This window comes from Ananas comosus, linkage group 19 (genome assembly GCF_001540865.1).
Source record: "Ananas comosus cultivar F153 linkage group 19, ASM154086v1, whole genome shotgun sequence".
Classification (NCBI taxonomy): Eukaryota; Viridiplantae; Streptophyta; class Magnoliopsida; order Poales; family Bromeliaceae; genus Ananas; species Ananas comosus.
Genome location: NC_033639.1, coordinates 2,040,810 through 2,112,898, shown reverse-complemented (window position 1 = coordinate 2,112,898; position 72,089 = coordinate 2,040,810). Strand labels below are relative to the sequence as shown.

The 72,089-nt window shown below is 42.3% G+C and overlaps 4 protein-coding genes across 7 annotated transcripts; 3 read left to right on the top strand and 1 right to left on the bottom strand.

Annotated features, from left to right (window-relative positions):
- On the top strand, positions 28,808-29,293 carry LOC109725234 (probable CCR4-associated factor 1 homolog 11). The gene has a single exon (XM_020254336.1). The coding sequence runs from the start codon at positions 28,808-28,810 to the stop codon at positions 29,291-29,293; it is 486 nt and encodes a 161-aa protein (XP_020109925.1).
- On the top strand, positions 29,290-29,655 carry LOC109725233 (probable CCR4-associated factor 1 homolog 11). Its single transcript, XM_020254335.1, has one exon. It carries the CDS (start codon positions 29,290-29,292, stop codon positions 29,653-29,655), a length of 366 nt encoding a protein of 121 aa, XP_020109924.1.
- LOC109724839 (110 kDa U5 small nuclear ribonucleoprotein component CLO-like) lies at positions 31,699-42,642 on the bottom strand. Of its 4 annotated transcripts, none has more exons than XM_020253777.1 (11): positions 42,336-42,642; positions 41,610-42,239; positions 35,913-35,981; positions 34,624-35,817; positions 34,422-34,520; positions 34,138-34,296; positions 33,750-33,835; positions 33,467-33,665; positions 33,263-33,373; positions 32,861-33,067; positions 31,699-32,485 (listed from the first exon to the last, which is right to left on the bottom strand). In XM_020253777.1, exons 1-11 carry the CDS (start codon positions 42,507-42,509, stop codon positions 32,387-32,389), a joined length of 3,027 nt encoding a protein of 1,008 aa, XP_020109366.1. In that variant the 5' UTR covers positions 42,510-42,642; the 3' UTR covers positions 31,699-32,386. The 4 variants fall into 4 exon arrangements, with proteins under 4 accessions (XP_020109366.1, XP_020109365.1, XP_020109363.1 ...); XM_020253776.1 differs by having other exon boundaries at positions 41,610-42,252; positions 42,385-42,641; XM_020253774.1 differs by having other exon boundaries at positions 41,610-42,279; positions 42,526-42,632.
- LOC109725286 (protein transport protein SFT2-like) lies at positions 53,906-60,464 on the top strand. The gene is made up of 4 exons (XM_020254427.1): positions 53,906-54,240; positions 56,007-56,274; positions 58,770-58,874; positions 59,955-60,464. The coding sequence occupies exons 1-4, from the start codon at positions 54,041-54,043 to the stop codon at positions 60,063-60,065; spliced, it is 684 nt and encodes a 227-aa protein (XP_020110016.1). The 5' UTR covers positions 53,906-54,040; the 3' UTR covers positions 60,066-60,464.

The window sequence follows — 72,089 nt, the reverse complement described above, 5'->3', positions numbered from 1 at the left end:
CAAGTTTACATTTTGTAACTTGCAAAAACGGATATATACAATAATCCTCCAAAATACATAAGCAACTCCTACAGTATAAATAGATCATAACTTTAGGTACTCGAGGGTACTCTAATGCATAGGAAGCTGCTATATGTCTAGGGCGCTATGCCCTTATCACGGTCCTCTGCCGGTGCTCTCTCGCTAGGCCCTGCAACAAAGTGGGGTGAGAACTATATAAATATAGTTTCCAGTGGGTTCGGCCGCCGACTGCGCCGATCTCCCCACTAGGTCTAAGTAGGCATAAGCAGATAGATAGATAGATAGATATCCCAAAACTGTAAATGATGCATATTGAAAGAATTGCATTACTCTACTATGCCTTAAGATTCAAGAATGAACAACATAGCCATGCATTCGCTAACATGCTATAATACCAACATCGAGTATGGATACAACTCTACAATGCTCAATATGCATAATATACCCAATATGCCCAGTTTGCATAATTCTCTTGAGTTTATTACCCAATCATCTGGCTGGCCCATAGGCGCGTCTTCAACACACATCTCAAGTCCGTCTATGAAGGGGGACTCGAACCACCCGAGGGACTGTCTGCTGGACCCCACATAGGCTATTCCTTGGGAACCCACCTAGGCTATCTGTCACGCCCCGGGATCCAGCGGAAGCCCGCCCGGCGCGTGTCCAGACCCGCCATATGTCTAAAACATATAAGGTGTCTAAAACAAAACGATAAAGGAAGCAGTAAAAAAAAAACATCTAGGAGTATCAGAGCAAGTATATCTAGATGCTACAATAGAGGATAAAAATCCTAAACTAAAAATCCAGTAGATGAAAACATAAAGTAGCACAAGAGGAAACCCGAAACAAGAGCTATAAGTAAATACATAGGTAGTCTCTATACATGGATACAAAACCTCACTCTCTCTCAACTACAACAAAAAGAGAGAAAACCACCTAAGCAACAGCAAATCCTCGCTATCTAGCTAGCGATCCCCTTGCCGCGATCCCGTGCCTCCACTGGTGCAGAGGGCTCTGAAAAGGAAACATAAAACAGGGGATGTGAGAACTATTAAATAATAGTTCCCAATGGGCAATTACTGACTTCAGTGAAAGCACCACTAAGCCAAAAAGAGCTAAACAGGTAAGTAACAATAAGCAATAGAATCGATATGTGAGTAAACAAGTAACTTACTACAACATGATATCTCTACTTAGCATGAATTGCATAAGTAATAAAAGGACTATTTTAACATGAATGTACCAAGGTATCACTAGCATAATGTCCACAAGCTAAATAGTAAAATATCATTGTTTACTATTCTAGTCAAAGTCCAAATGGCATATTTTGTCACCAAGTTCCAATCATATAAGACCCACCCGTAGGCTGTCTGGCCTGCGCCGTGCCTAATGGCCCCGTGGTAGTCAACATCCACACTCTAGGAATGAGCCTCTCCCACGGCATCCCATTTCAGCGCCCAATCCCGCACGAGCGAGCATATGTCGCGATGGCTATCTCCGGAGTGCCGGCTTGTAGGGAGCGACCCTCACAAGAATGTGCGAATGAGCACAATGGCAAGCAAGCGAAAAATCTGTCTCAAGTACCAAGTCCTCATGTCTAAAAACATGGAATATACGTCGAATGTCTCAAAGGCCTATCTCTATGTCATCATGCCTCTAACATGGAATATAGCAGATGTTCAATGGCCTATTGCTATGTCTCTATGTTGCAGTTTTACAGTTTACTATGTCAAGTGCCTCTTTATGGCTTTTTGTCAACTAAGTCCAAACATGAGTTTATTGTTTACAAATGCATAATTTGAGTAAACTCTAACATAAGAGACACGTTTCCAAGTCGCTAACACGAACACTCCTCATATGCATGCAAAAATGCTCCGAATGCCCTACTATATAGAGTGAAATTTTTATGATACATAAGGCATGCAATTTAAGTGTTCTAAAATTCACATAAATCTCGTTTAACATAAATATGCAATCGAATTGGCGTTATGACAAGTATCGAATACTTAGGGGCCATTGTGCCCCTATTTCATGAAGTCAAACCCACCGAAGTTACCGAAACCCTTCGTAAGCTCCGACGAAGGTGTCCACTAGTCTCCTAACACCCTAAAGATGTAGGAACAAGGGTCAAACAAACCTTACGATCAACCCTAAGCTCAATCAATAAGCAACATAGGCTAAGGTGGAGAAAAACTCACCTAGGTGAAGAAATCCTCTCTCAAGCTCCAAATGGGAGTTAGAGTTCTTCAAATCCAACTTAAATAAAGGTTATAAACCCATCAATTAGGTTTCAAAGCCCTCAAATCAAAAATTCCCAAAGTAAACTCTAAATCCCAAAATTTAGGGTCTTATCTAGTAAAATCTAGAAAAACTTTTATTAAATAGGGAATACAAGCTACAAACCTCAAGAGAAGCTCCAAACCAAGCTCTAAACCAAGAAGGGTTGGAGTTTGATCCTCCATAAGGCTCCAACCGCAAGCTCCAAGCCACCAAGGTGAGAAATGAGGAAGAAGATGATGCTCCAAGGCCTCAAAGTAAGCTCCTCTCCTCTCCTTCTTCTTCTTTTCCTTTTCCTTCTCTCTCTAGAAGTGTAGGGAGAGTGTGAGGGAGAGGAAATAAGAGTGAGAGAGAGAGGAGAGGCTCTCTATAGCCTATAAGGTAACAAAATCCACTTAGGTTCCTCAAATATCTACTCTGCGCACACCCGGGTATGGGCAGTTTTCGGACTAAGGGACCGGTCTCCAAGACACCTGGGACCGGTCTCTCAGCCTGCCCCGCAGAACCAACGTTCGAGAACCGGTCTCTCCCTACCAAGGACCGGTCTCTCGGACCCTTCTCGCAAAACACGCGTTCGGGAACCGGTCTCTCACAGCCAGGGACCGGTTGCCTCAAGCTGGTCTCGACACTGTGCTGAGGGGACCGGTCTCTCCCATCAGGGACCGGTCCCTGAGAGTGAAAACTCTCAGGACAAAGCCAAAACTCCAGAAATCGAACTTTTAGGTCGGAATACCATCTACGACCTTCCACCAAGTGTGGAAAAGTTCGGGATCCATATTAAACACTCGAACCTCGCAATTTGCAAAGGTCCAGTGTGCTACATTCATCCCTCCTAAAAAGAAGTTTCGTCCACGAAACTCGAAAGCCAACACATACCTCAAGACTCCATCTGAAAAAGATGGGGATAGCGCTCCTGTAGCGCGCTCTCCAGCTCCCACGTGGCCTCCCGCTCCCCGTGGTTGCTCCAAAGAACCTTCACATACGGAATATCCCGATTCCGCAGTTTTCGCACCTCACGAGCCAAAATCCTCACTGGTTGCTCCTCGAAGCTCAAGTCGTCCCGCAACTCCAAAGGTGTAGCGTCCAATACGTGAGTCGGGTTGAAGACATACTTCCGAAGGACCGATACATGAAAGACGTTGTGCAGGACCGATAGGTTCGGTGGTAGAGCAAGTCGATACGCCACCGGACCTACACGTTCCAAGATCTTATATGGTCCAATAAACCGGGGGCTTAACTTTCCCCGAATCCCAAACCTCTTGATTCCTCTAGTTGGCGAGACCTTCAAGAAAACATGGTCTCCAACTTGGAACTCCAAGTCTCGCCGTCGTCGGTCGGTGTAGCTCCTCTGTCTACTCTGTGCCGTCAAAAGTCGCTCCCGAGCAATTCGAACTTTGTCCTCAGCTTCCTGGAGCACGTCAGGGCCTAAAGCCAATCTCTCGCCTACGTCGCTCCAATGAAGTGGTGATCTACACTTCCGTCCATAAAGTGCTTCGAAAGGTGCCATCTTGATGCTTGCTTGATAACTGTTGTTATAAGCAAACTCCGCCATCGGTAGATGCTGCGACCATCCTCCCTAGAAGTCTATAAAACATATTCGGAGCATATCCTCTAAAGTTTGAATGGTGCGCTCCGACTGCCCATCACTCTAGGGGTGGAAAGCAGTGCTGAAGTCCAATCGGATGCCCAAGGCGTCTTGTAGACTCCTCCATAAATGAGACACAAACCGAGTGTCTCGATCCGATACTATCGATGTAGGCACTCCATGAAGTCACACAATTTCATCAAGGTATACTTGTGCGACCTTCTCTCCGGTCCAAATAGTATGAATAGGTATGAAGTGCGCTGACTTCGTCAACCTATCCACGATCACCCATATAGCATCATGCCCGGCCTGAGAGCGAGGCAATCCAGTCACGAAATCCATGGTAATCTTCTCCCACTTCCACACGGGAATAGGCAAACTCTGAAGCTTTCCCGTGGGTAATCGGTGCTCAGCTTTCACTTGTTGGCAAGTTAGACATCGAGCTACAAACTCGCCAACATCTTTTTTCATCCCGGGCCACCAATAAAGCAACTTCAAGTCCTTGTACATCTTGGTGCCTCCCGAATGTATAACATAGGGCGCTCGGTGTGCTTCTTGAAGAATATCCTCTTTAATTCCCGAATCTGCCGGTACATAAATCCGTCCACGGAAACGCATAAATCCTTGGTCATCCACAAGGAAATCGTCGGTGCAATCATCAACCATTTTACCTTTAATCTTTCGCAACTCCACATCGGAAGCTTGCTTCTCTTTAATTCTATCCAAGAGTGTGGGTTGCATCACCAAAGTCATTAACCTCACAGGCGTGTCAGGAGTCACTACCTCCAACTCCAACCGCTTCATTTGCTCGATCAATTGCGGTTAAGTAACAACATACATCGCTAAGTTTTCTGTTGATTTCCTACTTAGTGCATCCGCCACCACGTTAGCCTTGCCCGGGTGGTAAAGAATAGTCAAATCATAATCCTTGAGCAGCTCCAGCCATCTACGCTGTCTCAAGTCTCCTTCTGAGTGAACAAGTACTTCGAGCTCTTGTGATCTGTGTACACTTCACACCGCTCGCCATAGAGGTCGTGGCGCCATAACTTCAATGCGAAGACTACGACCGCAAACTCCAAATCGTGCGTAGGGTAATTCTTTTCATATTTCTTTAATTGGCGAGAAGTATACGCGATCACCTTGCCGTCCTGTATCAAAACACAGCCGAATCCGTTAAGAGATGCATCACTGTAAACCACATACTCTGCTCCAGCAATTGGCAGGGTTAGGATAGGGGCGGTCGTCAGTCGTTGCTTCAGCTCTTGGAAGCTTCTCTCACATGCCTCATTCCAGATGAACTTGACACCTTTATGCGTGAGCCTCGTGAGAGTAGTAGATAGCTTAGCGAATCCCTCAACAAACCTCCGGTAGTAACCGGCCAATCCAACGAAGCTCCGTATCTCCGTGACACGTCGGTCTAGGCCAATCCTTGATAGCCTTAATTTTTTTAGGATCCACAGCTATACCCGATCCCAAAATCAAATGTCCAAGAAAAGCAACCTCTCGAAGCCAAAATTCACACTTTCTCAACTTGGCATACAGCTCCTTTTCCCGAAGTATTTGACGTACAAGCCTCAAATGCTCCTTGTAATCTGCGTCACTTCGAGAATAAACCAAAATGTCGTCGATGAACACCACGACAAATCTATCCAAGTAAGGCTTGAAAACACGGTTCATCAGATCCATAAAAGCAGCCGGGGCATTAGTAAGCCCAAACGGCATAACTGTGAACTCATAATGTCCATACCGTATTCTAAAAGCCGTCTTCGATACATCCTTGGGTTTGATCTTCAATTGGTGGTGTCCCGACTGCAAGTCGATCTTGGAATACTCACACGATCCTTGAAGCTGATCAAACAAGTCATCGATCCTCGGCAGCGGATACTTATTCTTGATCGTGACTTTATTAAGTTCACGATAGTCTACACATAGGCAAAGTGATCCGTCCTTTTTTCTTGATGAACAGAACTGGCGCTCCCCACAGCGAGACGCTCGGTCGAATGAAGCTCTTGTCCAACAGATCATGTATCTGTGCCCTCAGCTCCTTTAGCTCCGCCGGTGCCATCCTATAGGGTGCCTTCGAGATTGGAGTAGTCCCAGGGATGAGATCTATCACAAACTCGATCTCCCTATCGGGTGGCATACCCGGTAGCTCAACTGGAAACACGTCCTGAAACTCCCGTACCACCGAAATATCCTCAATCCTAGGGGTGTCATCTTCGCCCCTCAACACAACACTAGCCAAGTAAGCTACACATCCTCGGCTGATCAGCTGCCTAGCTCGAGACGAGCTGATCGACATCGCAAAAAGCGAACTCCGGCATCCTCTATACACAACCTCAGTTTGCCCCGGTTCTCTAAAAGTAATCGTGCGATTCTTACAATCAATCGTGGCATAATACTTGGTTAGCAAATCCATACCCAAGACCACATCGAAATTCCCTAGCTTGCGCAGAGCTAGCAAATCTACGGGCATGATCCAATCTCCTACTTGAACAGGGCAACTAGGGCAATACTCTCTAATATCCAGTGTGTGGTCGGGTACTACAACATGTCCCGGATGCAACAAAAAAATCAAAGGGATGCTATGCAACTCGGCAAACAGCCGATCTATAAATGAATGCAATGCACCGGTATCAAATAAAGCACGAACTCTAATGCCATCAAGTAAAATGATACTTGCAACCACATCCTCGGCTGACGCCGCATTCTCGGTCTGAGCGGCATACAAACGCCCACTCGGGGCCTGTCGAGATCCCTCGCTCTGGCGCTCGACGGGTGGCCGCCCAGGCTGGTACTGTGTCGACGGAGTCCCGTGGCTAGCGATTGGTAGAGCCGGTGCCGATGCAATCGACTGTGCCGGTAAAGAACCTCTCGGGCACTTGGTCCAAAAGTGGCCCTCCTGGCCATACTGGAAATACCTCCCTCCCCGCTGCGGGCACTGCGGTGGAATGTGGGGACCACCACAGATCACGCACTGGGGAGGTCGGCGTCGGTCAAAACCTCCATGGTGAGTCGCCGAGCCACTGCTGGCTCCTAGGATGCTTCGGCGGCCTCCCAGAGTGCGTCTGGCTCACACCCTCAGCTGCAGGCCTCTTGGCCTTACCCTTGTCCATAGCCTCTTGCCGCTCCTGGACGTCTTCCGCGCCGCTCTCCACGATGAGCCGGCGATCCACCACCTCCCGGTAGGTTTGAAGGTTAGAGGATTGCACAAACCGGAAGATTGACGGTCGCAACCCTCGCTCGAAGATGCGGGCCTTGTCCTCGTCGTCCCGCACGACGAAAGGTACGCAGTGTAGAAGCCGAGCAAACTCCCGCTCGTACTCGGCTACAGTCCGATCACCTTGGCGCAAGTTGCGCAGATCCTGCTCCATCTTCTGCTTAACGCTGGTCGGGAAGTAATGCGCCAAAAGAAGCTCCTTGAACTTCTTCCACGTGATGGCCGCTAAGTCGGTGTTGGCATTCTCCTGAAGATCCAACCACCAGCGATAGGCCTCGCTGTCCAGATGGTGAGTGGCGAGCCAAACTCGATCCCTCTCCTCCACGAAAGTGTCGCGGAAGAGTTTCTCCATATGCATCAACCACTTCTCCACGATCCAGTGGTCGACCTTCTCGCCGTCGAAGATCCGGAGACTGCACCTTCTGAACTCGTTGAGGCGCTCCATCAGTCGGTCTCGCTCCGCTCCCTCGACCAACACGGGAAAAATAGCTCCAATCGGGGGCGCCTGAACAGGTGGCGCCGCCAAAGCCTCCTCCTGAGGCGCGGCCACGGGTGCCGCATGCGACGAACTGGGCACGGGGGACGGCGCCCTCGGCGCGACGTCCACAACCAGAGCTGGCGGTGTAGGGGCCTCGGTCTCCCTGGAAGCTACCGCCTGCTGCAGAAGAAGGTCATCCAGGCACTTCATCCGTGCCTCATGCCGGCGCGCAGCCTCAGTCTGCTGTCAGGCCGCCTCCGCCTGCTGAGTCACTAAGTCGGTGAGGGCCGCAAGTTGGTTCCTCAACTCTTGGACCTCGCCAGATCCGGAGGTAGCGGAGGTCTCGACCTCCTTCAAGTTTGCCGCATTATCCGCTCCGGCAGATTGGGAGCGAGTGATCAGTATCTCACTACAACATCATAAAAGCGTAAGTTAGTAAACTCACGCCATCGAATCCCCACTCAAGAAGGTAATACCCCAAATCATGCGAAAGTAAGGAAGTGTGCTTCACTACTAACTCCCGATGTTACGTTGTCGGCCGCCAACGTAACCCTCTGCGAAGTTAGGAGCTATACACTTCAATTTAACTCTACTTTCTAGAGTTATCAAAGATATCCAATCAAAATACTTTCGCTTATAAGTCAAATAGACCTCGTCTCTCACGAGCCTATTTCCTATAGTCCAACCGGCCTAAGGTTTGCTAGGCCCACTAAGACTCAACCCTAGCCTCTGATACCAAACTAATCTGTCACGCCCCGGGACCCAGCGGAAGCCCGCCCGGCGCGTGTCCAGACCAGCCATATGTCTAAAACATATAAGGCATATAAAACAAAACGATAAAGAAAGCAGTAAAAAGAAAACATATAGAAGTATCAGAGCAAGTATATCTAGATGCTATAATAGAGGATAAAAACCCTAAACTAAAAATCCATTAAATGAAAACATAAAGTAGCACAAGAGGAAACCCGAAACAAGAGATATAAGTAAATACATAGGTGGTCTCTATACATGGATACAAAACCTCACTCTCTCTCAACTACAACAAAAAGAGAGAAAACTACCTAAGCAACAGCAAATTCTCGCTATCTAGCTAGCGATTCCCTTGCCGCGATCCCGTGCCTCCGCCGGTCCATCGGGCTCTGAAAAGGAAACATAAAACAAGGGGCATGAGAACTATTAAATAATAGTTCCCAGTGGGCAATTACTAACTTCAGTGAAAGCACCACTAGGCCCAAAAGAGCTAAACAGGTAAGTAACAATAAAAGCAATAGAATCGATATGTGAGTAAACATGTAACTTACTACAACATGATATCTCTACTTAGCATGAATTGCATAAGTAATAAAAAGGACTATTCTAACATGAATGTACCAAGGTATCACTAGCATGATGTCCACAAGCTAAATAGTAAAATGTCATTGTTTACTATTCTAGTCAAAGTCTAAATGGCATGTTCTGTCACCAAGTTCCAATCATATAAGACCCACCCGTAGGCTGTCTGACCTGCGTCGTGCCTAATGGTCCCGTGGTAGTCAACATCCCCACTCTAGGAATGAGCCTTCCCCACGGCATCCCATTTCGGCGCCCAATCCCGCACGAGCGAGCATATGTCGCGATGGCTATCTCCGGAGTGCCGGCTTGTAGGAGCGACCCTCACAAGAATGTGCGAATGAGCACAATGGCAAGCAAGCGAAAAATCTGTCTCAAGTACCAAGTCCTCATGTCTAAAAACATGAAATATACGTCGAATGTCTCAAAGGCCTATCTCTATATCATCATGTCTCTAACATCGAATATAGAAGATGTTCAATGGCCTATTGCTATGTCTCTATGTTGCAGTTTCACAGTTTACTATGTCAAGTGCCTCTTTATGGCTTTTTGTCAACTAAGTCCAAACATGAGTTTATTGTTTACAAATGCATAATTTGAGTAAACTCTAACATAAGAGACACGTTTCCAAGTCGCTAACACGAACACTCCTCATATGCATGCAAAAATGCCCCGAATGCCCTACTATATAGAGTGAAATTTTTATGATACATAAGGCATGCAATTTAAGTGTTCTAAAATTCACATAAATCTCATTTAACATAAATATGCAATCGAATTGGCGTTACGACAAGTATCGAATACTTAGGGGCTATTTTGCCTCGATTTCATGAAGTCAAACCCACCGAAGTTACCGAAACCCTTCGTAAGATCCGACGAAGATGTCCACGAGTCTCCTAGCACCCTAAAGATGTAGGAACAAGGGTCAAACAAACCTTACGATCAACCCTAAGCTCAATCAATAAGCAACATAGGCTAAGGTGGAGAAAAACTCACCTAGGTAAAGAAATCCTCTCTCAAGCTCCAAATGAGAGTTAGAGTTCTTCAAATCCAACCTAAATAAAGGTTCTAAACCCATCAATTAGGTCTCAAAGCCCTCAAATAAAAATCTCCAAAGTAAACCCTAAATCCCAAAATCTAGGGTTTTATCTAGTAAAATCTAGAAAAACTTGTATTAAATAGGAAATACCAGCTACCAACCTCAAGAGAAGCTCCAAACCAAGCTCTAAACCAAGTAGGGTTGGAGTTTGATCCTCCACAAGGCTCCAACTGCAAGCTCCAAGCCACCAAGGTGAGAAATGAGGAAGAAGATGATGCTCCAAGGCCTCCAAGTAAGCTCCTCTCCTTTCCTTCTCCTTCTTCTCCTTCTCCTTCTCTCTCTAGAAGTGTAAGGAGAGTGTGAAGGAGAGGAAATAAGAGTGAGAGGGAGAGGAGAGGCTCTCTATAGCCTATAAGGTAACAAAATCCACTTAGGTTCCTCAAAAATCCACTCTGCGCACACCCGGGTCTGGGCAGTTTTCGGACTGAGGGACCAGTCTCCCCGACACCTGGGACCGGTCTCTCAGCCTGCCCCGCAGAACCAACGTTCAGGAACCGGTCTCTCCCTGCCAGGTACTGGTCTCTCGGACCCTTCTCGCAAAACACACGTTCGGGAACCGGTCTCTCACAGCCAGGGACCGGTTGCCTCAAGCTGGTCGCGACACTGTGCTGAGAAGACCGGTCTCTCCCATCAGGGACCGGTCTCCGAGAGTGAAAACTCTCAGGACAAAGCCAAAACTCCAGAAATCGAACTTTTAGGTCGGAATACCATCTACGACCTCCACCAAGTGTGGAAAAGTTCGGGATCCATATCAAACACTCGAACCTCGCAATTTGCAAAGTTCCAGTGTGCTACACTATCGCAATCGATTCACGTGCCAAACTCTGGAGCGCACTACTTATGCGGAGCGACCGCCACAAGCGCTAAACAGACGTATGAGTATAATCCAATCCATTCATCGTCAAATGAGGAGATCCAGTCACTAGGACTACCATGCCACAAGTGTTCTCTAACACTAAATTCTAATGCCACTCGTTAAGTTGTTTACTTGGTATACATATGCCACTCGTCAAGTTATTTACTTGGTATACATGCCATTTGCCATAATGCAATTATCCCGACTATACTAGTCATATATCACTATAATCATCCATGCAAGATCAAGTTACAGTCTAACTTATCTCTATAGGGTTCTATGTCACAGAGCTCATTCTCATGCATTCCTAAGTTCACTTGCCAAGCCTACTATGCCGCATTACCAAGGAATATGCAAGAGTAGTAAAGTAACATCTAAACACCCTACCATGCATGATGTTATATATATGGAATGTAATCACACAAAGATACTTAGACATAGGAAGAAGCCCAGTTGCTTCGGGATGGACACCCCCCACCTCTTGGGTAATGTCGCGATGCTAAGCACTCGATTTCGCGATCCTTGATCGCCACTTATGCTCTTCGGGTCAACACGAAGCCCCAAACGCTTGTTTCGGCTATATCTTCGCACCCGCTCGACGAATGCTCAATCCGTCGCTTCCCACGCGTTTAGACACCTAGCAATTAGGTTAATACATGATCAATTTAGATCAAAACCTTCCTTTTACAAAAATCCCAATTTTGGAGCTCTAGGTTTGCCCAATGCAAACCACTCCATCCAACTTTGGATTCTAACTTTAATCCACCATTAATAGTGCTAGAGGTCCATTTGACCTCATCCTAAAAGCCAAAAACCCAAATACCCTAAGTTCTACATGCTAGGATTCAAGAGCTTACCTCTAGGTTAGCTCCAATGGTGAGGAGAGGAAGAGGAAGATGCTCCAAGCCTCCTCAAGCTTGATCTCTTCCTTCTCTTCTTCTTCTCCTCCTTCTTCTCCTTCTTATTTTTTTCTTCTTCTTTTCTTTTTAGAGAGAGAGAGAGAGAGAATGTGAGAGAGTGAAGGAAATGAGAGAGGGTGAGAGAGCTCTTTGCTCTCTATACTCTCTAACTAATGCTACAATTGCATTAAAACCTCTCCACTTTGTTTCTCTCAAACTGCTCTGTCTGGGCAGTTTTCACGCGAAGGGACCGGTCCCCTAGGACCTTCCCAATTTTCACGCGTACGGAAACCGGTCCTTGCACGAGAGACCGGTCCCTGGGAGATCGGCCCTTACCTGAGAGACCGGTTCCCGTGAGCTGAGTTTTCAGGACTTTGCCAAATTTTCCTCTGTCTCACTGGTTTCGCATATGGGGACCGGTTCCCCAGCTCTGGGACCGGTTGCATCAAGCATCCCCCACAACCACCAGCTACGGGGACCGATCCAGGGACCGGTCCCCGAGAGCAACTCGGCCAAGTGCAGATTTTTGCATTATTTACTCTCGCAGACTCGACTCTAAAGCACTTTTTGTGTTTTGGTCATCTTTAGCTTCCTCGAAGCCATCCTATACGACAAGTAGTCGATTCTGGACGAAGTACAACTCTTGAATTTCGAGAATTCACTTCCTTACATCCTCCCCGCCTTAAAAAGAGTTTCGTCCTCGAAACTAACTCAATTCTCAACTTTAACTTAAACTTTTACCTTAATCCTTAAATAGATAAGGATGATGCTTTTTCATCAGCTCCTCGAGTTCCCAGGTGGCTTCGCGATCATCGTGATTGCTCCACCGAACCTTAACATACGGAATTTCGCGATTTCTAAGTTTTCGCACTTCTCGAGCAATAACCATCACCGAGAATTCTTCATAGCTCAAGTCTTCTTGGAGCTCCGGTGGCTCATATAGCATCGCATGCTCGGGGTCGTAAATATACTTGCAAAGATTGGAGACATGGAATACATTATGCACATCGGCGAGCTTCGGCGGCAAGGCCAACCGATAGGCCACCGTGCCTACTCGCTCCAATATCTCATAAGGTCCGATGTACGGGAGATTTAGCTTTCCCCGTACTCCAAATCGTTTCATGCCCCGCATCGGTGAAACCTTCAAGAATATGCGGTCGCCCACCGCGAACTCTATATCTCGACGGCGCCTATCCGCATAGCTTTTCTGTCTCGACTGCGCCATGAGCAATCTCTTGCAAGCAAGGCGGACTTTCTCCTCCGCTTCTCGCAAAACATCGCGGCCGAACTCTACACGCTCACCCACATCACCCCAGTGTATAGGAGACCGACACTTCCGCCCATAGAGAGCCTCGAATGGTGCAATCTCCACACTAGCATGATAGCTATTGTTGTAGGCGAACTCGGCCATCGGCAGATGATCACACCAACTCCCTTTATAATTGATGACACACGCTCGTAACATATCCTCCAGAGTTTGAATGGTCCTCTCGGTTTGCCCATCTGTCTGAGGATGAAATGTGGTACTAAAATCGAGCCGTGTGCCAAGGACTTCCTGCAGGCTTTTTCAGAAGTGTGAAGTAAACCGAGGGTCGCGAACCGACACGATCGACTTTGGTACCCCGTGTAACCTCACTATCTCGTCAAGGTACACCTGCGCTAGTTTGTCACCTGCCCACGTGGTGTGGATCGGCAAAAAGTGAGCCGACTTCGTCCATCGGTCCACAATTACCCAGATTGCATCGTGGACACCAGTTGAGCGAGCCAAACCGACCACGAAGTCCATCGACACATCCTCCCATTCCCAAACGGGGATTGGTAGGCTTTGAAGCTTACCCGCCGAAAATCGACGCTCGGCCTTTACTTGTTGGCATACTAAGCACTTCGCTACGAAGCGTCCAATATCACTTTCATTCCCGGCCACCAATAGTGCATTTTTAATCCTTGATACATTTTGGTGCCGCCCGGGTGATCGCAATAAGGCGACCAATGTGCCTCTTGCAAGATTAGCCTTCGGATCTCCTCATTGTTCGGCACACACCATCGATTTCGAAATCGAAGTGCACCACCGGCGTCTATCGTAAAGTTGCTGCCACAACCATTCTCGATGTCGCGCCGCACCTTTTGGAGTTCTCGGTCCGTGGGTTGTAGACTTTGATCTTCTCCAACAAGGTCAGTTGGACAATGAGTGTCATCACTTGAGCCGGAATCTCGGGAGTAACCACCTCAAGGTTCATTCGCTCCATGTCGAGCCATAGGGGTGTTTGATTTGTAACCCACATAGCGAGGTTCTCTGCATACTTCCTGCTGAGTGCATCCGCGACTACATTCGCTTTCCCAGGGTGGTAAAGGATATCTACATCATAATCCTTTAATAGTTCTAACCACCGCCATTGTCGCATGTTAAGCTCCTTTTGTGTGAATAGATACTTCAGACTCTTGTGGTCGATGTAGATCTCGCAATGGGCACTGTACAAGTAGTGCCTCCATAGTTTCAAAGCGAAGATCACCACTGCCAGCTCTAAATCATGGATGGGGTAGTTCTTCTCATAGCTCTTCAGCTGACGGGACGCGTAGGCGATTATCTTCTCGTTTTGCATCAATACACACCCCAAACCCATATAAGATGCATCGCTATAGACCACAAAGTCTTCGCCTTGCAACGGTAGAGCGAGCACCGGAGTTGAAGTCAATCTTTCCTTCAACTCTTTAAAACTTCGGTCGCACTCGTCACTCTAGACAAATTTGGTGCCTTTCTGAGTCAGATGGGTAAGTGGAATTACTATCTTTCAAAAGCCTTACACGAACCGTCTATAATAGCCCGCCAAATCCATGAAGCTTCTGACCTCCGTGACGTTCGTTGGGCGCGGCCAATCCTTGATTGCCTCAACTTTCCTCGGGTCCACAGAAACTCCACCCTTGAAAATTACATGCCCTAGAAATGCGACTTCTCGGAGCCAAAAGTCACACTTCTTTAGCTTAGCATATAGCTTCTCCTCCCGAAAGACTTGAAGCACTAACCTTAAATGCTCGGCATGTTCCTCGTCGCTGCGAGAATAGACCAATATGTCGTCTATGAAGACCACGACAAATCAGTCCAAATACCCTCCGAAGACACGGTTCATCAAATCCATGAACACTGCCGGAGCATTCATGAGCCCAAATGGCATGACCGTGAATTCGTAGTGTCCATACCGCGTGCGAAACGCAGTTTTCTGCACATCCTCCGGCTTGATCTTCAACTGATGATAGCCGGACTGTAAGTCTATCTTCGAGTACACACACAACCCCTGCAACTGATCAAACAAGTCATCGATTCGGGAAAGTGGGTACTTGTTCTTGATCGTGACTCTGTTCAACTCGCGATAATCTATGCAGAGTCTAAACGATCCGTCCTTCTTCCGTACAAATAACACCGGGGCTCCCCACGGTAATACGCTTGGCCAAATAAACTGTTTGTCGAGAAGGTCTTGCAACTGACCCCTCAACTCCTTCAGTTCCGCCGGCGCCATTCGGTACGGAGCCTTCAAAATCGGTGCGGTGCCGGGGATCAAGTTTATGACGAACTCGATCTCCTGATTAGGCGGTACCCCCGATAATTCCGCAGGAAACACGTCCGGAAACTCCCGTACCACCGACAATTCCTTGAGTGCCGGAGCTACTCGATCCACTTCTACAACGATCGCCAAATATGCAGCGCAACCGCTGTTGACCAACTTTTTTGCTCTCGTCGCCGACACCGTCGCGGCGAAGCACGAGCTCTGACAAGCTCGATAAGTGTACTCCTTCTGTCCTGGCTCACGAAATGCAATCACTCTGCTCTTGCAGTCGATCGTTGCATGATACTTCGAGAGCTGGTCTATGCCCAATATGACGTCGAATTCTTTAAGATTCTTGAGTTCTAACATCCGGATAGGCATTATCCAGTCACCTACTTGTACTAGACACGATAAGCATTCTGTGTAGGTATTAAATGTCAATCCAGGGCCCTCAACTCGCCACTTACCATCACTCGCCTCTATGAGTATGTCATGCATGCGTGCGAATGATCTACTGATGAATGAATGCCTGGCACTAGTATCAAACATAGCCCTAGAGGGAATTTCGTTAATTAAAACCATACCTGCCACAAGGCGATGCTCCTCCGCCTCCGCAGGCGCCTCTGCTTGAACCTGAGCGACGAATACCCGTCCGCTTGGCACTGATTGAATCACCTCGGGTTGACGCGGCACCATAGCGCATCCAGCCGATATGGTAGTAGGTGGGGCTCCTCCATAATGCGCCTGTGTCGCCGGAGTCGACGCAATTGACGGGGTACGCAGGGCCCTCGCTTGACAGTCACGGCTCAAGTTCCCTTCTTGCCCACAGTTGTAGCACTTGCCTTGACGCTCCCTACACTGCGGTGCTCTGTGGCCCCCGCCACCGCAGATAGCGCACTGTTGCGTCCCTCGACTCCACGACTGTGTGCGCGGATGCTTCGGGGGCTTCATAGAACTCGATTGTCCCCCCGAACTACCGCCTTGACGCTTCTTCCCCTTGTCCTTAGACCCAACCATCAGCTCATGTTCTTCTCGCACATAGGCATCCCCATGTTCTGCTCACAATGCTCGATCGAAGACCTCAGCAAAGATCGTGAGCTTGAATAATTGCACGGCCCTGTAGATCCCAGGCCATTTTCGACGTAGGAACCAATCCGCCTGGTCCCGATCATCCTCGACAACCTCCGGGACACAGTCAATAATATGAGAAAACTCTTGCTCATAGTCCGCTACCGAGCGATCTCCCTACTTCAGTGTGAGGAACTTCTTTTGCAACTTTCGCTTCACCGTATCCGAAAAATAATTGGCGAACATTGCCCTCTTGAACTGTCCCACAACATAGGTGGAAGATCAGGCCAATCTCGCTTTACCCGTTTCCACCACACCTTCGCCGTCTTTTCGAGACAATGGGTGGCGAGGTTCACCTTGTCCTTTTCCGAGGTATAGAGATCCTCGAAAAGGGTTTCCATTAAGTCGATCCATGACTCAACCATCGATGGCTCCACCTTTTCCCCTTCAAAGATTGGTGGGTTGAACTTCTTGAACCTTATAAGAGCCGTCAACGTGCGCTCCCGCTCCACTTCCTCAGCTGCCACATCGGGTGTTGCCGTACCCGAAACCACCGGAAGCACACTTGCCGGCGGGGGACATGCCGCCACCGGGACTGCTGCCACGCCCTCACCCTCTGCCACCTCAGGCACGTGCGCCGAGGGTGCAGGCGGATTACGACCTTCCGTCGCCGTCGCAGCCGTCGCTGCATTCTGTCGCTCTATCAACTCCTGGAGCCGATCAAACCGACCAGTTAACGCGGTCATCTGCGCCCGTAACTCCTGCACCTCGCTAGGACCAGACGACTCTAGCACCAAAGGAGGTCTAGCTTGCTCTGTCACCTCAGAAGGCAGTGCCGGAACCGTCCTACGCATGTAGCGCCTTGGAGACATTAGTTCCTGTAACGCAGCAACCTGGTCAATTAGCTTAACCCATCCACCCATTCGCGGTTACCGAAATTGCGCGACTCAACATTAAAATCAGGCGGAAGTACACAAGTGTACTCATTCTAGACTCTCAGCGTCATGTCATCGGACGCCGACACAATCACTTCAAGCCAAGAACTAATACCACTTGAATCCGTCTCTATTCACAACTAGAGACATATCGCTTTCAACTTCGACCCAATCGAATTATCTTCTGCCACTCGGCATAGGTTCACATCACTCATGCACCCAAAGCCTTAAGGTTTACCAACCTAGGGCCTCCTAGGTCCATCCTAAACTTCTCTCTTTACTTGCTCTTAACTTACTCTGGTACCATAAATACCTGTCACGCCCCGAGCCCGCTACCAATTTGGTCCGGTTCGGGCGCATCGAACAGACATCGAACGGACAACACCTCCCCTGTCCGCCCAAGGCTAACAACCAGATCATATACAAGAATATGCCTAGGAATTTAAATTCAATACATACATGATAACGAAAAGCACTACTAGTGCCAGCAAGTAAGAGCAAGAATTCATAAGTATGACAAGTGAAATAAAGAGAGAAACATCTAGCTATTACATCCATGCAACAATTCTTTTACATTAAGTTTACATTTTGTAACTTGCAAAAACGGATATATACAATAATCCTCCAAAATACATAAGCAACTCCCACAGTATAAATAGATCATAACTTTAGGTACTCGAGGGTACTCTAATGCATAGGAAGCTGCTATCTGTCTAGGGCGCTATGCCCTTACCACGGTCTTCTGCCGGTGCTCTCTCGCTAGGCCCTGCAACAAAGTGGGGTGAGAACTATATAAATATAGTTCCCAGTTGGTTCGGCCGCCGACTCCGCCGATCTCCCCACTAGGTCTAAGCAGGTATAAGCAGATAGATAGATAGATAGATATCCCAAAACTGTAAATAATGCATATTGAAATAATTGCATTACTCTAATATGCCTTGAGATTCAAGAATGAGCAACATAGCCATGCATTCGCTAACATGCTATAATACCAACATCGAGTATGGATACAACTCTACAATGCTCAATATGCACAATATGCCTAATATGCCCAGTTTGCATAATTCTCTTGAGTTTATTACCCAATCATCTGGCTGTCCCATAAGCGCGTCTTCAACTCACATCTCAAATCCGTCTATGAAGGGGGACTCGAACCACCCGAGGGACTATCTGCGGGACCCTACATAGGCTATCTCTTGGGAACCCACCTAGGCTATCCCAATCGATTCACGTGCCAAACTCCGGAGCGCACTACTTATGCGGAGCGACCGCCACAAGCGCTCAACAGACGTGTGAGTATAATCCAATCCATTCCTCGTCAAATGAGGAGATCTAGTCACTAGGACTACCATGCCACAAGTGTTCTCTAACACTAAATTCTAATGCCACTCGTCAAGTTGTTTACTTGATATACATATGCCACTCGTCAAGTTATTTATTTGGTATACATGCCACTTAGCATAATGCAATTATCCCGACTATACTAGTCATATATCATTATAATCATCCATGCAAGATCAAGTTATAGTCTAATTTATCTCTATAGGGTTCTATGTCACAGAGTTCATTCTCATGCATTCCCAAGTTCACTTGCCAAGCCTACTATGCCGCATTACCAAGGAATATACAAGAGTAGTAAAGTAACATCTAAACACCCTACCATGCATGATGCTATATATATGGAATGTAATCACATAAAGATACTTAGACATAGGAAGAAGCCCAGTTGCTTTGGGATGGACACCCCCCACCTCTTGGTTAATGTCGCGATGCTAGGCACTCGATTTCGCGATCCTTGATCGCCACTTATGCTCTTCGGGTCAACACGAAGCCCCGAATGCTTGTTTCGGCTATATCTTCGCACCCGCTCGACGAATGCTCAATCCGTCGCTTCCCACGCATTTAGACACCTAGCAATTAGGTTAATACATGATCAATTTAGATCAAAACCTTCCTTTTACAAATACCCCAATTTTGGAGCTCTAGGTTTGCCCAATGCAAACTACTCCATCCAACTCTAGATTCTAGCTTTAATCCACCATTAATGGTGCTAGAGGTCCATTTTACCTCATCCTAAAAGCCAAAAAGCCAAAAACCCTAAGTTCTACATGCTAGGGTTCAAGAGCTTACCTCTAAGTTAGCTCCAATGGTGAGGGGAGGAAGAGAAAGATGCTCCAAGCCTTCTCAAGCTTGATCTCCTCCTTTTCTTCTTCTTCTCCTCCTTCTTCTCCATCTTCTTTCTTTCTTCTTGTTTTCTTTCTAGAGGGAGAGAGGGAGAGAATGTGAGAGAGTGAGGGAAATGAGAGAGATTGAGAGAGCTCTTTGCTCTCTATACTCTCTAACTAATGCTACAATTGCATTAAAACCTCTCCACTTTGTTTCTCTCAAACTGCTCTGCCTGGGCAGTTTTCGCGCGGAGGGACCGGTCCCTCGTCGGGAGGACCGGTCCCCTAGGACCTTCCCAATTTTCACGCATACGAAAACCGGTCCCTGCCTGAGAGACCGGACCGTGGGAGACCGATCCTTGCCTGAGAGACCAGTTCCCCAGAGCTGAGTTTTCAGGACTTAGCCAAATTTTTCTCTGTCTCATTGGTTTCACATACGGGGACCGGTTGGACCAGTTGCATCAAGCATCCCCCGCAATCACCAGCTACGGGGACCGGTCCTTCCCTGCCACGGACCAGTCCCCGAGAGCAACTCTGCCAAGTGCAGATTTTTGCATTATTTGCTCTCGCGGACTCGACTCCAAAGCACTTTTTGTGTTTTGGTCATCTTTAGCTTTCTCGAAGCCATCCTATACGACAAGTAGTCGATTCTGGACAAAGTACAACTCTCGGATTTCGAGAATTCACTTCCTTACATCATCCGTCGGCAACTAGCCGACAATCCTACCCCATAGGGTATATCGATCTCAACGGTCATCAGACAACAGAAATCAAGAAACTGATCGAATAGGTCACAAATACGGGATACTAGAATCGACCGACTAAGTCACTAATTTCATAAGCAATCATAATTCTGCTCTACTCCTACTCATGATACTAGATATGAAAAACAACCGAGTAGAGTAAGATATAAACAATATGGGTGCAAGGCTCAATATATACTATAAAATAGTAACGACAGAAGAGTAAGGGTAGGAGGGTATCACCGAGCGTGCACCACTGTACTGACGTCGGATCGAAGTACCCACCTGTAAGAATGCTGCACCTGTCTCCTGACTGAGGAAGAAAGTCACTCAGACCTAAGAAGGGTCCACCGGGTTAGAGTCTATCCCACACATAGCAAACACAAAAGCCACAACCCAACAACTACTCCCACGAAAATTGGTTTCCGAAAACCGATTACTGTAACTCGCTGGAAGTCTCGAAAATCACACCGGGACTCCGCCGGGACCCATGAACTATCCCGGAACGCACCGACCCGTGCTACGAGTCACCCGCTGCCACAAAACCTAAATATTCATGCATTATGGCAGCCAACACAACTCCTCAGGTCGAAATTATTATCGTCGGATAATCATTCCGTTCCGGGTTTCCGGAAGTGTCAATTTTGACACCGGAACCCACCGTCGCTCACCCGTCATTTCCAAACCCTCGAAATGACGTGAGCGACCAGCCAACAAGGCTCAGCGACACAACAAATCATCACGAAGCACCGTCGGAAGAATTCCTAACCGAACCCACGTTTCGTCGGCGAATTTCGCCGAGAAACGAGCCGGAAATCACTTTTCTCCCTCTCTCTCTCTAGGAAGGAAAGGATGAGAAGAAGAAAAGAAGGAGAGGAAGAAAAAGAAGGAGAAAAGCAAGGAGGAGAAGAAGAAGGAGATCAAGAGGAAGGCTTTGAGCACCTCCATCTCCCTCTCCTCTTTCCATTGGTGTAGCTCAAGAGGTAAGCTACAAACCCTAGCTTTGTGTACTTAGGGTTTTTGGGTTTTTATGCTTTGGAATGGGTCAAATGGACCCCAAGCATGCTTCTAAGTAGATCAATCCCATGAATCTAGGGTTTTATTAGAGGTTTGCTACATGTGCAACCTAGGGCTCCAAATGAGGGCATTTTGTGAAGTATGAGATTGATCTCATTTGAGGCCTTGTAAACCTAATCGATAGGTGCCCAAACGCGAGGGCGAATCGATTTCACGATTCGTCGAGCGAGCTTGGAGCTATCGGCAAAATACGGTCATTTTAGCATCGTCTTAGGCAAGGAAGGCTAAAGCCTTTTCGTAAAGTACGCCGAGGAGCATATCTAAAGCCTCTACATCGATAAAAGGTGGGGGGGTGCCATCCCGAAGCTTTTGAACTCCTTTCTATGTCTTAGATTGCATTTAATCTCATCTCTTCATGTTGCATGGTAGGATTGCATAGTAGCTCCATTCCTTATGCTTTCTAATTGATAACCTAGTGTACTTGGAACGCTTGGTAACTTAGATAGGTGAGGATTGGGTCGGAACGTGGATCCTAGATACGAAAGATGAGAGATGAACCCGATGGGGGTATTGATGACATAGGAAGTAGTGTTTAGTGTAAAAGAATACACGAGTGGCATCCAAAAGTTAAATGATGATGAGTGGCATTAATATAGTGTACATGACACTAGAGGTTTGAGAACCTAGGGATAGGTGGATCCCTTAGAAAATGCCTTGTGAACAATGAATTTAGAAAAGCTAAATAGCACTGCATGAATGTCGGGAACAAATGACCCCGCGAGAGATGTTGACTCTAGTTGTAGAGCATCCTCACTTGGAGAGGATTTGATTGGGTTGTGGACCCTAGTTATAATGCTTCCTCACTTGGAGAGGATTTGATTGGGTTGTGACCCTAGTTGTAGGGTGTCTTCACTTGGAAATGATAGATCTAGCTCACAGTCTGCGTTTGGGGTGGTATAGCCATCCTATCCCCACATGGAGGGGATTGTCGTCGAGTACTCCGGAGTGTCGTGCGACTAGGACCACATGGAGGTCTGGACCACTTGGAGGTCCGCAGACGGTCCCGGACTTGGGTGCACTTGGAGCTCCCTTCCCACTTTCGGATTGAAAGGTGAGTCATAGGCGAGCCCTAGGGCCTCGCCACAGATTGGGTAAATGAAAAGTTAAAGGTTTAAAAATGTCATTGAACATTACTATTCGAACATGGATCGAGTTTGTTAGCATGGTAGCAACCTTTATTACATGATGCATGCATTCATATTCATGATTATGGGCATAGTAGCATAGTTTTCCTACTATCGCATTTACTGCTTTCAGATACATATCTATCTATCTATCTATCTGTTGTTACTTGTGCCCACTTGAACCTAGTGGGGAGATCGGCAGAGTCGGCAGCCGAGCCCACTGGGAACTATGGAAGATAGTTCTCACCCCACTCTATTTCCAGTGGTAGGTACAGGGTTGCCGAGAAAGGACCGCGGCAAGGGCATCGCGCCCGATCAGTGAGACCGTGGTAGTATAGTAGCTTTCCTTTTTGCATTAGTACACCTATGTATTTGAGAGATGCATTGTAGGTGAGGTGTTGGAGAGCTATGTATTTTGAGATGAAAAATGTAATCATTTAAAGAAGTAATGTAAATGAAAATGATGAAACTATTGTAATAGTTAGTAAAGCACTCTCTTTATTTCACATGCTATATCTTGTGGATTACTTGCTCTTCGTATTGCTGGCACTGTTTGTGCCCTTGTGAATGTGTATGTTTAGAATTTAATTTTCTGGGTAAATTCTTGTACACATTCTTGTTGCGGAGCCTTGGGCGGACAGGAGAGGTGCTGTCCGTTCGGCGGTCCGCCACCGCGGCCGAATCGTGCCAAATTGGTAGTGGTTTCGGGGCGAGGCGTGACAAGTGTCATGCCCTGGACCGATTTTAAAACCTTTTTATAATCAATACAATTTTTGAAATCAGAGTTGCGAAAAATGTGGCATATATATATTTTTTAATTCAGCCTAGCCCACGTGACGTACAGACTCGCCACAAATACAAAGTTTTTCTGGCCACACGGACAGAGTCTCCTTTGTATTTGCACGGCGTACCAACAACAATATCAGGATCACAACAACAACTTACATTCACCAATAGACAAACAATTCGTGCGATACATTTTCATACAGCTAGCGATCCTTAGAGATAATGCATGTCTCTAAGCACTCCTTAGGCGCTGGATGATGCGATGCACAGTACAACAGTCATCCTATTTAAAAGTGCTCCTCATCCGGAAGCTTTATTTTTAAACTCTATAGAATCCTCCATAAAAATATTTGAAAACCTTTTAAAACTATTTCCCACTCGAAAACTCCATTTTGAAAACCAACTATCTCGAGGGGTAGAAAACCACGATACATAAATACGTAAATCCAAAACCATACATTCATAAATCTCCCATCGTATGTATAATAGAAAAACATCAACTCAAACCAGTTCACGAACATTCAAACATTCATATTGATCATCTAATTGAACCATTTAATTATTAAAACTACTAGAAGCGAAAATAAAACATAACGAGGGTGACGATCGCTACTACAGTCTAACTAATACGTCCTCCCGTCGGTCCAAAAGCTAACTCCTTACCCGAACAACCTGAAGAAATGGGAGGTGAGAAAACACAATCAAGGTTTTTCAGTGAGTACGACAGAACCACAAAGGCAAATCGTATTCACTGGAAAACAAAGAAGATAGAACAACGTATATGTATATGGTATGATATAAAAGCAAGTACAGTAGTAATAGAGACGGGATAATAAATGAGTAAGAACCAAACTATTACTGTAATAGAAACTCAACTGAACAGATGCCTCAAGGTTATATAATCCAAAATCAAACCCAATCTACAGTGCTGTTACTAAATTATGCTGATATGCTCAATACGAAAACCGGTGAAAAACGGATGCCTTGGCCGAAGCAAGATGAAAGGGCGTACAACGCCGAACCATGATCAACTAGATCGAAACACACGACAAAGGAGTCGATGTGTTACCTGAACCCAAGGTCCACAAATATACAATAAATGCAAGCCTGCTCTACATGTCTGCTAACAACTATCATCATACAAGCAACAAGTATAGATGAACAAGCGATAAACAAAAGCAATTGACATGTAGAGACCAAAGTACTGATATACAAGAGCAAGAGAGAGGAAAGCGAAACGATCTCACCGACTAGGAGCTCGAAGCACACGCCTGTCCCTATCGCGTCGGAAACTTGGGTGTGCAATAAGTCAACCGGACCTACGAAGATCCACCGAGTTAGTATCCAACCCACTAGTCCAAAATACCCAACTCACAAACTCCACACAAATCCCCGAAATCGGTTTCCTAAAACTGATCATCGTAACTCACCGGAAGTCCCGAAAATCACACCGGGACGCCATCGGGACCCACTAAGTGTCCTGAAACTCACCGACTCGTGCCACGAGTCACCCGCTGCCACAAAACATATTGATTTGGATGTCTTGGCAGCAAACACAAGGTAACACAAACAAACAATTATCGTTGGATAATTGTTCGGATCCGAGTTTCTCGAAAGTGTCAATTTCGACACCGGAACCCTCCGTCGCTCACCCGTCATCTCCGAACCCACGATATGACGATGGTGACCAGCCGACAAGGCTCGGCGACAACTCTCAGGGCAAACAAACACAGTCGAATGAAATCCAAACCGAAACTGCGTTCCGCCAGTGAATTTTGCAGAAAAACATACTGAAATTGCTATTCGATTTCCGCGAAAGCTATCGGACCTTGGACAATCAGTCCAGAGGACACCACATGCACATACGTAATGCCCATAGTAGCCATAAGATGCACAATTGCATAAAAATCACTATATTTACATAAAATACCACAAATAAGGTGAGTTTATGGCTCGTTAACGCAAACCGAAGACTTCCAAGGTTCGCCAAGACATGTACTGACAGGTCTTGACATGTCGGAGGCCATGCTCATGATCCGGAGTACAACGGCTCACTGTGGAAGGCGCGGGAGTGACCCGAACATTCAGCGAACAGTGCGCACTAGGGAAAAACTGCGCCGAAAATATAGTTTTGGCAATCGCTAATCCTAAGTGAGGTGAGCACTTTGATCAGCACTGACCAGGGATCACCGTGCTCACCTCCAGAGGCATCGGGACAGCCTTGGGTCGCTGGAAAAGGGTGCGCAACCTAGAACAATAGTCAAAAGCCCTAGACTATGCTTACCGGAGCAGTAGGAGCTAGGGCACGGCCGGCGGTGGCTCCGGCCGGCGGCAGGAGGCAGTGGTGGCGGCGCTGGAGCAACCCGAGCCCTCACGGGCTAGGGTTCGGGTTCAAGAGCAATGGCGGCCACGGCGGCCGGCGAGGAGCTCAGGGGCGACGGTGGAGGACTGCCAGAGACTGGAGGGAAACGGCGCTACCGATCCCAGGCGGCGACGGCGCACTAGTTGGAGAATAGCTCTACTTCGGCCCGAACTAGCGCGGGGCAGCCGCAGGGAGCTAGGGCGGCTGCGGCGGCGGCGAACAGAAAAGGCGGGGACGGTGCGTGTGGGTCGCCGGAGACCAAGGGAAGGCGGCGTGGCCAATCTAGGGCCGCGGCAACTCGCGTGCCACGAGCTAACTTGAGCTCGACCGGAGCTGACCCAGGCTGGCCGCGGGGTGCCCAGGCGGCGACGGCGACGGCGGAGCACAGGGACAGCGGGGGACCAGCGGGGGAATCGCCAGAGGTCGGGGCCGCTGCTAGAGGGGGGGCCCGAGGTGAGGATCACCTTGGGTGGTCCACGGGCAAAGGTTGTGGAGGAGTTGAGGGAGAGGGAGGCAATGCCGCTTACTCCGGCGGCCAGATGCGCGCGCTGGCGGCCGGGTTGTGCACGGCGAGGGCAGAGGAGAGAGGTGAAGGTGGCTGGGGGCACAACTCAAGGTGGCAAGGGCTAGGGTTAGGGTTAGAGTTTCAAGGATGAAAACCCTAGAATGCTATATATACCAAACTCTAGTTTGCGCAAAAGTCCCTCAAAACCCGGTATTTTAAACCAAGTCCCTCACAGCGCGAGTGAAACGCGCGAATACACCTCCACATTCAAATTCACGCAAAACGGTACATAAAATGTATGGCTTATCGCTAAATTACCGTTTTGCCATCAAAGACCCCTCCTCGATCAATGCGCAATATCAGGAGATCCATCCGTCAGATTTGCGAACGGATCGCACCAGTGCGATTAGCACGACAGAGACAACAAATCTATGATTTTTTTTTGCCTGGTTTGGTCGCAGATTCGCGACGAAACCCATCCCCTCTCCAAATGGCAAAATCCGCACACAAATACATATAATATATGTATCTCCAGTTTTCTCGAAATTCGTGCTTCAAACCTAAAATCCGTCAGCGCCAATGGTTCCAGAATAGTCAGACCATTGAAAATGAGCAATTGGATCACTATGAACGGAGTCCGATACGCGCCAGAAGCCATCTCTACATCTTAGCCTCTCAGAAAATCCGGATTACTATTCACTTTAAGTGAAAACTAAAGATCGCGTAAAATATCTATTCTAACTCGTTTTCTTTCGAAACTTGACGAGTTCTTTTGTAATTAAATTACACACAAAAATATCGTTAACAGAGAGTTTAGCTACACTGTTAAAATCTCAGTCCTTATAAAGAGGTTAGAATTTTTTTATATAAAACAACTCTTTTTTTAGCCCTCTGCAGTTGCAAAGCAATAAAGAAAAAAAAAAAAAAAGATTTAGTGGGTGCAATAAAATTGGACCAGCTATGAATCCTTTTTTCTAATATTTATGCTCTTAATTTTGTGACAGTACTTGTGGTCAGCTTGGACCACAAAGTGGGATCAGCTATGCAAGCATGATCTTAATGGCTTTTCTAGCTAGACTTAGCAAACATGCAAGTTGGAAAAAATTGTGGGTGAGTTATTATATCCACAGGTTGCAGAACAGGAGTAAAATTTATCGTAAATTTTTAGATAACCAACATCTTATTCTTTATCCTTGTCTTCATATTTATCCCTCTAAAATTTATAATATTATACATATTTATCTAAACTATAAAAATTTATAAATATGCTTGACCAGTCATGCCTGTCACATATGACTTTCAAAGACTCTTGTGCATATATTCTCTTCATTATTTTCATTTTAATAAAAAGATAAAATAGATAGAGCTCAATGTAACTATCCTAATTGGTATATTTGTCAATTTGTTTTAAAGAAAAGAAAATTTTAGTAAAATAGAATAGCTATTTACTGCTCTAAAAATTTATTTAAGTTAAAATTGTTTAGTTTGTAGGAAAATAAATTCTACTTTAAAATTTAGAGGGCAAATAAACAAAAAAAAAAAAGAGAAATGCTTAACTCTATAAGCCAAAGGGATTGTAATCTCTGCAACCCCTTATCGCAGGGGTTATAGATCCTTCTAAGTGATTAGTAAAGATCGCATAACTTCTTCATCCTAATTCGTTTTTTTCTGAAACTTGACGAGTGCTTATATAATTAAATTTCGCACGAAAATATCATCAACAGAGAGTTTAATTATACTGTCAAATTCTCAATCCTTACAATAAGGGACATAGACAATAATCCCTAGAAAATACATAATACTATTGTGGAGGGAGTCTCCGTACGGTATTTCTACTAGAGATGTCAACGGGTCGGATTCGGGGCGGATTTTTAAAAACCTGAACCCGAATCCGACGGATTTTAAAAATCCATATTCAAACCCGAACCCGAACCCGAAAATTTGAACCCGAAATAATTATTTCTTTTTTCAATATTTCAAATTATATTATATTAAATCTAAATTTTTAAAATACAAATTCAAATATAACATCAAATTTTTATATACATATTATATATAATACAAAATAAATTCGGATTCGGGTCGGGTTCGGGTTCGGATCGGGTACAATCAAAATCCATATCCGAATCCATATCCGTAAGGATTCTATGTTTTATATCCATATCCATCGGATATATCCATTTCATTCGGGTTTGAGTTCGGATAAAATTTCGAGTATCCATATCTATTGACATCCTTAATTTCTACTCACAAGGCACTCATAGGACAATTGAAAAGCAACCCTAGAAACTTTGAATACTACATATTTATCCCTCTAAAATTTATAATATCATACACATTTGTCTAAACATTAAAAATTTCTAAATATGCTTGACAAAGCTTTTCACTGCTCTAGAAATTTATCGAAAATAAAATTGTTTAGTTTGTTGGAATATATAAATTTTACTTTAAATTTCAGAGGAGAAAATACACAAAAGAAATTTAACATTAGGGAAAAAATGTCCAGTGATCTCAACTATATATAGGCTGTTCCGTAATAGCTAGCCCTCCAAATTTAATATTTTTAATTAAGTAATTTTAACCAAAAAATTCCGAAGCGAAACTCGAAACCCATTACAAGTAGGATTCCACGGTGGACGTAATCCTATAAATACATCTTTTGGTCACCCCCATGCAAATAGAAAGAAGAGAAAGAAGAGAAAGAGGAGAGCATCTTCACGTACGTACATCAAATTTGCCATGGCGACTGGGGTGGTGGAGGTGCGGCAGGTGTGGGCGGAGAACGCCGACTACGAGTTCTCGCTGATCCGCTCCGTCGTCTGCTGCGGCCGCTTCTGCTTCGCCGCCTTCGACACCGAATACCCAGGCACTATCTACATCCCCACCCCCGACGTCGACCCCCGCGGCCTCTCCCCGACGCAGCGCTACGAGCTCCTGAAGCTGAACGTCGACGCCCTCCACATCGTGCAGCTCGGCCTCGCCCTCTCCGACGCCGCCGGCCGCCTGCCCGACCTCGGCACCTGCGGCGCCTTCCGCTTCGTCTGGCAGTTCAACTTCTGCGACTTCGACCTCCTTGGCGGCTACCCCCACAACCCCGACTCCGTCGGCCTGCGCTTCTCTCGGAGGGCATCGACTTCGGTGCCCTCCGCTGCTACGGCCTCGACTTGCGCCGCTTCGCCGAGCTGCTGGCCTCGTCGGGCCTGCTGGGCCCGGCGGCCGGCATGATCTGGGTGACCTTCCACGGCGCCTACGACTTCGGGTACGTCGTCAAGGCGCTGCTCGGCGGCCGCCGGCTCCCGCCGCGGATGGACGACTTCCTCGCCCTCGTCCGATACTACTTCGGGCCGCTCGTGTTCGACGTCAAGCACCTCATGCGGCACTGCCAGAGGATGGTCGGCGGGCTGGAGAATGCCGCGAAGCTCCTAAGCGTGCCGCGGGATGTAGAGCGGGCCCACCAGGCCGGCTCCGACGCCCTCCTAGCCGCCCGAGTCTTCGCCGAACTCACCCGCGTGTACTTTGCCGGCCGCTACGACATCCTCGGGGCCTTCGCCGCCGGCGTGCTCTACGGCCTAGAGCCGCTTCACTAGTTCATTCTTGCTACTTTTTCTATGCATTCCCAGTAATTAATCATTAATAAAGTTTAACATCTTTTTTTTTTTTGGAGAATAATAAAGTTTAACATCTTTGTTTTTTTTTTTTTTTTAAGAGATAAAAGAGTTTCTTGATCTTGATTCTTGAGTTCTGTTTCCTGATCGATTGCTTGCTCTGTGTAATATATTCGTGGAATAAAGTTGCTAGCTATATACTCCCTTACATGTATATTGCTTTTTGCGCTTTTAAGTTATTTTAAATGAAATTTTGAGGATTCGCACTATTAAATATAATTTAAAATTTTTAGAATTTTTAGAAAATAAATTCATAATTTTTCTAAATTATAATAAGATTTATCAAGCCGGTAGAAAATAAACGGTCAAAATTGAAGTACATCCTAAAGATAAATAATGGAATACCTCAATTTGAAATCAGAGTTATTGATCTTTTACTAAATAGTAAATAGAATTTTTCTATCAAAAATTTAATCGATTTCGATTCTTTTACATCGTTAAACTAACAATTATTCTTTACCGGCCGTTAAAAGTTATCAATTTTGATATCTTTTAATCGTAAAATAAATAATATCGAAAAATTCTAAAATTTAATTTTCAGGAGTTTTAAATGCGCTAAATTATGTTTAGAGGTATGGATCATTGATTCGAAAGTTTTATCATCAAAAACGATTTATGAGTATAAAGATGATTGTATTCATAAGAGTATAATAAACCTCTCTCTCCCTCTCTGTCTCTCTATATATAGAGTCCGGCTAATATACTTGTATGAGTATAGGCTTCTTTGTACTCATAAGTTTTCGGTCATTAGATCTATTCCTTTTATTGTTTTCATCTGTTAGAACATACTATTCAACCAACCATCCACTCAACCCTACGGGACCTAACTCTGGAATTCGAGTGAATTTGGTTTTGGATTTGAAATCTTTCTGTTTAAATTGAAAAGTGATTTGGTTGATAGAGCAATATATTAGACTCCAAATGGTAGTTTCATCCTCAGTAGGAACTAAAGGGTGTTTTTGAATAAACAACTCGCGGCAAATCCGATCGCAAATTGTTCGATTTCCGAATCAGTGAATACAAGTACAAATCACGAACTACGGAGATACCGCAAAAGTGAATATTGCAGGAGAGGAAATTGGTATGCCATACAAATTGATCCAAATCAGTTGTTTCTAACAGGGCATTTTGCCAAGATCAGGGTCGACAAGATCACTGTCGGCGACGACGTGCTCGGTTAGACGCCGCACTGCCGAAGCAGATCTGCATCTTCTCCATTCTGCAGCAATTCCCACATGTTCTGTATCTCTCTCTGAGGAGGCAATGAAGTACAAATGATAGAGGCTTGTTCTTTGCACTCTGCTGTTACAGTAACTACTTAAAATCAAGAGGAGGATTAAAGTGAAACTGTGTCAAAAACAAATGCAAATGAAAGCATGGCCAAATTGATGAAATCCATTATATATTTCTGCAATTGAGACCATCAAATGCTACATTCCGCGCAATCAGTAAACCTGATGAGAAGAGTAAAAATCTAGTTGACTAATTTTATCTCATCTTATGCCAAAATCTGTAGCACTGAAAGATTGTTGAAGCATCAATTTCGGCCGTGTTTTCGACTTTTGAGTCAATGTTTCAGGCTGCTCTGGAGTGTTCTTATAAGGCCACTTCTTACTCAATTGCTACGCGCAAAAACATATTTTATGCAATGCGTCTGAGCTCCAAATTGTAGATATTCGAAAAAAATGTCTTGCTCAAGTGGCCAAATTAATAAAGTGTTTTCTCAAGCAAAGCCAAACAGGCTCTAATTACTGAAATTGGAATGCTTCTTTACAAAGTATAATACGGAGAAAAAGAATTAAGAAAAAAAGACATTCCGATCAAATGATTTAAAATAGAAATAATTTTCCAGACCCAGAAAAAACAAAAAAGAAAACGTTATGAATTCAAATTTTTGCCATAGTACAAGTCTACCAGTAACTCTAAAGTACACAGAAAGAAGGGAAAAAGACAAAAAAGAGAAAATAGGGTGAGTAGGCTTTTCATTCTTCAATTAGTTGGAATAAAGTTTCTACAATAACATGACACTTTTGCTAACCAAAGAAACCATAAGCTCATGCAAGTAAAGGTAGAGTATTACAAATCCGTAACACGAATAGCAGTGTTTTCTCAAATAGCTTTACTCGAGCAGCACTCGTAAAAACTGACGACCCCAGCAACAGTATCTCCTACACAGCATACACCAATTTACACGCGTGAAAAAAATGGTAATAAACGAAAAATACACGAACAATTCCTACAAGGATTTTTCTTCCTCAAGATCACGATAATTCATTAATTAGCTCGATATGAAAGTATGTAACTAAGTAAAGAGTTTTAGTAAAAGAGCCTTTTTGATACACGGATATCGCATAAGTTACAAAGAGAGCAGGAATGGAGGGCAAAACAAAGGCTCTTTTACCAGTAAAGCCTAGTAAGTTACAGGTGGATAAAATATCCAGGCACAAGCGACATCGCTATTTGGCAATTCAAACAATCAACATGCAAATCAACCTCATTGCTGCGCCTCAGTGTTAAAGGGTCAGTGCACAAACCCTACAAGATCTAGACAGGGTAAGAGAGGATGAGCGACAGACGTTCTTCGGAGCGGGGACGGGTTTTTGTACGCCATTTTCTGAAAGCTACAAGATCTGGGTCTGAATCAATTCTTATATCACATCATCTGGAGATGTAGGTCCGCAGCCTGTTGTGCGAGCTCATTGACCATAGCCTCATCGAAGAACTTATTGATACTAACATCCTCGCTCATGCCCTGAAAGAATAAAGAAGCACACACTTATATCCTCCCAAATATGCACAAGCAACTGCATGCGACAACAAGACAATCAAATAAACCTAGTAGCAGACTATCAAAATTTGAAATCAGCTACATTCGATGAAATTAATCTTAGTAGTTTGTTACTTATCATCGATGAGAGTATGGACATGGGAAGATTGGCTTCAATCATAGTGAAAGAGATTTAAGAAAAGGACAAGCGGTTGCAAGAAAACAATGTGAAAGAGTTTGAAACGTGTGCTAAATTGGGGAAAGCTCTTATCACTATAGTACACATCGTAGACTATAGATGCCAAAACCAACTTCTTGGAGAAAATAAAATGATTCATTGCCTAGATAGGAGAGCATTACCTTGCGACGTCTGGTTTTCACCATGAACTCACGAGCGAGGTGCTGTATCGGGGCCGGTTCTAGAGGCCGGAGAACAATACTCTTGTCGAGGGGGTCACCAGGAACTATAGCCCAGTGATCGAATACCGAAAGGCAAAAAGCTTGCCCCTGTGTGTGGTATCTCAGGTCCGTCTCAAACCCAAACGATTCAATCACCGGCAGGAAAGCCTGGTTTATTTATTATTATTATTATTTTAACGTAAAACACTAGTTAGCACAGAATTGCAACCAAGTGGTTATCTGTAAAACTAAAATGCAGGGAACCACAATTCACCTTAAAACAGAGTGATATGTAATCACCTAATGGTATTCCTGCATTTTAGCTTATTTGTAAATAAATAGTATGGGTCCAAATGACAATACCTTAACAATATATATCGGCGTGCCAGGCTTCGGGACATCAGCTGTTACGTGTCCACGTCGTCTGGACAAAACCGTGTATATCGCAGATACACAATCAATTGGAGTTTGGATCTACAAAAATCCATACGATAAACCATTAATGAAAAAAATAAAGATAATAACATATAGGAATAGGCACAAAAGCCTATGATAATAAGTGGTTACCTCCACATAATATACGGGCTCCATAAGCCGAGGATTAGCCATTAAGAATGCTGAATAAACCACACGTCGAGCAGTGGGAATGATCTGGCCGCCTCCCCGATGCAAGGGCTCTGATGCTATATTTGCATTCAAGATTTTGAACTTAACATTCCTGATGGGTTCATCACAAAGAGGGCCTTCGCGTGCGCCCCACTGAAATCTGGAATAAGAGGAAACCAAATGTCAGAGGAAGTGTGGCCAGAAACTTCAAAAGATGAAACCGAAATTGGAAGTGATTCTCTACCCCTGAACGATAGAATCCTTCACGGCATTCAACAAGTGTTTGTCAACTTCACTTGGAAGAGTATCATCTAATAGAATGTTTGGGCCCTGCAAGTTAGACAAAGAAAACCAACAAGTTATCAAAGTTCTGAGAAATTATTAAATCTGTATTGGAAATAATGGAAATTGCACAAAGGCATATACAAAGGTCACATATAAAAGCTCGATATTAACTACAGAGATCATATGCATGAAACTTAACTAATGCACAAAAATAAACAAACGAAAGCTAACTAATTGAAGTTATGAAAACCACTAGGCTATGCTGGAAACTAGTTTTGTTTTTAGATAACATAGAGACAAATTTTGATACCAGAAAGCCATCAGTTTGAGTTATGATCCATTTTTACCTGCTTATCAGGTCCAAAAGCCCATATTGACCTTGCTGAAAGGAGATCCCAATCATAACGCTTCTGGAAAAAGTCACTAATGTCTCTTTGCTTCGAGTCGATGCTCACAAGACCATTCTCAATATCTTCAGCCAATCCTTTTTCCAGTGGCTCCGCAACCTATTTTTATATTAAAATGACAGAAGAGAAAAGCAAAATAGATAGTTGATGTGATAATAAATCTTTATTCTCGAAAGATAAGCAAGATAGAAAAAGAAATGAGCAGATGAACTTAGACAACTTACCATTGTAATTTTATTCCTTTTGTTGGGCGTTTCAGCAAAGCATTTCATGGAAGAAGTATCCACCACCGTCTCACAGAAAGTCACAACAGGATCTGCCACCTAAATTAACAGAACAAAAATATCACACGATGTAAGGCAACAACGCCCAAACGGCAAAACTGTACCAAATAAAAAGGTAATACACACAAAACGCTAAGCATACCTTAACTTCAACTTCAGAGTAAAGCTCCCTAAGATCCTTCATTATACAATCGAGATACAGCTCGCCAGTTCCCAGAATAGTATGCTCTCCCGATTCTTCCACCTTGGTAATAGCAAGAGGGTAACTCTTACTAATTTTCCGAAGACCCTCAACCATCTTAGGAAGCTCGCTTGGATTCAACGGCTCAGTTGCAATTTTTACAACTGACAATGTATTAAACCTAAGTGGCCTAAATATATAAACATCTTCATCTACTTTATCTGGGCATAAAGTTGCAGTCTTCATGATTGACGCATCCACACCTTCAATCAGAACCCAAGAACCAGCAGGAGCTTTACTAATAGGGATTCTGTAACGTGCCTGATAAACCCACAACTTAGTTACTTCTTTTCTAGTCATATCTTCTTCATCGTCAGGAGAATAGCCTTCACCAAGAACACGAACAGTCTGACCAGTTTGTATAGTACCACTATAAACACGCCCAAAGGCATCAAAAACACTACAATCAGACTTCGGATAGAGCTTGGTAATATTAACCATCAAAGGCCCTGAAGGATCACAATTTTTCATAGAGGCCGCAATTTGCGAGTCTAGAGGACCAGTATATATATGTTCTATCTTTCTTTGAGCAGCACTCTTGGCTGAGGGTATGTGTTGAACTAACATGTCAGTGAATCCAGTGGCAGAACCAAAAACAGAGCTGCAAGCTAACCTAAGTAAGGGCTTCACATTCAACTTATAAGCTGCGTTGTTCAGCGTCACACCCAATTCAACGAGAGTGGCCTCAACACTCTTCTTGTGTTCTCCAATCACTTGGCTGTAGAGTTTGTACAAAGGTTCGAGAATGAACTGGACGAAGGACCTATCAGCTCCTTCCTTTGGGGGTTTCTTCCGGAAGGTTCTAGTATCAGGATGGAAGTATAGATCTCCCCAGAGGCGGGACGCAAACTTGGAAGAGTCAAATGGTATACCGTGAAGCTTTACGTATAACTTTGCAAATGACTGGAGAGTAAAAGACCAGCCGGCGGTTGCACTCGCAAAACAGACATTTCCAGCCACAGGGTCCACCAGCTGGGTCCCACCTACAGTGGTGGAGCAAGAGGAGATCAGATCATTGATTACCTCCAATGTGTGTCGCAACTTGAAATAAGCGTCATTTGGAGGCAATTTGAGCTCTGATATCAATCTATCAACCTAAAACAGAACAAGAGCAAAAAGAAAAATTAGACTTGAATCCGCTAGACGACAAAATATCAAAAGAAGCAATCAAGCAAAGTTTAAAGTAATACCTTATTCAACACAACTACAATGGGCAGTCTTTCCTGGATAGCATGGCGTATAGCTCTCTCAGTGTTTACCTGTTCAATCAATATGGAGAGTATCATCATATGCGTTAATAATAGTATCTTGAAACAAGAAACAATGCCACAAAGATCTATGCCTAAAGAATAACAAAAATAAGCCACAACACAAGATGATTTCTTTTCATCAGCTAAGAAAACCGGACCATTAGTCTTCCCAGATTCACTTGCTTTAACAAGAATTTAGTTTACAGTTCTATCTTCACAGTTTAAACTATAATATTCTCATAAGCAACATTCCTATCTACTTGTCATATCGTTTGAGATTGTTCAGAAAGGAAGATGTAAAGAAAAGAAAACTACAACCAAGCGTAAGCAGAAAGGATAGATTCACATACCACGGTAATAACATAATTTTACCACACTTACACACTAAAAAGCATCGATATCATATATTGCTAGAATATAGTGATGCCAATATTCCTGGGGAGCATTATACATAAAAAGGAAAGGCCAGTGCAATGTTGAAAGTAATTAGCTTGAACTTGATGGTCATGGTCCAAAGTCTTGAGAGCAGTACCTCATGAAAAAATATCGACCAGTAAGATTGCTTTAGAGACTAGTGAGGATCTGCTATGTTACAAATATTAAGTAACAGCCTTTTTAATTCAATACACACGAGGTCTCACTTCACGCATGTTTGTCCACGGACCCCCACATTAGCCGGAACCCCAAGCACTAGAGGTCGTTTTAACATGCTACAGGATTTTATAAATCAGCAAAGAGGCCGGGGGCGAAGATAGTTTAACTAACCATCACCTATTAGCACAAACTTAGATGATAAAGGAGCATCATCCTTGAGATTTCTAGTTAAACTTCAACACTCCAGTTCTTTATCAGATTCAGTACCATATATGATAGTCTTTAGATGCTCCACAAATAAATGTCAAATATTTCTCCAAGTTCTTAATCTTTCATACATTTATCAAAGTGGATTTTTGTCCCTAAAAAATTATGATATGAGATACTGGGTATAAATCAAAAGAACACCACTATATAAGAGGTTATGGTACATTATAAAAGAAATTCATAGAACAGACCAAATAGTTGCTATAGCATCTAGTAACTACATCTCATATAGTATTTTGGACATTTTGTCATGAAATCTTAGTTCTACCGGTTTTGATACGGAAAAAAATATATATCTATGCAACCACAAGAACCACAAGGAGAATGAGAATCCAGCACATCTTGCCTCATAAGATTAACAACTTCATATAAGCTGATGGTTTCTATTAAAACCTACTGTAACACAACAGTTTTGAGGTTGTATAATAGAAATTAAAAGCTGCAGAGCAGAACTTCGAAATTATGTTCTCTTTTACATAGAAAGTCATGCAACAGTACTAGAAGTGTAATGAAAAGAATAGTACAGAGAAGTAAATATTGGAGGCTGAATCAAAAAATAAGAAAAGAAGGAACCAAGAAGGAGGCCATAGGCTACAAGCAATGAAAAATTATACTTTTCATCAATACAACTCTTTCATACATCATGTTTGCTTGACAATCCCCACATCCCAAAACAACAAAAAAAAAAAGAAAGAGCACCCTCTTTTGTACCTGTAGTGGAATTCCATAGGGCTTTTTTGAAAATGAGAAATAGTACTATATTATTCTAACCTTTTAATATGACAGTATCCTTTGCTACCCAATTCTAAGCTTTTACCTTTCAAACTAAGATTTACCAAATCTATATACCTTCCAACCAGTCAATCTTCAGGACTTTTTAACTCTACTTTCTAATATTCTAAATAACCAAAAAATACAGCTGGAAATCAGTCCAAGCATTTCAAAAAGTAGAGAACATATAACTAAGACTGAAAATTGAATTACCAAACTATCCCCAATTGGTTATTTGTTTCAACATATGATACTAAGATTTATTTTTCCTTGATAAAGAAAGGATGATTTACAGTTTTTCATTTGGTTAGGAACATACAAATTGAATAAACCGTATATAAATATAGCAGATTTTTTATTCCATATGCATGTATGTCATATCTACATACCATATATATCCGAACAGAATAAAAATGGTGTTTTGGATATCGACAACATAACTGTAATACTTGATATTATTGCCATTAAATTTTAAAAAAAAAACTACGATTCATATTTAGTGCAAATTTACACCTCAAATCAAATGAGAAATATGTCGACTCTGTTTGAACGGAACCACAAGGAACCAACATTTTCCAGTTTGTTTCATTTTCAAAAGTATATAAATCAGCTTTCGGTGCGATTCCATCCCCAAAACCAACCAAACTGACTGAATGTACACCCGTAGAAGAAGAATACTAAAAGAAATAAAAATAGTAACACTAAATAGAAATAATAGGCTCCATTCAGCCAACCCAAAAAATAGTTGAGACTAAAGCCTGATTTTTGGTTAAAATAGAAGTTATAGGCGATATACGAAGGTAAAACTTGGGAAACACTGAAAACAAAGATACAGTCAATCAGAGAAACACACTCGATATGCATATAAAGCAGATAACTCAAATTTTTAATGCCTTGTGAATGAGTGCCACTTTGTTTAGCGAATATGATGTCTCACTTTTCCTACAGCCTACAGATACAATGCCACCAAGAGAATGCACATTGTAAGCAAGAAAATGAATCTCAGCGAGAAAAGAATTTCCAATTCCCAATAACCAAAGCTCTGATCAGCACTTATGTTTTCAAGCCAAAAATCCAATTTACTTAAAAGAAGTATCAACTCTAGTCAAACAACAAAGCTCCAGCCAGGACAACTAAGCCCCAAGTTGAAATCCCCTCATCAACTACCCAAGTTAGGAGCAGCAATCTCGAGTTAGAGCTTCTGTTTCCAAGTTCTAGAAGCTAATTTCAGCATCTCTTCACAACATAAAACTCCATTTTTCTTTTTCATGCCTCTCAAGTGTCGAAGTTGTTTTTGACGACCAGTCAAACAAAATTTTAAGAGCGGAATCACGCATTCTCAACTCAATTCAGAAGATACCACAAAATCCAAAGTCAATTAATTATTAAGTTAATCAGTAATCTCAAGTTAGAGGGTTTTATAGGAAAAGATTGACAGAAGTCTAACAAGTAGTAGTCAATAAATTTGAATACCCCACAATGCACTCGTGAAAATATTGATCCCAAAGTCTTCCACTAGCAACTTTTTTTCGTTCCTACAAATAAATATGGAATTCCAGCAAAAATGAGCACTATAGAGCTTGTAAAACTTAACACAAAACTCTACTAAAAATCTAACTTTATGCAGATGCCTTCATATTTCTTATTAATATGACAAATTAGCCTTCTCAAAGCAGTATTATGTTGTCAACCTATTTACATGATTTTTTTTTTTCTTTTTCAATTTAACAGATCTGCCTATCTTGCTAGCTAATGCTGATATTCACCAATTTGACATTTTGAAAGTAAATATCATATACAGCCCTTGCATGAAAACACCAATTCCATATGGATTTAATTGATCCGTGAAGACTTAGTGCCATAATGATTACAGACTACATGAGTCTTGAATTACAATAGCTTGTGCTTAGTAACAAGAATTTAGCTCTGTCTATCAAAGAATATAAAGAAAGGAAGGTTCTTGTTTGAATCAATCAACATTTATATTTCAAAGGATCGAAGCACAAATGAAATGCAATCATTAAACGAGAGAGCATTGTAATTAAAGAGAAAAGAAAGGAAACTTAAGACACACTGAAGGCGTAGAACCTAGTTTGCACCCCCTGGTGCATAACCTAGTTTCAACTAAATATCCCATCATCTTTTAAATTGCAAGAGATTGCTGCTTTGATTGCCCATTAATGCCCATTAAGAGAATTTAGCATTAATGCTGAGCATGTACACATGGCTTATAACACAGTTCAAATGTTCAATATAAAAAGGATCAACAAGCTTAAGAGGTTCAATCATTATATAAAGCATTTTCTTCTATCCAGTACATTGAGCCTAGAGCATTTTCTCCTATCCAGTAGTACATTGTGCCTATTCAGTCATGAAAACTTCAGTTTTGGATTTCACACCCATTGTTTTGTTGGGGAAGGTAGAAATGATTTGAAGCTTTGGACAAACATTGAGTGAGGAGGTCCCCGGAGACGCCTTGTTGGGGAGCCTCCAATCCGCTGCCACGTGTTAGTTTTTATACATATCTTAAAGGAAGTAAGTTCGGATTTTTTTCATAGATTCAAATCTGTTTTAGACCAGCTGTGGAGAAAACGATCTAAATTGGGAGTATAACTTTTGCATAAGAGCAATGTTACCTGTTCCCCTCTAAACTAGAGGTACAACTTACATTCCACTCATTCAAGGGTTCTTATTCCCTACTAGTCTTATCAATTATTTTTTTTGGTACTAAAAATCTAAAGGGTTTTGTGAACCCTAGGATGCATATAGGGGCTGTTTGGTTGCACGCATTTGCAACGGCAGTGCAGTTGCAAATGCGTGCAGCCTCAATTCCTTTGTTTGGTTTAATGTAATTGAGTTCAACTGCTGCAGTTCTAACTACACAAGAAGGTCCAAATGCTGCAGTTGGAACTATATCCAAATTGGCCGTAGTTCCAACTGCAGCAGTTGGTGAGGGATAGGATCACCCACAAATTAATAATAATAATAAATAAATAAATAGCTAAATAAATAAATAATATATGTATATAGGTAAATAAAAATACTTGTAAATAAACTCATACTAATAAAATTTTTTAGACAATACAAGCTTTGTGCAAAAAATTAAATTTTTTAAATTTATTTTATTTAAAATATAAATATAATTTTTTTAAAAAATTTTTATAGAATGTGATCGTGTATGTTAATTTAATAAGTTTTAATTAATTATAATTATTAAATTTGATAAAAAAAAATGAGAGAATCGTTTAAATTTTAAAGTTTGATTTACATATTAAAATTAAATAAATTAAAAATTTTAAATGTGTCGATTAATAAGTTGAAGAATATTATATATATCTACTTATTTATTTATAAATAGTAAATTTAAATGATTAATAAACTTATACAATTATTTTATGTTTAGTGAAGGTAATCTCACCATTCTATCTAAAAATGTGACAAAATTCACAAATACAACTATCAGCTTCATATTACCAAACAGAAGAAATGTAACTGCAGCAGTTGCAACTGCGTAAAACCAAACAGACTAGGTGTAGTTATAACTGCAGCATTTGCAACTGCATGTATTTCCAACTACACTGTTTCTGCAACTACATCCAACCAAACAGCCCCATAGTGTAAGATTTACACCTATAGATAGGTGTACATGTAGCATTTTCCTTTGCACAATGGCAATTTGGATTATTTTATCCACAGCGGGTGTAAAATGGATTCAGATTTATGGAAAAAAAAAATCAAAATAATTTCCTTAAGATATGTGCAGAAGCTAATACTTGGCAGCACTCAAAAGGTTTTTTTCAAAAACATTTTTTGTCTACTTAAAAAGATTTATAATTCCAGCCTATCGGGCGAAATGGCTATCCCAGAGAGCAAGCAATCATATCTATCAGTATTCACACTCTATTCCCGCGACCGAACACTAATTTAGGGCAGCAAAGCATTACAATCGGAGATCCGTCGTACATAACAACGAAATGATGAGGCAAAGATCGATCACAGAATTACCATCACACCCTCGGCGGCGTCGACGACCAGCACGGCCCCGTCGGCGAGGCGGAGCGCGGCGGTCATCTCGTCGGAGAAGTTGACGTGGCCCGGGGTGTCCATGATGTTGCAGAGGTACGACTTGGCGGTGCTGTCCTCGAGCACGAGCGACATGGGCACGGCCTTGATGGAAATCCGGCGCTCCTGCTCGTCGATCCGCGTGTCCGTGTAGCGCACGTGCCGCTCGCTCTCGGGGTCGAAGGTGGAGATCTCGTGCGTCTGCTCGACCAGCATGTCCATGAACGTGGTCTTGCCGTGCTGGAGGTGGCCGACGAGGGCGACGTGGCGGACGAGGGAGGGGTTGGAGGCGAGGCCGAGGAGGAACTCGGTGGACACGTGGGTGGCGGCGGGAGGGGCGGAGTTGTCCCTGACCTCGAAGCGGACGGTGCGGATCGGCTGGATGATGGGCTGCTCCAGGGGCTGCTCGTCCTCGTCCATGACGAGGGCTTCGACGCCCTCGCCGAAGACCTCCTCGGCGGTGGGGTAGTACTTCTTGTCCTCGGCGAGGACGATCTGGGAGGCGGCGGCGTCGGTGTCCATGTCGTCGGCGGCGGCGGACGCGGAGGTGATCCACCCGTTGTAGTTGCCGAACTCGTCGTAGAGGCTATCGTCCATGGCTAGGGTTTTGGATTTGGGGTTTCGGGGTTTAGGGTTTCACGGAGGAGGAGGAAATNCCTCGTCCATGACGAGGGCTTCGACGCCCTCGCCGAAGACCTCCTCGGCGGTGGGGTAGTACTTCTTGTCCTCGGCGAGGACGATCTGGGAGGCGGCGTGGTCGGAGTCGGCGCCGTCGGAGTCGCGGTCGGAGTCGATCTCCGGGCCGATGTAGTTGCCGAACTCGTCGTAGAGGCTATCGTCCATGGCTAGGGTTTTGGATTTGGGGTTTCGGGGTTTAGGGTTTCACGGAGGAGGAGGAAATAATGGTGGGGGGAGGGGGATAGTGTTAGGGTTTTGGAATGGTGTGGAAGAAGAGGGAACGAGAATTGTTTAGAAAGCAATTGTTTAGAAAGCACTTGTTTTTTCCAAAATAATACTGTAAAATAGTATAATTGGAAAGTAATTTTGTAAAAATTAAAAAGCTAATTTGCATAAAAAAATTTATAAAGTTTTGAACTTTTGTAAAACTGAACCGTTTTTTTCGATCTTGCAGGTTCGGTCCGAATTTTTAGTAAACTGACCAAAATATCCTTATACTCTTTTCTCTCTCCTTTTTTAACCCGCGTTTTTTTTTTTTTTCTCACCGAAGAAGGCGACGAAGGCGAAGGCGGAAATGGCCCCCATTGTCTCTGCAACTCACGCCCTCACCCTCGCCCGCACACGCCTCGCCCTACTCGCCTCGGACCCCGCCGACGTCGCGCTGCGACCTTCTTTTTTTTTTCTCTTCGATCCTCCTCCACCGCCTCCACGGCCCTCCGCGACGATAACGAGGACAGTAACGCGTCTTCTTCCTCCGCCTTCACCCTACACCTCCACTGCAGCGGATTTTGCACCCACTTTTCAAAATCGGCGTCCCCACCATCATCGCCGATGATAAAGAGAAAGCATTTCTTGGCATCGATAAGCTTGCTGGCGAGGGAAAGGGCACGCGGCCCACCCGCCTACCCCAGAGGGCGGCGGCGAGCACGGCCTCGACGGTGTCGGAGGCGCGAAGGGTGAGGAATGCAAGAGAGCATCTCTGAATTAGCGCTTTTGTTTGTTTAAAACAAAAAAAAAAAATCTAAATGGCAAAAAAGTAGAGAATAATAAAGAAAACTAGAAAAAAAAGGAAGAACAAGATGAAGTTGCACTTTTTAAAAGAACATTGCACTATTATGAACGTAAGTTGAACTCTTTTAAATATAAACTACACCATTTAAGATGAAAGTTATACTCTTTAAACGAAAGTTGCACTCTTTGAGAGATATTTATACTATTTATTCTCTTATTGCACTCTTTGAGATGTAAACTGCATCTTTAAAATGAAAGTTACATTCTTGGAACGAAAGTTACACTATTTGAGAGATATTTACACTACTTTTTCTCTTATTGTACTTTTTAAAAGAAAATATTATATTATTTTTTTTCTTGTTGTACTATTTCTCCTCTTGTTGCACTATTTCTCCTTTGATGTGTTGATGTGTAAACTGCACCGTTTAACAGGAGAAATAGTGTAAATATCTCTAAAAAAGTGCAACTTTCGTTTAGGGCATGTTTGGTTGCCCGTAAGTGAAACAATAAAAGTGGTATTTTGACGAAGTGGGATTATTTCAGTTATTTGGATTATAAAAGTAAACATATAAGTGACTTTTGAAAAGTGAACCCATGAAGTGGATTATAACTAAAATCCACTTTTTTGACTTCGACAAAAAAAATTCCGAAGTCGTTGAAAGTGGGACATCTACTCCATGCGACTTACGAACCGCATCTAAAAATCTTATTCCATACCATCTAAAAAAAAAAAAAAACTAAACATCTTAACAAAAAAAACCAACGTATCTTATTCCATATATACCAAAAAAAAACGAAGAAAGAAACGTGCCTTATTCCATATATATCATCTACCAAAAAAAAATTAAAGAACTATGCATCTTTAAAAAAAACAAAAACAAAAAATAAAACAAAAAAAGACGTGAGCCCTCCCTAACTCCTCTGCCGCACCTAGCCTCACAAAAAAAAAAAAGGTTCTCAACAATTTGCTGCAGTAGAATCTTTTCCAATAAAAGATTCTATTTTGGCTACCCTACAAGGCAAATCCTTTTCCCTCTCAATTTTTTTTTTAATTTTTTCTTGATCTAACTATCTTATACATTATATATTCTATTATAATGTTATAGTCAAAATTTTTATATTGAGATGTTATTTACCTATAAATTATTTGTTAGTATTTATTTTTCTTTATTATTTTATTATTTTCATTTTTGATGTATAATTGTTATTTTGTGATCTTTCTTTTGGATACATATTATTATTTTTACTATCTAGTTCAAAATAGTATTGTTAACTATTGTATATGGCACTAATATGAATAAAATACTTGTGAATGTAGATGGATTATGAGAGTGATGATGATTCTGAGACGGCTGTATTGACTATTACAATTATTTGCGTTATTTTTCTAAATAGAATATTTAAAAGAAAATGCAACAATATTTCTAAAGAACCATCTTTTATTCAAGAAATATATAGAAACACCCGTATGCGGAATATTCTACAAGGTGGCACAAGGCAAGGCATTGCGTTAATTATCTCCGGCTGGAGCAAAAGCCTTTTTTGTTTTTAGCTAATATATTTCAAGTTAGCGGTTTATTAAAGAACACCACATATGTTTCTATTGAGGAGCAACTTGCAATGTTTCTTCACATGATTGGCCATAATATGAAAAATAGAGTCATAAGCATCGAATTTGTATGATCTGGAGAGACTATTAGCCATTATTTCAATAATGTATTATGAGCAATTTGCGGTATTAAAAATCAATATGTTACTCAAGCAAGTTCGCAGGTTCATCCCGAGATAGAATCAAATCCACGATATTATCCCTATTTTAAAGTAATATTAAAAGATACCTATTAAAAATTAATAAATGTAGTACAATATAGCATTACATCTAATAAGTGATTATTATTGTAGAATTGTGTAGGACTTTTAGATAATACACATATTGAGGCAAGATTGCCAGCACTATTGGTTGCACGCTTTCGTGGTCGAAAGGGAACAACACAAAATGTGCTAGCTGCAGTTAATCCTAATTGTAGGTTCATATACGTGACAGCTGGGTGGGAGGGATCTGCAAATGATCTCACCGTCTTAAGGGATGCACTTTCTCTACCACCCTCAGAAGGTCTTCGAGTTCCAGAAGGTAAAAATTAGTTAAGTAGTAATAATAAATAATGTAATATATTAATAATCATATTACATAATGCAGATAAGTATTATCTGGTTGATGCGGGATATACAACAATGCCTGGATTTATTGCCCCATATCGAGGCACTCGCTACCATTTAAAAGAGCATGCCGGTCATAAACCCACTAACAAACGAGAGTTGTTCAACTTTCGCCACTCATCCTTGCGTTCTAAAGTTGAACGAGCATTCGGCATATTGAAAAACCGTTTCAATATTTTAACATCTCAACCGTTCTTTCCTTTTGAGATACAAGTAGATATAGTCCTTACATGTTGTATACTCCACAATTTCATTCACACTATAGCACCAGATGATCCATTCTTCCGCATGGATGATTCTGAGCTAGGAATTGAGATCGATGTAGAAGAAGGCGAAGTCAACTACTACTCCCAAAGAAGAGCTTATAAAGATCATCGAAGTGAATCTAGAATTTGGAAAGCAATTAAAAGTTGAATAGCGAAAAGAATGTGGAGAGATTATGTTAATCCTACGAATATAGATCCATACTTTGATGAATTTGAATTGAGCGACTCCGATTTCAGTGATGGATAGTTTGGTTGTCATTATAAAGTTGTTCCATTATTTACTCGTTGAGATCTAAATATGATTTTAACTGGATTATGTCAACTTTTAGTTTATAAGCTATTTATCATACATTTGAACCGTGTCGTGTTAAGAAATATGCGTAGAGATTTTGGACAAGTATTTTGGATGTATTAAATTTGTGTTTTGGACGTTTATTTTGCATTTAATTACTAAATTTTTTTGTGACTCATCTGATTTTGTGTTTAATTAGCAATTTTTCTTGAGGTGTTGAGATCATGTATAAAATACTTCTTTCTCTTTGGTTATTTTACTTGAAATATTTATTTTATATATATTTTGTTTCCTTTTATTTAGATATGGATGGTTTTTTATCACAAAATGAGCCTACACAAGATAATAAAAAAGGAAAAAATAAAGCAGTGAAAGGAACACCAAATAAGAGATGGTTGATGCAGAACTCAGATTATTTACTAGAGATACTTATTGATATGATAAAATCAGGACAAAAACCTGATAAGTCATTTAAAAAAAACCCAATTCCATCAGGCTGCTTTAGCTATGAATGAGAAATTCAACACAAATTTTGAAGCTACAAATGTAGAGAATAGACTCGGATGGCTTCAAATACAATATAAAGGCATCAAGACTGCTTTACAACAAAGCGGAGCAGGATGGGATGATGAACGAAAGATGGTGACTATGGAGTCCGAAACAGCTGAGGCATATATACAGGTATGTCAATTAGCATTATTTACCTTTTTTTAACTTTACTTCTTTTCAAGAATACAAATAGATATGTATCTAATAAACTCTTTATTTTTTATTCTATAATAATGTAGGCTAATCCGAGAATGAAGGACTATATTAATCAACCTATACGCAATTTTGATGCCTTGAAGTTTGTTTGTGGGGATGATCAAGCCACTAGTGACTATCGCAAAACAATTTATGGTCATATTGGCGAGCAAATTAATAGCAAAAATATTGACGATGTCGAATTGCTGGTTCTTCATCTACTACAAAAGTAAAGAAGAAGAGACAAAGAGACGTCCAAGAAGAATGGCAATCAAATCTAGTTTCTACTGTTAAAGAAATGGTCAATGCTATGAAAAAAAGAAGTACCCACTAGAGCGAACAACTATTTGAAAAGATTCAAGAGGTTGATGGTTGGGATGATGCTGTATATGAGGCTGCATTCGCTGATCTCTATCAAGATGAAACTGCTGTTCAGTTCTTTATGGCTAAGAATATTAATTTACGGCGCAAGTGGATGGATGAATTTGTAATAAATAGATTTAAGAGAATATAAAGAAGTATAGGCCAATTAGTAGCATAGGGGGACTAGTAAAAGATGCTTTATTTGGTTTTTACAAACTTGCAGTTAAATACTTATATTTATAGTTGTTTTTTTATTCCTATTGCAATTATGAATTTTGCTTGTTTTATGAAACTTATACCTGATTCATAGTTAGAATGACAGAGATAGTGGCAGATGGATGACAGCTATGACCGAAGAGATGGAGACTTTACAGAAGAATCAGACGTGGGATCTGATTCCATTACTGGAAGGGAAGAGATCCATCGGTTGCAAATGGATCTACAAAAAGAAGCAAGGTGCAGATGGAGAGCTAGAAAAATTCAAGGCACGGTAAGTAGCCAAGAGCTATGCGTAAGTAAAGGGAGTCGATTTCAATGAGATCTTCTCACCGGTGGTAAAGCACGCGTCGATAAGGATGTTTTTAGCTATGGTGGCTATGTTTGATTTAGAGCTTCAACAGCTTAACGTTCGAACATCATTACTTCATAGGGATCTAGCAGAAGAAATTTATATGGAACAATTTCAAGGCTTTGTTCAGCCGGGAAAGGAGAATTTGGTGTGCAAACTGAAAAGATCTCTCTACAGGTTGAAGCAGGCACCGAGGCAGTGGTATAAGCGGTTTGATGGGTTTATGATCCTATATGGTTGTAGCAGGAGTTTATATGATAGTTGTGTTTACTATCGGAGGCTTAAAAATGGCTCGTTTATTCTGCTTATGCTATATGTCGATAATATGCTTATAGCATCTAAGAATCCAGATGAAGTGCAATAATTAAAGGATCAGTTGAGACAAGAATTTGACATGAAGGACCTAGGAGGTGCTAGGAAAATCCTAGATATGGAGATTCGGCGCAACCGCATACAGGATAAGCTATGGCTATCGCAGAAGACATATATACGAGCTATTATAAAGCAATTTAATATATCAGAGGCGAACGCGGTCAAGACTTCATTAGCCCAACACTTCAAGCTTTCTGAGGAGATGTGTTCCAAGACGAATGAGAAGATTACTTCTATGTCTAAGATACCATATGCTAGTGCAGTCGATTGCCTGATGTATGCTATGATTTGCACTAGGCCTGATCTTTCACATGCAGTTAGTGTTGTATGTCGGTATATGTCAAATCCAGGAAAACAACACTGGGAGGCCGTGAAGTGGATTTTGCGGTATCTGAAGGGCACATCAGATAAAGGTATTCTCTACTCGAAAGATTCTGGTAATGATGAAGTGAAGGGGTTTGTAGATTCCGACTATGTGGGTGATTTGGACAAGCGTAGGTCTATTACGGGTTATGTCTTTCTACTGGGCGGCGGACCTATCAGTTGGAAGTCTACGTTGCAGCGGACTGCTGCCTTGTTAACTACAGAAGTAGAGTATATGGCGGCAATTGAAGCAACTAAGGAAGCGGTCTGGCTTAGAGGCTTAGTTAGTGAACTCGGGATCACACAAAATAAAGTGATTATCGGTTGTGATAGTTAGGGTGCTATATATCTCGCCAAGAATCCAGTTTACCATGGGAGGACAAAGCACATACAAATCAAATATCACAAATTACGGGAGCTCACTAATGAGGATGATGGAGAAATTCAGCTTATAAAGATTTCTACGAAAGATAATATAGCTGACATCATGACAAAGCCGGTAACAACGGATAAGTTTAGGCATTGTCTAAACATGGCTAATTTACATGACTGCTAGTGATTAAGATGCCTCAGGGAGAGGGGGCGATAAGATGAGAGAGAGTTATGAAGTAAAAAAAAAAGTCAAGGTGGAGAATGTTAAAGATATGCCTTCTTTTTTATTGATTTGGTCCATGCACCGGGCCTATGAAATAATAGATAGGATCTCATGAGGATTCTTATTAGTGGATTCAAATTAAGTTGGACTCAGATTCGATTTTCCATGCATAAACCTAATTCATGTTAATTATGAATTAGAGTAGGATAAGGAGTTAGAACTATATATATATATATATATATACATGCATGTACGTATGTCGGTGTGGCCAAAAATTAATTAAAGAGACTAATTAATTAAAAGGTGGCCGGATCTTGAAGCCGTACGATAGCCACATCAAGAGAAAGGAGGTAGCACGCATGTGACGAATTGAAGTTGGCAGCAGAGCGGCAGTTCTCGACCAAATTGCCTGAGCGGTTTGGATTCTTCGAAGTAAGGATTTTGATCAGAATTTTCTATACTTCTCTAATATGGTCTTCTTGGTTTTACGAAAAGCTTTTTTTTCGGTATTTTCTTGTAGTTTTCATTGGAACAAGAGAAATGTGCGATTCACCATAAGGCTCTTGATTTTTTACCCAAGAGAAGACATAAGGTGTAAGCTTGTACTTCTATTTCTTTATATAGTAGAATACATCTCTTTCACTCTCCCCATGGACGTAGGCAATTGCCGAACCACGTAAATCTTGATTTATTCTTTCTGCATTTATTTCTTTTACCATTCGTTCGATTTTCTCTATTCTTTCATGTATCTTTGTTGGTAGCGCATGATGGACGATTCATCCGGTTCCCAACAGAGTAAATCCAATTATGCAATAACAGAATCTAACCAACCCCAAGTCCAAATTTAACTGTTAATAACCCAAAAATTAAAATTTTATCTGAGAATCATCCATATCAGCGTGCCTCATATCAAAGAATAAAAGGATCAACAGCAACAGGAAAAAGTGTAAACAAACCATTAGCAACTCAAAACACCAATCACTGAATTAAAAAAAAATCTTTTGAAAGAAGTTCCCTATTCTACCTTCCTTTTGTTTTGCAGCAAAAGCCAACACAAACCCACAAAACCTTTTGCTATTTATCCCCAAACTCCCAAACCGAAATTTAGGAAAAAAACCTAAATTCAGAAAAAAATGGCACAGTCAAAAAAATAATTAAATGTGAACATAGCAGGGCTTTCTTAAAAAAAAAATAGTTCACACATAGTAGGCACGACAAAATGAAGGAAAATCTAAAAAATACAGAGGCGCGCAAAAATCACAGCATGTATTATGCAGTGAGCATGGCAGAACGAAACCATCTGAGCATCAATTAGGGTTAGAGCACCAGACCTTCATTCTCCTTTCTGTAGATATACGACACTAGAAGAAAATGAAGGTTGCAAGTTAGAAAGAAAGTGGGCATGAAAGCTTACCATTTGAGAGCATATAAATAGCAGGACAGAGTGAGAAGAGAGGGGACGGGCCAGAGCGCTATTGTCGAGTTGCGCACCTTTCCGAGTAGATAGCCTAGCAACGTCGGAGAGAGAAAGATGTAGGGGGGAGGAGGGCCCACGGCACCATTTAATGCACAGATGTACGGAAGGTAGTGCCGACACGGTATTAATCGGAAGCAAAGGAGGGAGAGACAGAGAGGGCATCGTCTTGGTCATTTAATGCCCCCACCAGCGGTAGATAGGGAGGTATAATAGTGATCAACGACATTTAGGAGAGACAGAGAGGGTACCACCGTTAATGATCCGCAACGACAATGAATGCCCGCATCGGTGGGATATCGCAAGGTACAGTGCCGAATCGGGAGAGAACAAACTGTAGGTAATCATAGGGTTTGAGCATATAGGGAAGGTGGGAGAGAGATTGGACGCACCTGGAGCAAGTATGGTTCTAGTGATGCATAGGAGGCGAATGTGTACGGAGTAGAGTTTCGATCACGGAGTAGGTTTGGGTCGCAGGTGGAGGCGTACATAGAGGATGAGGGTGTGGAAGAGAGGAGGAGAAGTTAATGCCCACAGGCTCAAAAATACGGAGAAGAGGTGAAGGCGTACGGGGAAGGCTTCAGCTCATAAAAGAGGATGAGATGGAAAAGAGAGAGAGGAAGAGAGAGAGAGAGAGAGAGGAAGAGAGAGAGAGAGAGAGAGAGAGGGCCCTATAAAAAAAGAGAAAAAAAAATCCAAGGGACCACAGGCCCGAAAACACGAAGAGGAGGTTGAGGCTTCACCCTTTTAATGTAATTAAGAAAAAGTATAGATTAACTTTTTTCTCACCTTTCAAAACTCAAGATTTAATATATATGTATAGATTTTTTTCCCTCAATTTACATGCATTAAGAGCGAAAATGGGGTTGCACAACAGATGTATATTTTCACCCTAATTTATATTTATTTTGTTTACTTTCTTGTCCCCCTTCTTTATATTGAAAGGGATTTAGCAAAATACAATTCTGATATCTGAGAAACAAACTCTGCCATTCAAAGTCGCAAATTAAAACCCCCAGGCTGGAAATAGATATACATGCAATAGGAATTCTGGAGAGGGAGCAAGATACCAACAGCTATATATATCGTAAATGGGGGCAAGGAGACTATCACCTTACTCACCAGAAGAACGTATAAAGCAGAAGGAAAAGAGGAGTGCCGGTCAGTGAGTAGGGAGAAGCAAATGCAAACCTAGAGGAGAATGGGAAGAAAACCTAGAAGAACATGAAAAGTGTAAACATTAGAATTCTACACCTAAAGAAAGTACATGTCACACTCGAATAATCCCATATCAGATAGGAATGAGGATCTGATTGGGTATATAAGAGACTTAGATACTATTAATAATAATTGGGCTTAAGCATTTTGGGTCGGTGTTTGGGTCGAAGGGAAATGTGTGGCGAGTCTCGGCTGAGCCAAGATTTGAAAGACAAGGTTATAGGCTATGCCGGAGTCTGAATTACAAGGTGACCTGCTAGTCTGAATGATGAGGCTAGCGAGACGAGTCTCACATTGCCTAGTTATCTTGGGCTGCGTGTGTGATTGGATTGACGAGGACGTCAAGGCCTTAACGGGAGAAGTCTGTTACACCCAAATAATGACAAGGCTAGCGAGATGAGTCTCATATCGCCTGATGATCTCGGGTTGTGTGTGTGATTGGACTGACGAGGACGTCAGGGCCTTAATGGGAGGAGTCTGTTATACCCGAATAATCCCACAGGAGGAGTCCGTTACACCCGAATAATTCTACATCGGATGCGGCCCACGAGAGGAGTCAGTTGCACCCGAATAATCCTATATCGGATACGGCAGGAGGAGTCTGTTATACCCAAATAATCCCACATCGGATAGTGACAAGGCTAGCGAGATGAGTCTCACATTGCCTGGTGATCTCGAGCTGGGTGTGTGATTAGATTGACGAGGACGTCAGGGTTTTAACGGAAGGAGTCTGTTACACCCGAATAATTCCACGGGAGGAGTCTATTACATCCGAATAATCCCACATCAGATACGACAGGAGGAGTCTGTTACATCCGAATAATCCCACATCAGATAAGGAATGAGTCTGTTACACCCGAATAATTCCACATCGGATAGGAATGAGGATATAATTGAGTATATAAGAGACTTAGACACTAGTAATAATAACTATGCTTCAGCATTTTGGGTCGGTGTTTGAGCCCAACGAGTTATTGTTAATAGTGGCTGGGTTGTTACAGTACACATAATTGATTTTGTTCTTACAAATGCTAACTTCTAAAACAAACCTTGGAAAAGAAAGTTAGCAGGACATTAAGCTTCCTCTGCATAGATGTAAGAGTATTTATAAGCAATGTTGCAGGGAGGATGAGAGAGAGGAAGATGGCAACCGTAGTGGTAGGGAGCGATGCAGGGAGGATGAAAGAGAAGAAGGTGGCAATCGTAGTAGTAGGGAGTGAGGGAGGGAGGGAGGGAGGGAGGGGGGTTGTCCATACATCTCAGCATTAGGCGACGAACCTCCGACGAACCTCCGGCAACTGTAGGGATAGGTAAGACGAACATCTGACGACTGTAGGGATAGGTAAATGAGAAAGGAAAGCCATTGTAGAAAGGGGAAGATGGGGGGAAAGGGAGTTGTGCTGCCAAGCATTGTATTCAACAGCCTTTTGACAACCCTTTGGCCCGCACATGGAAAAAGGAAAGCGGGGCCATTGTAGAAGTCGACAACCCATCGTGGATTGCGCGAAATGCAACACAAAGCTAGATCTTAGCATACGGCAAAGGTACGGTATCGTACTTTGCAGATTTCTAGTACAGCGCTACAGATCTCGGTGGAGTGGGGCAAATCTCAGTCGTTCTCATCCGTAGCGAGAAAAGAGCAAAGGAGGGAGGGAAGGGGCGAGTTGGAGAGCAATAGGTACAACGCTATAGATCTTGGTGGAGCGGGGCAAATCTCACTCGATCTCATCCGCAGCGAGAAAAGAGCAAGGGAGGGAGGGAAGGGGCGAATTGGAGAGTAATATGTACTCCTATCAGAACTCAAGAGTGGGGCAAATCTTGTTCGATCTCATCTGGAGCGAGCAAAGAGCGAGCAAGGGAGGGAGGAAAGGGGGGAGTGGGGAGAGCGACATGTACTCATGTCAGAATTCAAGATTCAAGATTTAATATATGTATGTATTATATAATTTATATTGATGCGCATATGGAAGAAGAGGTAAGGAACCAAAGCGGAAAAACTAGAAAAGGTCGTGATCAAATTGAAAGAAAGGTAAGGGACCAAAATGAAAATGAGTTAAAAGTTGGGGACCACTGCAACTTACTCTTCCCCGCCCCCAACACACCCCCACCCCCCAACTCTCTCCGTCGCCATTAATGGCGGAGGCGATGCTTCTTCGAACCCTCTGAGCGCTCTCTCTCTCCCCACCTTCCCTGCCCCCACCTCCCCCACGGCGATGAAGAAGACGGCGCAGGCGTGGTTCACGGGGGGCCCGACAAGCGGCGGCGACGGCGGCAGCGCCTCCTCCGCCTCCGTCCTCGCAGAGTGGAACTCGTACGCCGCTGCGAGATCTGCTGAGGAGGAGGGAGGCGTCGGATTCGACATCGAGGCCGCGGTGAGAACCGCCAATGACAAGTTCGCCGGAACCCTAAACGTGTAAGGGAGATCCCAATTTTAGACCTAGATCCTAGTTTTTCCACTACAGTGATCGATCTGGTTCTGAATCGTTTCCTATTGCTTCTTTAAGTAAGAGTTGATTAATTGTAGTTATGGTTTTGATATTTGTTACTAGATTCTCCCATTTCTTAATTTTACAAAATGGCGATAAGAATTGTTACATGGGAAGCAAGAGAGAAAAAAAAAACAAGAATTTTTATCTGAAGGAGAGGTGAGGGTTAGAGTTGGAAAATACGAATTTGATGTTGCCTAAGATATGGTTTAGCATCAAGAAACCAAAAGATGCTTTGTGCATAATTAACAACGTTGTACAATGCCAATCTGATTAGACATTTTGAATCAGGTATTCTTGTTTGTCTGTAACCTTGTGCGATCATAAGGAAAGATGCGGAAAAAAGAGCATACATGAAGTGAAAAAATTGGAGCAAGAGCCTAAATAGAAGAAGGAAAAAGAGGAATGGAAACAGAAGAATGATAGTTTGTCTTTGCTTTAGTCTTCAAACATCAAAAAATGCGACGCTTAATTCGACATTTTGAAATATAATTAACTGTATCTTAGAGTCTTCCTGGCCCAATTTAATTGGAAAATTGAGAGGAAGTGGTTGAATGATTCATGTTGATGTTAGGCTATACTGCTATTAGTGCCTAATTGTTACCTAGATGTGTGCATTTAAGAAAATTACCAAATTGTATCTTTTTGTTTATTTGATTGAATCATGGGGAGACTCCATACTTGATATATCTTTTAATTTTGAAATACAAAAGAAAGAGGATTTTATTTGACTATTAGTGTGAATAAGGATTATGTTATATTACATCCTTTAGATTCCATCTAATGGTTGTATTAATTAAAAACTACAGCCATTAGATTGAAAATTTACCTGTTTTGTCGAATAGCATTAAAGAACAAAGTTTGACAATGAGTAGTCCCAGAACATTTGAAATTACCGTACAGAATCCATATGCTTCAGATCGGTTTTATTTTAATAGTTTTATTCATTTGATTCTGTTTTTACCAAAAACTCGTTTATTCCAGTTTGTGTCCAAAATTGACTCAAGAGTCTAAATGTTCACCCTTAAACATACCTCTTCCTATTTGTTCAACTAGTATTTTGCACCTTATACTTGTATATCTTATTTAATCATGTGACTAATACCACAACTCCACATTAACTGTGATTTTGTAAAGAACACTGTTTGGCTACTTACCAAATTATCTCACTAGCTCTGAACAAACCATCAAGCACATTTTAATCTAATAAGGACAATTAACAGAAGAATTGACACATAAAAGAAGATCATACTGTCATCTGTCATAGGTGCTAATAATTAGCTCTTTGGATGTTTACGGATGAATTAGGTTAGGAAGGCGAAAGAACAAAGTGATATATCTCTGTCAAGAATTACTAAGAAGCTGTTTATATATGATGGCTTTTGTAATATTGTTGATTATTCTATTTAATGAGGCTCTTGTTTCATATTCTTTCTTATGATTTTTAGCATATATACCAACGCAAATATGCAAAACTGTAAATACCGCTGCAAAGTTGGAAGTAGCATGCACACCTCTGAAAATTGGATTAATTTGCATTCAAGCAAAGTTTTCAAGGTTATGTGCGCCAATACCAACTCTGCATTGCTATTTGCAATTTTTGCATATTAGCAGGGGTACAAATTGCAGAAATCCATCTTTCATCTCAAATATTAATGAAAGTTTATTTGTTTGTGGGTTGTGTGTTATTCAGGTTTTCAAAGGGTGTAACAGAGTTACCAGGGAGATTTCAATCTGCTACTAGCAGTGTTCCATCGGGGAAATTGCTCATGTATTTTGGTCTTCTCCTTGCCAGTGGGATCTTCCTGGTTTTCATTGCATTCACTATGTTCCTGCCAGTTATGGTGCTGATGCCCCAGAAATTTGCCATTTGTTTCACGCTTGGCTCTGCCTTTATTGTTGGATCGTTTTTCGCACTTAAAGGTGCCAAGTATCAGCTGGCTCACATGGCTTCTAAAGAGGTTCTAATTCTAGTTATTTCTTGTTTTAATTTCTGTTCCTCCTTTTTCAATATTATTTAAGAGTGGAGAACTAAGAGCAGTTAAAGATGTAAGAAGTAGATTAAACTATATTGTCAAATTGATTATGAACATCAGGAAAGCTATGTAATGGCAAATATATAGTTAGATATAGAATAGCACAATGAGTTATCTTTTTTCCAAGCTTGGAAGCCTAAGAAAGCAGCTAAAATACAAGAATGGTCATGTCCCTATGATTCTTGATTTGCTCCTAAGAGGAAGATCCATGTTGTTTCTTTTACAGTTGCATATAAACAAACTTGTCTTTGCATCTCACACTCAGTTAGTGTTGGGTAGTAGGGTTAAGATCTAGGATATATTATCTGATAAGAAATAGATTTGGATAATCGTCGTGACTTGGTGTGGCATCTCATGCTGGATGGGTTAAGAGACAGAGGTAGAACTTTTAATTCTTCAGCAAAATAATTTTGTGATTCCATTTTCCAATTTGTGTTCATTGTGATTTACAATCTTATAGAGGATTATAGAGTTGAGTTGAGTTCCCATTAAACTTGCTCATATTTTCTAAGCATAGGTGGTAGGACTAGGGAGTACATTGCCTAGGTGCTGTTCTTAGACTTTGTTTGAGGTCAACCTGTATGACTTGATTGCAAGGGTTTAGAAGTGATTTTTTTTTTTTGAGTGGTATTTTTCTTAGATGTATTAAGGATAGTAACTAGTTTCTGTCGTCATGAAAGAATTGCAGTATAATCTTGCTTCCCATTATAACCAAACAACACTTTGTTAAGGACTAGAATTTCGGTCTTGCCTTTTCCGACAGTTGCCATAGAAATAATTATGATTTTTCCCGAATCTTCGCAACTGAGTCACATTCTTTTGGTACTACTGTTGGTTTTGCTGTCAAATTTTTCGTTCTGAAACTTAACCAGTATTGCTTGCTCTTTGGTTGCAAAGGTGCAAATCCAGTTGACTATAACTATGTTCTAAGATCGAAGCATGTGCACTCGCAGTTACTATATTTGGAGGTCCAGCTGCATGAAATATATCTGTAGATGAGTGAGTAGAGTGCCAACGGAAGTAACTTATTCCTCAGGCGTCATTTGGTATCATCTTCATTTGTTTTGTTTTTTAAACACAGATTTTATGTAATAGGATGTATGGTAAATGGTGGAGTGCTTGCAATCCGTACATCTACGGGGTTTGTTTGGCAACAAAATATAAGAACTTAGTTGCTTTTTTTTCACTTATATGTTCTTTTGAAGAAGATGCCTTCAGGCGTCTGGGCAGGGTGCTAGTCAATGATGACAAGAATAGGGAAGTCCATATGCCGGCACATCTGACCACATGGAGTTCTTGTTTATCAAAACAACTTAGAAAGTTAGAAATGGCAACAATGCCAAATGAGGCCCTAAGCTGTAGTTTGGGCTGGACTTGTGGAGCCATCGTAGTTTTCGTTAATTGAGGTGTAGCATCAATTAGTTTATTTCTTAATTTTTCTAGAGTTGATGTAAGCACACATATGTTTAAAGTCCAATTTTCATTGATATTTCATATCTTGGGAAATCTGATTTAGTATTTTTGCCTTCTCATTGCATGATATATTGGAGTACTGGTATAGATACTTTTCCAAATGTTTTGGTGCCTCCCTTGTCTTCTGGTCCCTTTTTAACTCGTTCTGTCTTTCTATTGGATTTGTGCCTCCTACATGGCTACATCTTATTCTCAATGTGTTGAATCTAAATATTTAAAACACCGTTTTCTAGTAGCTTAAGCTTTTGGATAATAATGGTTGTTTTATATAATTTAACATAGTATTAGAGCAGAGGGTTCTGAATTCGAGTCCCGCCAAACTCCTAGTATAATTAATTTCCTCGCATTTAATTTATGTCCCCGTCTTAGGCTTATCGAATAGCCTTAAGCCTAGATGTTGGGGGGAGTGTTGAATATTATATTAAAACACCGTTTTAGTAGCTTAAGTTTTTGGAGAATAATGGTTGTTTCATATAATTTAACAAAATGCGAAATGCACATCATTAGATTATATCTTTTGTTCCATTAGCATGTTGTTTCCATGGTGTTTGTTGTTAAATAGTGTGAAACACATCACCAAGTGGTAACAATTGATAAATGAGTAATTTTTATAGTACCAATAAATGCAAGCATTTGACTAGTGCTACAAGATGAAAAGGAAAATGTCTTGGTCATCCTTTACTCTAGGCCTCTAAAATACATGGTTTTTCTTTCGTACTAAAGATCATTTGTTAATTGTGGTACAATGGCATCATTTATATTAGTAAATACCATTACCACTATGCTAATTAAAGAAATGTTCCAAGGCTCATTGTATATGTCCACTGCATGTGATTGATCCTTGAACTTCTATTCGACACAAAATCTATCTTGATAAGGAAAACTTAGATCATCTCTTAAATGTGTGGTAGTGATATATATTTAATTTGGTCTTATCTTTGCTGCAGAGACTTCCTTTTACCCTGGGATTTGTTGGAAGCATGATTGGCACCATATATGTGTCTGTGGTGCGTCACAGTTACATTCTCTTTGTCTTCTTCTCCGTTCTTCAGGTATCAATCTTCAATCACCATGTTTAAGTTCAATGATGATATGCACTAATACTCATGAAGTTCCAGGGCTTGTTCGCCTGGTATTTAGAACAGTTTATCTATTCAAGAAGCAAAAGCACATACAATTGGCAAACAAAAAGTCCAAAGTTCTGCCTGAGTGTTTTTGTAGTTGGCCCCAAAACTAAACTAAGCAAAACCAAACCAAATAAAGCAATTTCATTTGATTTATTTGAATTCTACTTTGGTTTCGTTATACAAAATTTATATATTTTGGTCTCCATTTGGTTTGTTAAATCAAGCCAGGTGCGCAATTGAATAACAATCTATATGCATGTCTATGCTATGCATGCTTGACTAATGTATGATTTTGATTCACAAATGTTATTTAACAAATTTTGATGTAATGAACGCATATATGGTCACTTCAGTTTGAAATAATAAATTATAGCTATCCAATCTAAATCACTATGCTGTTATTGTGAAACTGCTAAAGATTTTTAACTTAAAGGAGAACCTTAAACCAATTGTTTAAACCAAATCAAACCGAATTAGATTTGGTTTGGTTTTGTTTGGTTTTCGGTTCGGTTGGATTAAATTAAAATCTTCAAATAACAATATCTGACTATCTCCAAAAGTGAACCAAACTGGACCAACTGGAACCCTATTTCTGCCCATGGCAAGATGTTGAGAGTAGCCTCAGCTCCAAATTTTGGAGTTTCTCCTTGTATCTACTACTGATATTCTCTAGGGGTAAGTTCATGGAAAAGCCATTAGGGCTTATTCTAACAGCTATCCTCAGATAGCGATTCTGCTGGTGTTAAACTTTTTTTTTTTTTTTTTTTGAGAAATAGGTAGCACGCTACTGCTTCGTTTATTTCATTTAGAAATAAACTTAGCTGAAAAATGTGAATCAACTAGCATTCGAACTTGGGACCTTGGGTGCCAACCACCAAGCCCTTTGCCACTTGCTCTAGGGACGGTTGGTGCTGGTGTTAAACTACTGAAAAGCGTTGCATGAGGACACTGCCTTTTCCTCTAGATTTTCACTGATGATTAATTAATATTGCCTTTCTTTGCTAGGTTGTCGCACTCGCATATTATGCTATCTCGTACTTCCCTGGAGGATCTGCTGGATTGAAGTTCATTTCTTCAACTTTCACATCCTCAGTACTGAAGTGCTTCGGCCGATGATGCAGCTGACAACTACGTTTTTGATTCTATTTTACTTCTCGCACCCTTCTTCTTCTTCTTCTTCCCGAACATGCTAACATGGCCCTTTGATGTTAATAGTCATAATTGGTTCCTTGTTTTGGGAGGTTTTTACACATTTATGAGGTGATTCTAGCAACATGAACTTGTGATAATTTGAATGGTACAGAGAATGAGGATATGAGCATGCTAAAGATGCGTATACATACAAACAAAACGAAAAAAAATCAAGAGGAAAAAGAAAAAAAGGAGGTTCGCACTTTTGGTGGAGGTTAGTCCTTTCGATTTTACTATCCAACTTTTTTAATGCATTTTATTAGATGGATTTAATAGTTATTAAGTAATAGAATTCGGGCCTATTGTTTGCTTTGCCAGGATTAATTTGATTATTTCATGTGATTCGTGTGACTACATTCCCGCAAAAGCAAAATGGTTTGTGCAAATTTTCTAAGGAGGTAGCAAATGATATGAATAGAACTGAGTGAAGAATCAAAACCAAAATAAATCCAGTGTTGTTATGCTAAAAGCTGATATAATTTGAGCCACTATGATATGCTTTTATCTTTTTGCTAGATTAGTTTCCTCTAAAACTTTGGAAGCCACAAGCTACTGCATAAAGAGGATTTTTTGTTTCCAAGTAATTTTTTAAAAAATTATAATTGGCTAAATGATCCTACTAAAAAAATATTTAACTAAATAACTCTTCTTTTGTTATGTAAGAGTCATGCTGGAATTTTTTCTAAAATATGGTTTTAATTTTTTACAAAAGTAGTGAATCATTTACCCTTTTCTTGAAGATTGTTTGTCATGATCTTTTAGGTTGTTAAGATTATATGTGATTTGTTAAAATTTTTATATGGTTGTTGGGATTAAATATGAAAAATAAAAAAAATGTGAGTTTGTATGTGAATTTTTGGAATTTATATTTGATTGGTAGGATTGTATGGATAGAATATTAGAAATTTTTTTATTGTTAATATTGTATGTGATTTGTTGAAATTTTTATATGGTGGTTAGGATTATATGAGAAATAAAAAAAAAACAATAAAAAAAAGAAAGATGGTGAACGTTTTTGTGAAAAATTAGAAAGATGGTAATTTTAAAAATAAAAATAAAAGAAAAAGAAGGGGAGACACGAGAGAAAGAGATGAACTAGAATATCCCAAAAAAATTAGAGATGATTCTTCAATCCAAGAACAGGAATGTAAATCTTAACTTATTTCAAAATTGTTTTAATAATAATACAATCTATTTTGATTATTCAGCACAGTTAACCAAACAAATGATTTGTATCAGTTATTAAAATTATAAATTTTATAATATTTTATTGGCCTTTTTGCATAAAAAATCCACTTATTTTGGGCTTTTGCAAAATCGGGTCACCTTTTTCGTTTTTGCAAATTCGGTCCGCTTTTTCAGCAAACTGACCAAAATACCCTTATTACTTTTTCTCTTTCCTTTTTCTCTCTCCTCTTCGTTCTTTCGTTCTTTTTTTTTTCGCCGAAAAAAAAAGCGAAGGCCAGGCGGGCGCGTCGCCGGAGCACCGCCAGGCGGGCTCTTCTTCTTCTTCCTGCAGGAGCAATTTTTTTTCTCTTTTTCTTTTTCTTCTTCTTCTTCCTCCTGCTGGAGCACTTTTTTTTTTTTTTTTTTTTTTCTTTTTTTTTCTTCTCCCTCTAAAGCAAACATTAACAACAGCGAGAGATTATAATACACGAAAATCTCATTCGAAAGAGCTTTTTTTTTTTTGAGAAAGAAATTATTCTTTTTGGAGAAGCGNTTTTTCCCTCTTCTTCTTCTTCTTCTTCCTCCCGCTTCGGCCCCGCGCCGCCCCTCGTCGGCTTCTTCGGCTGCGCCCACGACCTCGACCCCGCACGCCGCGAGTGGGTCTACGGCACGCGCCGCGACCGCTACTCCATCCTCCTCGCCAAGTTCCTGCTCCTCCCCGTGCCGCTCCTCCGCCGCTACAGCTGCGCCCCCGAGCTCGCCCCCGCGCGTCGCGTCGTCGAGCTCGCCCCCGCGCGCCGCTCCTCCCCCACTGAGCCCCCGAGCTCGCCCTCGCGCGCCGTGGGGAGGTGGTGGGAGAGGGTGACGAGGATGGAGTGGGCCCTGTGCGTGCCGCATGTGAAGGGAGGGAAGGGGACAATGGTGCACCATTACACCACTAATGGTGTAATTTCATGGTGTAATGGTGCACCATTAATGGTGTAATGGTGCACCATTACACCATGAAGAAGAAGAAGAAGCAGCCGCAGCGCGCTTGCGTGCCCGCCCGCCGCCTCCGCGTGCATCGGCCCCGCCGCCGACCCGGCCTCGCGCCGCAGCTGCGTGCCCCGTGCCAGGAGCAGCTCCGCGATCAGCGCCTCCCTCGCCGGCGCCGACTCCTCGAGCGGCGTCGTCGGCCCGCGGCCCGGGGGCTCGACGTCGGCGCCGAACTCCAGCAGCAGCTGGACGAGGTCCGGCCGGCCCTGCGCGATGGCGAGTGCAGCAGGCCGACGCCGGACGCGTCGACGACGTCGGCCGGGCGCCACTCCGGTTCGCTCCGCTCCAGCCGCTGCCGCCGCCGACGAACTTCGCAGCCTCTTCCTCCGCCGCGCCACCGACAGCGACGACCACCGCGGCGGCGGATGAGGCGGCGGAGGAGGCGTGCATCGTCGTCGTCGAAAGGACGACGACGTGGACGTCCCAGGGGCTGCGGCGGATGGTGTCGGCGAAAAAAAAAATGGTGTAATGGTACACCATTACACCATTAATGGTGTAATTACACCATTAATGGTGTAACCATTACACCATTAATGGTGTAATTACACCATTAATACCATTAATGGTGTATTAATGGTGTAATGGTGCACCATTACATCATTACGAAGCCTGCGTGCCCGCCCGCCGCCGCCGCCGCCGCCGCGTGCACCGGCCCCGCCGCCGACCCGGCCCCGCGCCGGAGAAAAGGGCTTGCCCCGGGAGCCCGGCGCCGTTGACGAAGGACTGGGTCATGGAGACGAGGAAGAACCACTCCGTGTCGGTGACCTCCTCCTCCACCACGTCGTCCGGCCCGCCCTAGGACGGTTTGGTGCTGGTGTTAAACTACTGAAAAGCGTTGCATGAGGACACTGCCTTTTCCATCTAGATTTTCACTGATGATTAATTAATATTGCCTTATCTTTTGCTAGGTTGTCGGGCACTCGCAATAAATTATGCCTATCTCGTACTTCCCTGGAGGATCCTGCTGCTTGAAGTTCATTTCTTCAACTTTCACATCCTCAGTACTGATGCTTTCGGCCGAGTGATGCAAGCTGACAACTACGGTTTTGATTCTAATTTTACTTCTCGAACCCTTCTTCTTCTTCTTCCTCCCGAACATGCTAACATGGCCTTTGATGTTATAGGTCTAATTGTTCCTTAGTTTTGGGAGGTTTTTACACACATTTTGAGGTGATTAGGCAACAATGAACTTGTGATAATTGTGAGATGGTACAGAGAATGGGATAGAGCATGCTAAAGATGCTATACATACAACAATAAGAAAAAAAACAAGAGAAAAAGAAAAAAGGAGGCTTCGCCACTTTGTGGAGGTTATCCTTTCGATTTTACTATCCAACTGTTTTAATGCATTTTAATTAGATGGATTTTAATGAGTTATTAGTAATAGAATCGGCCTATTTTTGCCTTTGCAGGTAATTTGAATTATTTCATGTGATCGTGTGACTACATCGCCGCAAAGCAAATGGTTTGTGCAAATTTCTAAGGAGGTAGCACAATGATATTGAATAGAAATGATGAAGAATCAAAACCAAAATAAATCCCAGTTTGTTATGCTAAAGAGCTGATATAGATTTCGAGCCACTATGATATGTTTTTTTTTTTTTTTTTTTTTTGAGGGGGGTAGCATGCTACCTCCTTCGTTTATTTCATTTAGAAATAAATTTAGATGGAAATGTGAATCAACTAGAATTCGAACTTGGGACTTCGGATACCAACCACCAAGCTGCCACTTGCTCAAGGTATACTAATACTCTATCTCGAGTATCGATATATGGTAACCAGTATCCACATCCAACTTGAGTTCTCAATGACTCGAGTAAAAATCTAAGTACCAGTACGCTGCATTTCAATATTAGTACTGAAATGAAAAATGGTTAGAAAACAATTTCATTCAGGAGCTTTATTTTTCGTGTTAAATAGTTCCAACTCATGTCAAACTCTTCCAAAATTTCTCCAATGGTACCGTAAGCCATATTATATTGGATCTTAGCAATTTGCAAAATTTAGTATAAGTATACTACAGTAATTAAGCTTATGTAATAATTCTAATGTTTAAGCAACATTTGCTTTTTAAGGGATGTGCGGTTAAAATAATAATGGTCCTCTAGTATTGAACAGGTGGTTGGTTGAATAGCATAATCTAACGAATGAAAATGATAAAGGGTTAGATCTAATGGCGGAAAACTTATAAGCACTAGTACTTGGTGCTTTTAAAAGCACCGAAAGCACCATAGCCAGAATCTATAGAACTAGGCTACTATACTATTAAAGATCCACCTAAACCCCTACTAAATCCATCCCACCAATTAATGTACACCTCTCCCATTACCAATGTCTCTTTCAGAAGATAAAACTATTCCCTGCTCCAGATGCCGCTCTATCTGCCTAATCTTACACTTCAATCTCAACCATCTAAAATACATCCATTTTTTTTTTAAATCAATATAAGTTGATTGTGGTTGGATGCATGGTAGAGATTAAAGTGTGAGATATAATGAATGACTGATTATGTATGTTGGCATTCAGTTAAATTGAATCGGGTGTGCTCATAATTGGGCTCGATCCGACGGTTATTATGTTATCTAATTGGATTAGGATTAATCTCGCTTTTAAATTGGAAAGCTATTTAGATATAAAATCTAATCATATTAGGATAATAATTAATAATCGATTTGGCCTTATCTCTTACGCAATTAGGATTTTGGAATCCCTTATAAATATACGGGCGATCCCACGTATGATGATTAACGAAGAATGGAAAAATAAAGAGAATAAGAAAACAAAAAAGAGAAACCACATTCTCCATTAACCTATTATTCTAGAGGGACTTGAATGGTGGATTTGCGATCGTGCTCGTTTGGAGTTCGATCCACCACGAGTTCCGAGCGTTAGAAGACCTTCAAGGACGATCCAAGGACACGTGAATCAATCTCTACGATCTGGGCTCATCACGTTGTGGCGCGAATCGCTTCTACAAAAAGGTACGAACGAATACTTTCGCTTCGTTCTACATTGGTATCAGAGACTTATTAGGTTGATTTCGTGCCCTAGATCAACACTTTAACGAGTTTGCATGCATAAAATTAAATCTATCATAGTTTAGATTTTTCTTGCATGCTTGTGGGCGTTAAGCGTTTTTTTTTAAAAAGTGGATATCTTTGCTTGATTTCTTCACATCTTAAAGCACCTATGTTGTAGATTAGATCTACAAAGTTTGATTTATTTTGGTTTTGTATTTTATGAGAAAACGAAACCCTAAATTGAAACTTTGGGGGTGGCTTGTTTGATGTGTAATGCATATCCCATTGTAAAACTTGCATGATTTGGAAGAGCTCCTCACAAGCTTTCCATCGATATATTTCTTGCATGAATCGGAGTTCTAAATTTCGAAATATGATTTTTTGAAGTTTATCTAAAAAAAAAAAATTACTGTTCCGGTCATGGAGCGGCGTGGGGGTGCATGTCGGCCGCACCGGCCATGCGGGCCTAGCGCGGGCCGCACGTCGCATGCTAGCCCTGCGCAAGTCGTGGGCCCCGCGAGTCGCGGGGGCCGCGCCCAGGCCACGCGGGCTGCGCAGGATGTAGGCCGCGCAGGCCACGCGAGTTGTGCGCAGGCCGAGCGCCGCGCGTAGGCCACAGGCCACGCGGGCCACGCGGGCGGTGTGCAGGCTGAGCAGCCCTCGCGGGCTGCGCGCAGGCTGAGCAGCCCTCGCGGGCCACGTGCAGGCCGCGGGCCATGGGGGCCATGCGCGGGCCGCGTGTTGGCTGCGCGCCGCGCGCAGGCCACCCCACCCGGCGCGGGCCTCCTGGGCCGTGCGGGCCTCGCTGGCCTCACGGGCCGAGCGTTAGCCGCGCGCGCCCGGCAGCGGGCAGGACGGGCGAATGCGGGCCACGCGGGCCTGCAGAAACCTTTTTTTGGTTTTTTATTTTATTTTTTGAGCCATTTTTTAATAAAATTGTAACATAGCATGTGACGCACTTGACCTTTGCAAATTGCAAGGTTCGAGTGTTTGTTTCGTGTTCTAAACTTTTCCACATTTTGTGGAGGGACGTTGACAGTGTTCCGACCTATGGTTTGAGTCCCGAGAATTGAGGTTTAAAACTTAGCACCAAAATCCGAAAAGTCGGATTTTTGGTCGGCTCTCGGGTAGCCTCAGCAGGGCTGTGTACTGGTACAGGGTTGATGGCTGTACCGGTACACGCTGATGGTTGTACCGGTACGGGGCTTGTGTACCGGTACGCAGGCAGATCTCGTGCCAACCCGAGGCTCGGGTTGGGCTGGTGCGTGGAATGTGTACCGGTACACAAACCCGTGTACCGGTACACAGTGCAGAATGGGCTGTTTCGTGGAGGGGTGTATTTGCAATTGTTGCAACCTCTATAAATATCACCCCAGCCCCCATAGCTGCTCTTTTTGAGTCTTAACCAGTGGAGATCAAGGTGAGACTTTCCCCCTTTGATTTCTTCTCAATTTTGGTGGACTTTGGTTGGTTTTGATCTCTCCTCTCTTCTCCACCTTGCTTTTTATTGGGTTTCCTCCATTGTTGAAGGCTTGGAGCTTGGAGAGGAGCTTGTTTGAGAGGAGATCTTCAACTCCACTTGGCTTGGAGCTTGGTTTTAAGCATCTTGTGAGGTTAGTATACTTAATCTCCCTTTTGGATCAAGTTTTATAGTTTCTACTTGTTGGAAACCCTAGATTTGGAACTTAGGGTTTATTTTGGGGCTTTTTGATTAGTAGCTTTTAGAGCTCTATTGATGGGTTTAGAACCTTAGATTAGGTTGCTTTGGAAGGGAGTTGGCTTCCATTTGAGCCTTATTTGAGGATTCCTTCATCTAGGTGAATTTTTCTCCACCTTAGCTTGAGATGGTTAATGATCAACCTTATGGTTGTTCGTAAGGTCCGTTTAACTCTTATTTCTATACCTCTAGGGTGCTAGAAGACTAGTGGACACTTTCGTTGGAGCAAACGAAGGAGTTGTGAGAGTCATGGCGGGTTTGGCTTCATTGAAATGGGAAGAAATGCCTCCTATGTGGTTATATGTTTTCGTATGCTATAAATACATACAAATTCATGTTAAATAAAATTTATGTGAATTTTAGAGCGCTTAAAACCCCTATATTATGCATCATGAAAAATTGACTCTATGTTGTAGAGAGAAGCATATGCATTGTTAGTATGCATGAGTTTAATGTTCTATTGAATGATGTAAGATCATTTTTCTTGTGTGGAAAATGATTAGAATGACAAGCTTTTAAACTTATTATTCATATTGGGACATAGAAAGCAAAAGTATCATAAAGGGGCACTTGAACTAGAAAATTGCTGAACCGCAACTTAGAGACATGATGATAGGCCACTGAAAATCTACTATATTCCATGTTTTAGACGTGATGACATAGAGATAGGCCATTGAGACAGTTACTATATTCCGTGTTTTAGACACGATGACATAGAGGCAGGCCTTTGGGACATGTGCTGTATTCCGAATTTTAGATCCGATGAAATAGTAATGAACCACTGGGACCTAAGACGGATTTATTCGCTTGCATGCCATTGTGCTCATTCGTACATACTTGTGAGGATCGATCCCTACAAGTCGGCACTCCGGAGATAGCCATCGCGACATATGCTCGCCCATGCGGGATTGGGCGCCAAAATGGGATGCCGTGGGGGAGGCTCATTCCTAGAGTGGGGATGTTGACTACCATGGGGCTATTGTTGGCACGGCGCAGGCCGGACTACCTACGGGTAGCTTCCACTGGATTGGGTTACTGGTAACATATTGTACCTTTTGGACATTGACTAGAATAGTAAACGATGACATTTTTACTATTTACATTGTGGACATTGGGTTAGTTGCATACTTATGCATTTACATGTTGGATACTCTTGTACACATGCTTATAGTAGTTGCTTTCTTACTTATGCAGCTTCATGCTAAGTAGAGATCATGTGATAGTTTATTACTTGTGCAAATTCATGCTAAGAAGAGATCATGTGGTAGAATATTACTGATGAAAGTAGTGACATCATGCTATAGTGAGCTTTCATTTTAGTGAATTATTTATTCATATTATTTTACCTGCCTTACTTACCTTACTGCCTAGTTTTGAGCCTGGTGGTGCATTTCACTGAAGTCAGTAATTGCCCATTGGGAACTATTAATTAATAGTTCTCACGCCCTCTGTTTTATGTTTTTCTTTAATAGTCCTCTGCACCGGCGAAGGCACGGGACCACGGCAAGGGGATCGCTAGCTAGATAGCGAAGACTTACTTTTACTTTTAGGTGGTTTCCTCTCTTTTTATGTTTTAGGAGAGCGAGAGATTTTGTTTACCATGTATAGAGACCACCTATGTACTCTTTTAGTTCTTGTATTTGGATCCATGGTTGTACTAGTTTATGGTTTATTTAGTGATTTTAGCTCTTTACTCTTCACTTTGCTTCAGTTTCTAGATGTTGTATATTGCTCTGATACTTCTAGTTATTTCTTTTATTGTCTCATTTATCGTTTTGTTTTAGACGCCTTATATGTTTTAGACGTATGGCCGGTCTGGACACGCGTCTGGCGGGCTTCCGCTGGGTCTCAGGGCGTGACAGATTAGTTTGGTATCAGAGCCTAGGGTTGAGTCTTAGTGGACCTAATAAACCTTAGGCTGGTTGGACTATAGGAAAATAGGCTCGTGAGAGACGAGATCTATTCGACTTGTAAGCGAAAGTATCTTAATTGGGTATCTTTGATAACTCTAGAAAGTGGAGTTAAATTGAAGTGTATAGCTCCTAACTTCGCGGAGGGTTACGTTGGCGGCCGACAACGTATGTCACGCCCCGGGACCCAGCGGAAGCCTGCCCGGCACGTGCACAGACCCGCCATACGTCTAAAACGTATAAGGCGTCTAAAACAAAACGATAAATGAGACAATAAAAGAAAATAACTAGAAGTATCAGAGCAATATACAACATCTAGAAACTGAAGCAAAGTGAAGGGTAAAGAGCTCAAATCACTAAATAAACCATAAACTAGTACAACCATGGATCCAAATACAAGAACTAAAAGAGTACATAGGTGGTCTCTATACATGGTAAACAAAATCTCTCGCTCTCCTAAAACATAAAAAGAGAGGAAACCACCTAAAAGTAAAAGTAAGTCTTCGCTATCTAGCTAGCGATCCCCTTGCCGTGGTCCCGTGCCTTCGCCGGTGCAGAGGACTATTAAAGAAAAACATAAAACAGAGGGCGTGAGAACTATTAATTAATAGTTCCCAGTGGGCAATTACTGACTTCAGTGAAATGCACCACCAGGCTCAAAACTAGGCAGTAAGGTAAGTAAGGCAGGTAAAATAATATGAATAAATAATTCACTAAAATGAAAGCTCACTATAGCATGATGTCACTACTTTCATCAGTAATATTCTACCACATGATCTCTTCTTAGCATGAATTTGCACAAGTAATAAACTATCACATGATCTCTACTTAGCATGAAGCTGCATAAGTAAGAAAGCAACTACTATAAGCATGTGTACAAGAGTATCCAACATGTAAATGCATAAGTATGCAACTAACCCAATGTCCACAATGTAAATAGTAAAAATGTCATCGTTTACTATTCTAGTCAATGTCCAAAAGGTACAATATGTTACCAGTAACCCAATCCAGTGGAAGCTACCCGTAGGTAGTCCGGCCTGCGCCGTGCCAACAATAGCCCCATGGTAGTCAACATCCCCACTCTAGGAATGAGCCTCCCCCACGGCATCCCATTTTGGCGCCCAATCCCGCATGGGCGAGCATATGTCGCGATGGCTATCTCCGGAGTGCCGACTTGTAGGGATCGATCCTCACAAGTATGTACGAATGAGCACAATGGCATGCAAGCGAATAAATCCGTCTTAGGTCCCAGTGGTTCATTACTATTTCATCGGATCTAAAATTCGGAATACAGCACATGTCCCAAAGGCCTGCCTCTATGTCATCGTGTCTAAAACACGGAATATAGTAACTGTCTCAATGGCCTATCTCTATGTCATCACGTCTAAACATAGAATATAGCAGACTTTCAGTGGCCTATTATCATGTCTCTAAGTTGCAGTTTAACAATTTTCTAGTTCAAGTGCCCCTTTATGACACATTTGCTTACTATGTTCCAATATAAATAATAAGTCTAAAAACTTGTCATTCTAATCATTTTTCACACAAGAAACATGATCTTGTATCATTCATTAGAACATTAAACTCATGCACACTAACAATGCATATGCTTCTCTCTACAACATAGAGTCAATTTTTTCATGATGTATAACATTGGGGTTTTAAGCGCTCTAAAATTCACATAAATTTTATTTAACATAAATATGGATGCATTTATAGTATACGAAAATATTTAACCAAGTAGAAGGCATTTTTTCCTATTTCAATGAAGCCAAACCCACCAAAGGTTAACGAAACCCTTCGTAAGCTCCGACGAAGATGTCCAATAGCCTCCTAGCACCCTATGGATGTAGGAACAAAAGTCACATGAACCTTACGAACAATACTAAGCTCAAACATTAAGCTATTCAAGCTAAGGTGAAGAAAAACTCACTTAGATGAAGGAATCCTCAAATAAAGCTTAAATAGAAGCCAAATCCTTTCCAAAGCAACCTAATCCAAGGTTCTAAACCAATCAATTTGGTTCTAGAAGCTACAAATCCAAAATCCCCAATTCTAACCCTAAAATTCAAAATTTAGGGTTTCATCTCATGAACCCCCTCAAAACAAAGATCAAAGAATAGAAAAGTGCTACTCACCTCTCAAATAGCTCCAAATTAGGCTCCAATCCAAATGGGGTTGAAGTCTCCTCTCAAACAAGCTCTTTTCCAAGCTCCAAGTCTTCAACAATGGAGAAACCCACAAAAAGCAAAGAAACACAAAGGGAAGGAGATCAAAACAAGCTAAAATCCATCAAAAATGAAAAAGGCACCAAAGGAGGAGAGTTCTCACCTTGATCTCCACTGAACTAGGGCTCAAAACCCTGTCTAAGGGGGCTGAGGTCACTTAAATAGGTGTTGCAATAATTGCAAAAACACCCCTCCACGAAACAGCCCAAACTGCATTGTGTACCGGTACACGGGTTTGTGTACTGGTACACAACCTGCGAACCAGCCCAACCCGAGCCTCGGGTTGGCGCACTGGCGGCCAGCGCTGATGGCTGTACCGGTACAGCCATCACTGCGTACCGGTACGCCGCCCTGCTGACAGCTACCCGAGAGCACACCAATAATCCAAAATTTTAAATTTTGGTGCCAAGTTTTAAATCTCAATTCTCAAGACTCGAACCATAGGTCGGAACACTGTCAACGACTCTCCACAAAACGTGGAAAAGCTCAGAATACAAATCAAATACTCGAACCTCACAATTTGCAAAGTTCTAGTGCGTTACAACGTAACATCGGGAGTTAGTGGTGAAGAACACTTCCTTACTTTCGCATGATTTGGGTATTGTCTTTTTGAGCGAGGATGCGATAGCGTGGGTTTTACTAACTTACGCTTTTATGATGTTGTAGTGATATGCCGATTACACGCTCTCAATCTGCCGAGGCGGATAATGCGGCAAACTTGGAGGAGGTCGAGACCTCCGCTACCTCCAGATCCGGCGAGGTTCGTGAGTTGAGGGGCCAGCTTGCTACTCTTACTGATCTCGTGGCTTGGCAGGCGGCGGCGGCGGCCCAAAAGCAGGCCGATGCGGCGCACAGACAGGAGGCGCGGATGA

What these genes read in the sequence shown, in the direction of transcription:
- LOC109725233 (XM_020254335.1), top strand. Translation starts at nt 29,290, where the DNA reads ATGATCTGGGTGACCTTCCACGGCGCCTACGACTTCGGGTACGTCGTC.
- LOC109724839 (XM_020253777.1), bottom strand. Translation starts at nt 42,509, where the DNA reads ATGGACGATAGCCTCTACGACGAGTTCGGCAACTACATCGGCCCGGAG. An exon ending in AAAGGAATAAAATTACAATG is followed by an intron (nt 34,297 to 34,421) that starts GTAAGTTGTCTA and finishes ATATAAAAATAG; the next exon opens with GTTGCGGAGCCACTGGAAAA. An exon ending in CGCCGATATATATTGTTAAG is followed by an intron (nt 33,068 to 33,262) that starts GTATTGTCATTT and finishes TAAATAAACCAG; the next exon opens with GCTTTCCTGCCGGTGATTGA.
- LOC109725286 (XM_020254427.1), top strand. Translation starts at nt 54,041, where the DNA reads ATGAAGAAGACGGCGCAGGCGTGGTTCACGGGGGGCCCGACAAGCGGC. An exon ending in TTCGCCGGAACCCTAAACGT is followed by an intron (nt 54,241 to 56,006) that starts GTAAGGGAGATC and finishes TGTGTTATTCAG; the next exon opens with GTTTTCAAAGGGTGTAACAG. An exon ending in TCTTCTTCTCCGTTCTTCAG is followed by an intron (nt 58,875 to 59,954) that starts GTATCAATCTTC and finishes TTTCTTTGCTAG; the next exon opens with GTTGTCGCACTCGCATATTA.
- LOC109725234 (XM_020254336.1), top strand. Translation starts at nt 28,808, where the DNA reads ATGGCGACTGGGGTGGTGGAGGTGCGGCAGGTGTGGGCGGAGAACGCC.